General features: G+C 33.8%; 2 protein-coding genes and 3 long non-coding RNA genes across 7 annotated transcripts in view; 1 reads left to right on the top strand and 4 right to left on the bottom strand.

Moving 5' to 3' along the window:
* The first annotated feature begins 1410 nt into the window (after positions 1 to 1410).
* On the top strand, positions 1411 to 6852 carry LOC105341719 (coiled-coil domain-containing protein 63). Of its 2 annotated transcripts, none has more exons than XM_011448395.4 (11): positions 1411 to 1566; positions 1731 to 1902; positions 2501 to 2631; positions 2782 to 2963; positions 3118 to 3299; positions 3420 to 3607; positions 3755 to 3969; positions 4108 to 4276; positions 4388 to 4551; positions 4799 to 4893; positions 6296 to 6852. In XM_011448395.4, exons 2-11 carry the CDS (start codon positions 1745 to 1747, stop codon positions 6480 to 6482), a joined length of 1671 nt encoding a protein of 556 aa, XP_011446697.1. In that variant the 5' UTR covers positions 1411 to 1566; positions 1731 to 1744; the 3' UTR covers positions 6483 to 6852. The 2 variants fall into 2 exon arrangements, with proteins under 2 accessions (XP_011446697.1, XP_011446696.1); XM_011448394.4 differs by lacking the exon at positions 4799 to 4893 and adding an exon at positions 5058 to 5152.
* Positions 6853 to 11908: 5056 nt separating this feature from the next.
* LOC105343376 (uncharacterized) lies at positions 11909 to 25919 on the bottom strand. The gene is made up of 3 exons (XR_004595665.2): positions 25684 to 25919; positions 15520 to 16207; positions 11909 to 12245 (listed from the first exon to the last, which is right to left on the bottom strand). It is a non-coding gene; the product is annotated as an uncharacterized lncRNA (long non-coding RNA).
* A 2983-nt stretch (positions 25920 to 28902) lies between these two features.
* On the bottom strand, positions 28903 to 42361 carry LOC105338736 (uncharacterized). The gene is made up of 3 exons (XR_901856.4): positions 41749 to 42361; positions 29814 to 31292; positions 28903 to 29246 (listed from the first exon to the last, which is right to left on the bottom strand). It is a non-coding gene; the product is annotated as an uncharacterized lncRNA (long non-coding RNA).
* Positions 33863 to 36951, bottom strand: LOC136274036 (uncharacterized). The gene is made up of 2 exons (XR_010712300.1): positions 34985 to 36951; positions 33863 to 34834 (listed from the first exon to the last, which is right to left on the bottom strand). It is a non-coding gene; the product is annotated as an uncharacterized lncRNA (long non-coding RNA).
* Positions 42362 to 46663: 4302 nt separating the features above from the next.
* Positions 46664 to 72089, bottom strand: part of LOC105338735 (neprilysin-1) — a 32971-nt gene continuing 7545 nt past the window's right edge. Inside the window, exons 1-21 of one of the 2 annotated variants that reach the window (XM_066080050.1) lie at positions 68152 to 68212; positions 66108 to 66152; positions 65146 to 65307; positions 64887 to 64970; positions 63740 to 63945; positions 62693 to 62872; positions 62321 to 62407; positions 60001 to 60125; positions 59805 to 59907; positions 58730 to 58849; positions 58488 to 58586; positions 58328 to 58405; positions 55320 to 55420; positions 55062 to 55120; positions 54538 to 54589; positions 50427 to 50494; positions 49526 to 49656; positions 49314 to 49379; positions 49119 to 49214; positions 48399 to 48475; positions 46664 to 47702 (exon numbers count right to left, since the gene is read on the bottom strand). In XM_066080050.1, the coding sequence (XP_065936122.1) occupies positions 47603 to 47702; positions 48399 to 48475; positions 49119 to 49214; positions 49314 to 49379; positions 49526 to 49656; positions 50427 to 50494; positions 54538 to 54589; positions 55062 to 55120; positions 55320 to 55420; positions 58328 to 58405; positions 58488 to 58586; positions 58730 to 58849; positions 59805 to 59907; positions 60001 to 60125; positions 62321 to 62407; positions 62693 to 62872; positions 63740 to 63945; positions 64887 to 64970; positions 65146 to 65307; positions 66108 to 66152; positions 68152 to 68197 (2085 nt within the window). In that variant the 5' untranslated portion in view covers positions 68198 to 68212 and the 3' untranslated portion in view covers positions 46664 to 47602. Of the gene's footprint in view, positions 47703 to 48398; positions 48476 to 49118; positions 49215 to 49313; positions 49380 to 49525; positions 49657 to 50426; positions 50495 to 54537; positions 54590 to 55061; positions 55121 to 55319; positions 55421 to 58327; positions 58406 to 58487; positions 58587 to 58729; positions 58850 to 59804; positions 59908 to 60000; positions 60126 to 62320; positions 62408 to 62692; positions 62873 to 63739; positions 63946 to 64886; positions 64971 to 65145; positions 65308 to 66107; positions 66153 to 68151; positions 68213 to 72089 lie in introns of those variants that run through there. The other variant, XM_011443971.4, reaches the window with a different exon arrangement.

The following is a 72089-nucleotide window of genomic DNA, read 5'->3' on the forward strand; positions in this document are numbered from 1 at the left end:
CTATGTTAGTCCGAAATATCTGACGTTTTTCTGGCTTTTTTAACGATTTTGATATTTACTTGCCAGGAAAACGTCAGAACCGGCGCCATTACGAAAACTGGAAATTTCGCCGCCTCCAACTGGAGGCGGCATTCTCGGCCCGATATCATATCGCTCAAAATTAAATATGACTCCGTATTTTGATAATAGAAGCACACGATTACAGTCAACCGTATTTTCGCTGTCTTTTGATATAACGAGTCACGTGACTCAAATCTCGCCGGACAGTTCGATAAAAATGTGTTGAACAGACGGTTTGTAGAGTAAACAAACCCATTAAAGCGATATGAGTGAGTAGTAAAGTCATTTTTTATTGTTAAGTTGTGAGCTAAATATTTGATACAATTCGCAAGTATTTAAAATCGGGCCGAGAATGCCGCCTCCAGTTGGAGGCGGCGAAATTTCCAGTTTTCGTAATGGCGCCGGTTCTGACGTTTTCCTGGTAAGTAAATATCAAAATCGTTAAAAAAGCCAGAAAAACGTCAGATATTTCGGACTACTACTATGTGAGTGAGCATACCTGAGATGAAATCTGTGCACATCTTCTATATTACGTCATACACTCTGTTAAGAGCTCTCAGTCGTGAGCTAAACTTACTATAGTGTTAGGAGGCCTTTTTTAAATAAATCAGGCAGGGAGATGGATGTCATTACAATATTGTAATCTTCTACTCCATAATGAAACTAAATTAAATGCATTTATGAGACTCCTCGACAAGTTTGTGCATGGGCTATGGTACTCAGGTTACCGTTAAGGTCTTTTGGCCTCTTGTTCACCTCTGTTTTTAAAAGCTGGATTCTGTTTCTGTAGATATATTTCTTAATTTTTTTAAGTGATCAATGAAAACTTGTGTTAAGAAGACAGATGCTTTGTGAGGAATAATCAGATTCACATAAAAGAGGTATAGCGCCTTTACAGTTATAAACCCCACCTGTTTTTGAAATAATATTATCTTTTACTTTAAAACAAAGGTATCTGTTGCAGTATTATTTTTTAAACCTATGTACTGGTTTTATAATGGTATCTGTTAACAATAACTTGCAGAGGTTCTTAAGAATTAAGATTTTATCATTTTAAACTTCAATAATGTTCGAGACCAATTCGTTTATAATGGACACATTTGAGATAAAGTGCCCCAAGTGAAATATGAATATTAAGTGCAAAAAAATGTTTATTTCCTAATATTAATATTAAATCTAAGAAAAAAAAAGCAATAATTTTTGGTTACCAAGAATTCCTATAGGGATATAGTTTGTAAAATTGATCACCAAAAAGATATAAAATAATCTATTTTTGGCACTCAACATTTATATCCTATTTATGTTATTGCACCCAAACTGCCATCATATACCACTTGGGCGATTGATATGATATTGACCTGTTAAAGAATCGCAAGCAGACGCGAATGTGTTTAAGAACGAGTTAACTTAAAAGTATGTGGTTTCCCATCACTTCCGGTTTATCACCTTAGCAACAGGACTCATCCGTCGGCCATAACAGCAGGTTGTCGTTGACAAGTAGGAAAGGTAAACAAATATTTAATTGTTTTCTGTTCACGTCAAAGTGTCTTTTAGTGTATTTTAAAATTTGTGATTTCTTTACCAACATACTTAATCTTACAACCGTAATAGTTGTGCACGTTAAGCTTTCAACAGTGTCCCAATTACTGTCAATAATTGGTTTTTTGAAGGATTTGTAGCCAAAATGCCGCGACCACGTTCTGCCCGGTCGGACACCAGCGATGCTGATATGGAGGGGCTCCAGGAACAGGAGCTTGTCAAACTCCAGAGACAGTATCGCCTAATGGAAGGAGACAGGGCTGCTTACACCGAGGAGTCTCAGAATATCATCAGGAAACAAAAGTGAGAGAGAGAGAGAGAGAGAGAGAGAGAGAGAGAGAGAGAGAGAGAGAGAGAGAGAGAGAGAGAGAGAACGTCGATATTTAATGTGAAAAATCCTGTAGGCCTACATGTACATCATTAGAAAGAATTAATAATACAAATTTCAAACACACTTATTAATGCTCATTGATCATGCTATGCAGTTTTCACTGCCTTGATTTAGATATTATAATTATCTTTTAAAATCATTATTCTCTTTGAGTAGTGTACATGAAATGAATGCTATATAATGGTCTAATTTGAATAGGAAATTAGCGGTACTAATCTGGCATATGACCAGTTCTTGCAAAGGCCCATTTCTCTACAGTGCATTGCTACAGTGTATGTCATTTTATCAACACATAAAATTATATACAAAAAAATGACCAAATATGCTCTGGCAAGAAATGGTTCTTGGCGAGAATTGGTTGCATGCCAGTAAAGCAGAGTTTTTTTGGGATTATGATTTTTCCACCAATTGTGGCAATGAAATATGTTTATTTGGATTTATTTAATTGACCACTTTCCAGCTATACAAGTATACCGGTACTGATTAAACCTTCAAGTATCTAAATTACAGATCTGAAGTTGCTCAGCTTGAAGCAGAGAAGCAAGAGCTCTTGAAGGAGCTGAGGTTGGCAGAAAGCAGATTTAACCAGAATTTAGATGAAACAAACACAGATACCTTGGTGGTGCTTGCTGAAGCAAAAGGTAGTCTTTACTAATCAATTACTTACATATTCTTTAAATATTGACTACAAGTGAAGCAAATCTACGAGTTTTTTATGCCTAAAATGTTACCACATTTACTCTTAGTGCTTTTTCATGGTAGTAAATAACCATTTATTTTTATATTTCCAGAGGATTATGACACTGAAATTAATGAAGAGAAACAAATGCATACCGAATTAGATGCCAAAATTCGTGAATGGGAGAAAAAAATAAGGAATCAGCACAAAAACATGGGAGGAGTTCATATGAGCTCACAGCACACAGTACAGACCCAGAAAACCATTAGAACACTAGAAAACAGACTTGATCAAGTAAGGAATTTACTACTAAATTCACTCGTATACATGTACTCTATTGATCAATTTTGATGTACACAGATAGTGTGATGAAGATTTATTGCCAATACATATAAATCTGAATGATTAGATTTTAATTTCTAATTATATGTTTTAATTTACTTTTTAGTCCAAGAAGCAGTTTAATGCTATTCTGACACAAAATGCAGTGTACAGAGAAGAAATTGAGAGTTTGAGAGTGGAGAGAAACAGATTTGACAACCTGTATAGAAAACTAGACAAGGAGTTGTCCAACTTGAGAAGAGAGAAGGGTGAACTGATTGAAAAGTCCACACAGGCTTATGATGCCAGGTAAGGAAACCAATAATCTATTGACGAGTACCTCAAAACATTTTATCGACCTCAAACTATATTATATCTATATTCGTTGGCTGAAATCTTGTACCCTCTGTTTTTATGTACATTCATTAGGGATGAGGCCCAGGCCAAGATGATTCTTCTGAAGGAGAGGGCAGACAAGGACCAACAGCAGCACAATGCTGAAATGAAGGAACTGCTGAGAATCATTGATCATGACAGGAATTTGAGAGAGTTCATGGGGATCAAAGGTCAGGAGAGAGTGGACGACCCCCAGCTGGTTGCCTGGAGACAGAAAAAGGGTGAGCTTACCATATTTATAGCGTAACTGCATAACTAAGAAAAAAATATCCCAATTATGTTTAGGTCTGTTTGATACTTTGGTAAAAGCTCTTCTTTTGAAGATTAAGAATATTTGATTTTATTTTTCAAAAATTTTAATTTTACAGAGGCTCAAGAGGCCGAGCGTAAGAAGGAAAGTCAGGAAGACTCAGTAGAGACGTATGAGGCAGCTTTCGAGAGAATCAAAGAAATGACGGGAGAAGAGGACCTTGACCTACTGGTGCAGCGATTCATTGAAACAGAGGACAAGAACTTTGCATTGTTCAACTTTGTCAATGAACAGAATAATGAAATTGAGACCCTGCATGAACAAATTGAAGAGGTCGGTTTTTTTAGTCATTTTTTAACTTTATTGTTTTTTATCATCTTTCATACAAATTTGAATTGCCTACACCTACTATGCTCCCACCTCTTAACATAGGAATGTAAGAATTATATATCTTATTAAAATGTATTTCAGAAAAATAATGAGATTGAGAAATTCAAACTGCAAGGCATTGAACTTGAGGACCAAAGAAAGAAAATTCTCAAAGAATTGGAGGAACAGCAATTGGTGTGCTCTCAAGAAGCTGATGAATATTCCAAAAAGAATAAAGAAATATCTAAAATTCTTGATCAACTCAGAGCAGGTATGCTGCAAACTAATTGATTTAAGCCTTAATTAGGAATTACATATTGGTTGTAGTTCACTTTCCAAAAACTGTATTTATTGAAATGATTTTTATTTCGACTACTTGCAGGTATTGATTCATTGTTCAACAAAATCAACTGTGATAGATCAGCCATTGATGACATGTTGGGTGCCCAGTCAGGCGTGACAGACAGCAACATGATACAGTACTTAGGAATAATAGAGCAGAGAACTAATGAATTATTAGCAGTACAGAGTTATGTTAACTCCAAGGTAACATATTCTCCTATATTAATCATTTTATTACTTATCATGATCTATATTAGGCAAAAATCTAGCAAAACAACTGTTTGGTTTTCTTTATTATAACTAATCAAATATACTATAAACAGAAATATATTTGATACTCATATAATGGATGTTGGAAAAATGTCAACAACACAATAATGTAATGTTCATATTTACATGTATGTGTATTATATTAAACTTGACAATGATCTGCACTGTTGCCGATGTCCAGGACCAAGATAGATATGACGCTAAGCAGCCAGTGTTGCTGGGTGCTGGACCAGCGCCAGGCCAGTCGCAGTACCCTGTCATCCCCCCATCCATTGGGTAGGTACTCCCCGCCACCATGTCAGCATGTCCTAACACATTTGTTTCAGCCTCACTGACCACCGGCCTGGCCCTGACTGACTGGAGCACCTGTTCACATCCACCTGTCTCAGCATCTCACTGTTCTATGTGTAATCATTCTGTGACTTGTTTAAAAATTTCAGGACGAGGATCGTTACCCCCAGAAGCCTCCTAGTCTCATAGGGGGCGGCCCAGGGGCACCCACTCAACAATGGCCCATACATCCTCCCGGCTTTGGGTATTTATGATCAAATTGTAGACAAAATTCATATGGTGTGGCTATATATCCATTTTTATCATAATAAGTCAAATGGACCATTAGAAGGCTTTGGGTCTCACGATTACCATAAAACACTGTAAATTAGTGTTTACATTTGACATGTTATGAGTTTTAACTGGTAGATGGTTTAATGATGTAGCTAGATGAACCTCTGGTCTTTCTGTAATCTGTATCAGCCTCACACCTCCTTCTGTAATCTGTATCAGCCTCATGCGCGGATCTAGAGGGGGGGTCGGGGGGGTCCCGACCCCCCCCTGGAAAATGAAAATTTATTAAATTTACATAGTAAAATTATCGCGAAAATATGCCTCGGACCCCCCCTGGCAAACACAATTATCCTTCGGACCCCCCCTGGAAAAATTTTCTGGATCCGCGCATGAGCCTCACACCTCCTTCTCTGCATGTACCTCATCCATTCATATCACTAACTTTCATTGACTCTTCCTTTCTTCCTTAATTCATTTTCACTTAATACAGTTGTATGTAAACTACATGCATATGCTCCATACTAATTAATAGCTATGGGATATGTAATATAAATTGTCAGAAATCTAAAGATTTGTTATATGATTAATGTCAATAATCAAAAATACTAACTCTAGAGGGTATAGGTGCATGGTCATAGAAGTTGTGTACATAACTCATTCATGTAGTTTAGTTAAACTAATACAGGGTATTAAATTTGATTGTCACGTCAATGTGATATAGCAATTTTACCTATTATTTTAATAAACTGTTAAATATCTGTTGGAAGTTGCTAAGATGTAATTATTTTCCTCATACATCCATTTCCTCAGTGCTATTCGTAAACTGTTGTTGTTTAGCAAGTTTTTTCTTGAAGATATTGTTTATTTCTACGCAAAGATGCTTTTATACATATATAGTGTTTTAGAGTTGTCATTTTCTATATCGATTTGTTAATTTTTTACCATGTTTTATCGCTATGTCGGACAATGTAAATTTAAACTTACCAAAAGAGACAATAAAGATAAACCACTATCCGGACGCAACATGTTTAAATGAAATCCAAGTTTTGTTAAATTCGATAAAACGAATTTGAATTGACATGGTTGCTGACATGTTTTGTCTCTCTGTCTGTAGGGACGAGTACGACAGCGAGGGTAGCGAGGCGAGCGATGACGACGCCCGACCCCTGACCCGGAACGAGCTCCAGAACAAAGTGATGAAAACGGTCCGGAAACGGGAGTCAGCCGCCAAGAAGGACAGCTACAAGTACGACCTGCCGAACGCGCGCGACATGCAAAAGAACAAAAAGGACAAAAAGTGAATAACATGGATATCTAAAGAGGCAGACGATCAGTGAGAGAAAGTGCTGAAGGAACAGTCAAGTGATTGTTAGGCTCTGGAATAGACGGGGCTGAGAAACCAGACAGTTTTAATCAGTTGTAATGTTTGGCGCTTGATGCCAATAATTTATTTCTGCAAATTCTTGTTTTTTGTGTATTTTTTAAAAATCATGTCTATCAATGTTCAACTTTATATTGAATATTTTTGAATATTTACACAATGTAATGTTTATGTACGTTGTATGTACGAATAAATCGGTCGTTTTTTCGAAAGCTAACTGGACTGGTATGAGCTGGTTTTAATTAAGTGTGTGGACAGCTGATTTCCGTAGATGACCTCTAGTACCACCAGGTTTAAGTACATTTGTTATTGATTACTAATTACTGGTATTAATTAATGCCAGCAACGTAAGAGCGCCTTTTAAAGATTGTTATATGTGACCACAACGGTAATATACTAAACATGTTTGTATTCATTTGACATCGTTGAACACGTCGCGTCGTACGAGTTGGGCCCTAAACGGAGCAGTCGATGCGCCACATTTACCGCCAAAACACGGGAGAGCGCCGAAGGGAAACACGATTTGTCCATTTGTTGTCCCTCTCTGCCGCTCACCTAAAACTAACCTCCTCAGACCAGGCAAAGATGGTCAGTTGTGCCTTGCCTGCCCAGGAGAAAACATGAAGCCAGTTTGGATCCTAGTTTTGGTCGTGTCTGCGCTGAGCTTTATAGAGGCACAAAGGTCTTTGGTGTCCCTCAGTGACGTCATCACTCTTATGTCGTTTATAGATCCAAACTGGGGTGAGAAAGATTTTCATTTCCAAATTTGTATATTTTTTTTATAGTAAAGTTATTTTGAAATTTCATACCATGGTGACTAAGAATGGTTCCGTACCATCTTTAAGAATTACGCGTTGGACGGTTTTAAGAATAAGGATCACGAAATTGGAAGTATTTTATCAACGTTGTTTAATCTCGATTTCAAAGTATATAACACCGCTTTGGTTTGAATATGATTTCCTTGATTTATATTGATAAAAAAACATATTGGGAGAAAATCTGACAAAGGATACAATTGAGTTTAAAAACGATAATACTGTATATTGCATGAAAACCGCAACACTGTTGAAATTTTTTGAATGCATTTTAAATATATATGTACAAAAATACAGAAGGAAGTAGGTGATAGAACCATTTTAACAAGACCTTGGACTTTCAGTAGGACGTAGCTATCTATTTCTTGCGTCAAAGCAAGTTAATACTGACGTGGTTTCAAGCGAAATATGCACCAGTTGCGTAGTCTTAGCTCAAAAGCAAGACAAATTTTGTTGATTTCAGAGAGCCATGGCTGAGTGGCCAGCAATGAAATAGACAGTACTATGTCACATTGCTGTTTAACACAACTACCCAAAGTCTAAGCTCATGTTAAAATGATTCTAATTTAACGCATGCATGGTAGTAAATCATTTGAAGAAAATGCATACGCATGCATTTTAATTGTGTTTACATATATGATTATAATAAATGAGGTTTAATGTGCATATATAATATCTGAGCACTTGATAGATCTGTTTTAGAATTGTCTGGATGTTGAAAATACATGTTATACAGTTTCTTGCACATTTCAGCCAAAAAAAATTATAACCGTATATATATAAAACTTGGACGTGATTTTATTTGTAGCAAAGAAGTCATTAGGTACTAATGACTATCCATGCACTGTGTGTCTGCGAGAGGAAAATTTTGATTGCGCCCAGATTTATTGTCTATGAAGTCGTAAGTGACGTAGGGTAGTGACGTAGGTTCTTCTATAGCGCTCTCTAACTTCTGCTCATTCTCTGTCTATTTACTGACACCCATGGACTAAGTACTATAATGCACAGCGTCATGCTGTAGATGTCTTGCAAATATTTGGACTTTGGGTGTCTTTCATGCACGGATATTCTTTGACTGCCTATAATGTCGTTTGTGAATTATATTTTGCTCACATTGCTTGCATTTTTCACTTTTCAGCTGTTACAGTAGTGTAGTCTTTTCTTAGTAATGAATAGTACATACTTTTCTATCTTTTAACAATTATAATCGACTGTCCATCGTATATATAAAAATATTTTGACTTTATCCAGAAATCATGTAATACCCTGAAGGACAGCAACATCGCTGGTATTAACTAAAAAAGTATCGACTGAAAAATAAACGAGGCCGTATATTTTCTTAAACGACCGTTATATGTCGCAGAACCAGTTAATGTCAACCAAAAACCATTCCATGAAATAAGTAAATTGAAGGTTGGCGGCAGGTAATGACCTGATGATTATATTTAGCAGTGGGCGGCGACTTCTCTATCCAATGGCGATACAAACTGTCACGGTCTACAACGGTATTGTTTACGACCCGAGGCGACTTTGATGGTGTCCATGTACATGTGTATTTTTGACGTCGCAAAACATGTTTTCCTGTAAACATGTGTGGATTATGTGTATATCTTTACCAATGACAAAATTGTAAAATACGTATAGCACCCGTTGTCCTTTCTAATAGACAACTACAAAAGGTTTGGATAACGTATTTTCCAATTCCTGCAAGCTTCTCCGGTGCCGCGTCAGATTTTTGGAATAAGTCGCTTTATTTTATGCCAAGTTGAAAGTACAGTTAAAAGGAGTCAGCTTTTAGCAACACTAGCTTATTAGTACTTTATTCATAGTAATGTAGATAGAGAATTGTCATGCATTATGCTAGAACACGCATTTTACATAACGAATTCCAAATAGATTAACTCGGTTTGCGCCTCTTTTTGTACTGTAAACATATCTTCATGCATCTGTAGATGTTACAAGTGACCTTTTGTAGATGGAGATTGCATGCATTATATTAAACGCCCAAGTACTTGGTCGACTGACATTAACAATTTTTGTTGTTTTATTCCAGCTAAACGAGCTTTCAAATCCAATGATATTCCGTGCGAGCTGTGTTACCATGAAGATAATGTGGACTGTATGAAAGTGTATTGTGGCGGCGATACTTAACTTATTAGATAGACATTGGTTGGTTCCTATGACAGTATAGTTAATCTAAAGAGCCCTGTCAATGAAAGATGTGTTTACTTTCCGGAAACTAATCCATTATGTAAAGGAACGTTATTATTTACTATTTATTGAACTGTCAAATTGTTATTGATATCTAGCCTAAAATATTTTTTTTAAAAATGTACTAGATATCAAGTGTGGATTGATGCATAAAAAATTACATATTTGGTTCTATGAATGACTAGCGTTCATTGTTAATTTTTATATCATTGTGGTGGGGATGTATTTTATTGAGTACATGAAATTAAATTTAGTGTTAAACGACCGTATCCTTGTCTTGCTGAATGTGTTGACCAGAACTGATTGTCTAAGGTGGTTTGTAACACCAACACAAACCAAGCCATGCATGCCAGAACAAATCGTAACCATTCCATGTCACGATTTAACACCCTCTATGTCTCAATGATTTTATTCTCTCATAAGATTATGAATGGCATAAAGAATATATATTAATAATTTCCGAATGTTCCAAGCTCATGATTTTCCTTCCATCTCACGATTAACGATCACCATTGTTATAGTAAATCGTGGTTAATCATGGACGTGTTGTCTTTTACAAAGCAGAAATCAGTGGGTTCTTTATTAATTGTGATATTAAATCATATGATGATTATGAAAATTTGCTTTGTATAATGTATGAATTCATAAAAACCAAACAAAATCAACATTTTCAAGAATTTTATCAAGTCTATCAAAAAGTACCAAATTAATTTTCATATCACTTAATTTAAAAAATGATGAAATAATGAGAGTTAAGAAAATCAGCAATAAAAAAACTGGAAATGTCTTGAATATAAACAAATTATCGTTCCAACTATTCTGTCTCTGGCAAGGGCGTCGGGGCAGGGGCGACAACGAATCATTTTTGCCAAAATCGGATTTTTGGGAGTTGATTTTAATCAACTCTCCTATGCAGTTACTCTGGCAAACCGAAAGTGAAACAGACTGGACCTAAGCACAAATCATCACCGCTGACAAGACTTAGTTCTCGAAAATAATCGATAAATTCGCTGTAATGAATTCTGAAGCACTGTTTTTCAAGGAACTTATTCATAAATACCGTGAAAATAGTCAGATTTTAAATGGTAGGAACAATTTAGATATTTTTTGTAGTGGCATGTATTCCTACGCTAGAGATTACTATACAGTCTCGTTCAACCAGACGATCGATGGTTTCCGTAAATTTTCGACAACCAGAGAATCTCTCTTGCTTGTCGGAGATTAACGGAGAAAGCTGAGCGCCTGGTTGAACGAAACTAAGGTTCAATATTGCTTGGATCCATACAATTTTTCAGAAATATTTCGATTACTGATAAATACCTTGATGGAGTTAATAGTATCTTTAAGTATTACACGACATGATTCATAAGGGTTTTATCGAAATTCTTTTCGGAAAAGTCTTATTATAAAAAATGTGCGTAATTCAAATACATACATGTAAAAGAAACTACTTGCCATGCAAAATAACGTATCAGCGTTGATTCTAAAATAAATAACAATCGATAAAATCAACTCCCGTCAGTACTTCAGTACTTTGATTTTAAAAGGAATTTTATGTCGGAGATCTGTGTTCATTGGAGCGGTGATGATAACGGAGATTTGTGTTAGATGGAGCAGCGAAGGGGAACTCTATTGTTTATCAAATCAAAAGTAGAGTAACTATACCTGTTTCTGCGTGTGTTGATAATTAAGTTAACGTGGAATTAATTAGAAAGATTAAATATTAAGATACCCCGGTATATGTTCTCCAGCTTTGCCACAATTTTAGGTCCCCTGACGTCGTGAGGATGCTAGCTTTGACGATAAGTAACAAGTTACATAATCTAATGTCGGGGAATATTACAACGTATACATGTATATTCATATGATTCTCATATCATGTCAAAATTACATGATTGTCATATAAGAATTATATAATCATTATATAGCGATAATATAATTTAGATATGATGCCATTATCATATCATTCTCATATCAGAATTATATGATTCTCATATGATACCCATGATATGATTCTGATATGATGCCCTTTTTATCAGCTCATATCTGTGCAATTATATAAGAATCATATCAATTTGATATGAGAATTATATGTGGCGAAATCCCCTGTATACAAATTGGAAATAATATAAGTATTATGGAATCTTAAGTTTCTTTGAATATTATGAGGTGATAATTTCGGTCGGAGCGTGGTCAAATCTATCATAAAGTCCTTTGGGTTTAATTGGATTTGACCACGCCCCGACCGAAATTATCACCTAATAATACTCCAAGAATGATCCCTTATTCCTTAAATACATCCACATGATTGCGAGTTGCGTTATCTTGATACATATTTTATGTCGTACTACATACACAAATATTAAGTACATTTGCTTTGCTTCTCATAGTAGAGATAATGTTAGCATATAAGTGACAATATGATTTATTTAATTATAGAATAACTGGACACATCGTATGATATCTCCATTTCAAGTCAAAAGATCAAATTCACCGCCCCGAATCTACTAATAGTCCCCAGTATCTGGTAAAGATACAGTTTTGCCGCTTACAGCGTCTTTTCTGTCTCTCGTTTTGAATGGAGTCACACAGTCTACAAAGCATGTCGCCTAATATAACAGACAAACTAGATGAATGTCCACGAACACCAGTTCCATCTACAAAGATATAGTAAATTAAAACATTTAAATGTATGACAAACAACATGTGGTATTTTGATACCCTTTGATATACACGTAAGAAAACTATTTTAAAATACATGTACTAGGAAGTCGATTTTTTAGTTCTTGAAGACAAATTTTACATGGTATATAATGTGATTATCAGAATTTGGTGGCCACGTAATCACCGATTTTCCTCCTATTTCAAAACTTGAGATATACTTGATTTCTAAAAGTGCAAGACACGGCAGCAAGCAAAACATTGAAAACAAATGGCCATTTTGAAGACAAATTGTAAGTGATTGCTGCAATTTCAGCTACCTTACATAAACTAAATCATATACAAAATATAGTTAATTATAAATTATGGAAAAAAGTTTCTTGGGAAAATGAAAAATTTAAGTGTTGCCAAGGTTACATTAACAATGCTTGAAAAAAAAATTCATTTAAACATTAAAAGTTTGTAATAAAAAGAAAAGACAATATATATTAAATTTGAAAACCTTTGCTGTGGTAACAAGGCTGAAAACTACGGCAATTTGTATATTCTGAAGTACTTTTAAACGAATTCTTATTCATACATGTACCTGTGACGTGATACTACAAAATTTATTTTAATGACCAAACTTGCCCTAAACTTTCATCAACTGAAGCAGCATAAAGGATGGCTGTTGCTCTAAAAATTTCAACAGGTAACTTTCAATATTTACATTTTCAACTGTCTTTGTCTGTGATAATATTACGATTCAATTTTAAAGCCTATTTAAGGAAAAATGAATCATTCTTTGAGTATTATGAGGTCATGCGCGGATCCCGACCCCCCCTGGAAAATGAAAATTTATTAAATTTACACAGTAAAATTATCGCGAAAATATGCCTCGGACCCCCCCTGGCAAACACAATTATCCTTCGGACCCCCCTGGAAAAAATTTCTGGATCCGCGCATGGAGGTGATAATTTCGGTCGGGGCGTGATCAGATCCAATAAAGCCCGATGGGCTTTTTGATAGATTTGATCACGCCCAGACAGAAATTATCACCTCATAATATTTAAAGAATGATTCCTTATTACTTATATTTGTGCAATTTTCAGTAACTGTAATTTGAATAAAAATAAGCTAACCCCGCTTGCGCCTCAATTATACCTCATTTGAATTTATTGGACTGTACAAGACAAAATCGATACGTAGTGTAATCACAGGCAAAGACACTGATAAATGTAAATATAGCCCAATGATGTCTTAAAATATGAGCGACACAAAGTGGGCGTGTCTTATAGAATAACCGAAAAACGGTAATGGCTGCGCCGCGTAGTAATACATAAAATGTGCACACATGGAAAAATAGTGATTTTAAAATGCGTTTAAGTGTACAAAATGGAAATAATATAAATATAAGTAGTAAGGAATAATTCTTTGAATATTATGAGGTGATAATTTCGGTCGGGGCGAGATCAAATCCAATAAAACCCGAAGGGCTTTATGATAAGTAAAATTCCTAATAACTTATATTATTTCCAGTGTACAAATTGGAAATAATATAAATATAAGTAGTAAGGAATAATTCTTTGAATATTATGAGGTAATAATTTCGGTCGGAACATGGTTAAATTTATCATAGAGCCCTTCGGGCTTTATTGGATTTGACCATACCCCGACCAAAATTAATAATCAAAGAATTAATTAATCCTTATTTCTTAAATGATTCTGAATTATTTTCTTATTTAAAGGTGCTTGGTCCGATTTATACATTAAATTTTAAGTACTTCTATGCCAAGTATGTGTATAATAATAGACATTGCAGTAGTTTTCCATGTCAATTAAGCTTTATTTCAATGAGAAAATGGTGACTATATCTTCATTCCCGCATACATCTTTTCTCAAATACTGTATGAAATCTGAGAAACGTTAGTACTAATATCTCTCATATAAGAATAAAATATAATTTTTTTTTTCAAATTAATATTTATATAAACAGAATAAATACACAGTAGGACAGTTTTGTATAGTGATATAATGCATTCTGTCAGTTTGTCACTATATATTCAATATTCATCTATTTTCGCATAGTATCAAAAAAATTAATATAGCGTAAGCATACTATGCCGAAATAGAGCACGGCAAAATTAATGTTTTCACCGAAAATCTTTCAAGTGCCGACAGCGGGATTCGAACTCACGACGCTAAAATCAACTTCCAACTTGAAGCCCAACGCGTTACCGCTACGCTAAATTAGCCGTTATTAAATCCAACGGTAGATATATACAATTGACATCAAGCAATTAAAATTATTCATTTTTCCAAAAATCACTTTATTATTGACGATAATTTTAAAGTTAAAGTTTCTTATAAACTTTTGAACAAATTGATTGAACATTTTACAAAGAAATTCTACATGAGAATCACAAAAACGCTTTTTTTAATGACGCTTGATAAAGAATGTACAAGGAAAAAAAATTCAATGAGATTCCGTCTGCTAAACATTTCGAGTTTTCTCGGTGTCACAATTATGTTCCAAACATACTCCCATACTTATGGTTGAGTTCTGGTATCTAAATTTTGTTTGAAATGTATTTCCATACTTTTGAGTTATTTATATATTTTTGCTTGCATGAGTGGTCACTGGGTGTAGTAATACTACTGGAGAAAACCTGTTTAAGGGCATTGGCAACGAAGTGCTCCGGATTTAAAAAATCCGCACCTGCATTTTCTCTTTTATACAATGAATTAGAGTTACCCCTCTTGAATTGTTTTCCAACTGGGAGTAATCTCCCGTAATATGAGCTCTTTTTGAATATTATGGTAAAAAAGCAGTGTTTTCGAGGTAAACAAAATATGTCATTTATAAAGATGAAGCGATATTTATATATCGCTCTGCGTCAACCAGCAGGTTACATGGGCCTCAGAAAAGAGAGGAGCAAATTCCTTGTGGCAAACATTGTGAGAAAGATTTTAAATGACCTTTCGTTTTCTTATTTACTATTGACAGACGACCGCTTATAGGGCTGCTCGGTATTATATAAGTGTTGCCATGTACAAAATTGTTCTCAATTATGAAATTAAGAAAATTGTACCAGAACATCTGTATATATTTTCTTCAATAAACAATGGTAATTAAACAAGTTAAAGATATGTATTCCAAATTTAAGTGATATCGTAAATCATTATGAATTTGGTAACAATTGTCCGTTTAAGATTCCAAAACATTAGCATTTAATAAAAAAATGTTGTAAATCCTATAAAAAGTAAACCTTTTTTGTATCTTACAATTACCTTCGTTGGGAAGGACACCAAAAGTTCCTACTCCCTGTGTCGTGGTACAAACAGGAATCAGCAACAAAAACAAAGTCACAGCCACGGTTACAACAAAACTGACCATACTTTCCATCTGGTACGCTCACGATGACACTCAACAAGTGTGCTGGTAGACCAGTTTATAATAGAGGGAGGTATTTGTCATGCGCCATGTGGAGTTTAACATTAGAGAATTGTGAGCTGTTTAAGCCCGTTATTTGGTTTGAAATATATAAATTACGAAATGATGACACAAATTTGCTTCAATGCAAAATAGTATGGCTATTTTTCTCCGTAAAAAGATCAGACATGACAAATAGAAATATAAAAACAGTTACGATGATATAAAATTAGACAAAACATGTAAGGGGTGTCTTTTTGCCTCAGCAATCAGCACCATGATTATATCTCGATTGAATTGCATGTGTGTCTGTCCAATGAATGAGTTGTATGCAGAACCTTGACTTAATTTATTCATAAATCTGCAACTGAATGAGTTATTTTTTTCCATTCTCTACCAAGTCTCTGGTAGAGATACAGTTCTGCCGTTTACAGCGTCTTTTCTGTTTCTTGTTTTGAATGGAGTCACACAGGCTACAAAGGATGTCGCTCAGCATAACAGAAAAACTAATACTAGCATATTCGTGTCTGTAAACATCTTTTCCACCTACAAAGATATAGTAAATTAAAAATTTAAATGTATGACAAACAACATGTGGTATTTTGATACCCTTTGTTTAAAAAAAGAAATATACACGTAAGAAAACTATTTTAAAATACTAGTAAGTCGATTTTTTAGTTCCTGAAGACAAATTTTACATGGTATATAATGTGATTATCAGAATTTGATGGCCACGTAATCACCGATTTTCCTCCTATTTCAAAACTTGATAAACTTGATTTCTAAAAGTGCAAGACACGGCAGTAAGCAAAAGATTAAAAACAAAAGGCAATTTTATGTCATTTTGAAGACAAATTGTAAGTGATTGCTGCAATTTCAGCTACCTTACATAAACTAAATCATATACAAAATATAGTTAATTATAAATTATGGAAAAAAGTTTCTTGGGAAAATGAAAAATTTAAGTGTTGCCAAGGTTACATTAACAATGCTTGAAAATTTTTTTTATTTCATTTAAACATTAAAAGTTTTTGATAAAAAGAAAAAGACAATATATATTAAATTTGAAAACCTTTGCTGTAATAACAAGGCTGAAAACTACGGCAATTTGTACATGTATATTCTGAAGTACTTTTAAACGAATTCTTATTCATACATGTACCTGTAACGTGATACTACAAAATTGATTTTAATGACCAAACTTGCCCTAAACTTTCTTCAACTGAAGCAGCATTAAAGGGGCATGGTCACGATTTTGATCAAAAGTTATTTTTCCAATTTGAATAATTACAATGCTTCAGTGAGGCATTCTTAATAGGCAAACAAAATTTGAGGGCCATTTGTTAAGTTATAAGTGAGTTACAGAGCTTACAATTCTTTGACATGTAACCAAAGCTTTTGTTTACAATTTTAATGTTGAAGTAAAAATTTCAAATTTAAACCTAAAATGAATGTGTTAAACGTTAGGAACTGTTTATCTATGCTTAAAATGAATAAGAAGATAGAAAAATCAGCTCGAAAAAGGTTTTTAATCGGTAAATTGAACCTATGTAAACAAAAACAGGGCACGAGCATTGTTTACATGTCACAGATTTGTGAGCTCTGTATCGTGCTTAAAACTTAAAGACTGACTCTCAAATTTTATTTGATCATTAGAAATGCATATCTAAAGCATTGTAATTAATAGAAATAGAAAAATAGAATTTGACGAAAATCGTGACCATGCCCCTTTAAGCATAAAGAATGGCTGTTGCTCTAAAATTTTCAAACAGGTAACTTTCAATATTTACATTTCAACTGTCTTTGTCTGTGATAACATTACGATTCAATTTTAAAGCCTATTTAAGGAAAAATGAATCATTCTTTGAGTATTATGAGGTGATAATTTTGGTCGGGGCGTGATCAGATCCAATAAAGCCCGATGGGCTCTTTGATAGATTTGATCACGCCCAGACAGAAATTATCACCTCATAATATTTAAAGAATGATTCCTTATAATTACTTATATTTATGCAATTTTAAGTAACTGTAATTTGAATATAAATAAGCTAACCCCGCTTGCGCCCCAATTATACGTCATTTGAATTTATTGGACTGTATAAGACAAAATCGATACGTAGTGTTATCACAAGCAAAGACACTGATAAATGTAAATATAGCCCAATGATGTCATAAAATATGAGCGACACAAAGTGGGCGTGTCTTATAGAATAACCGAAAAAACGGTAATGGCTGCGCCGCTTAATAATACATTAACAATGCTTGAAAAATAATTTTTAATTTCATTTAAACATTAAAAGAAAAGACAATATATATTAAATTTGAAAACCTTTGCTGTGGTATCAAGGCTGAAAACTACGGCAATTTGTATATTCTGAAGTACTTTAAAACGAATTCTTATTCACACATGTTGTTGGTAAATATCTTGTACGACGTCAAGGTGCATGTGACATTGGGAGACACTGCTATTATGACGTCATCATAGCATGACGTCATGGTTACGTTAATAATATGTTTATGTTTGAAAGTTAGTCTAGATAAACCAGTCAAAGTGTTCAGACGTGTTTTCATTTCTATCTTACTCAAAGAGTGTAACCACTAAACAATCGGGACATTTTGGTGCCGTGACCAAACGGAGAGATGACTTCTAAACTTAGAGCAATTCGTTCAGGACAAGGAAGTGCTGTAACAAGACTTTTGAGAAAATTGGAAAAATCCTTTTTAGAAGAAAACAATTCAGAAGATATATATACCATAATATCAACACTAAAGGAGAAGCAAGAAATTCTTAGGAATCTAGATGACAGAATTCTAGAAGATAGAGTTGAAGAAGATGTGGAAAAGGAAATCCTTGAGGCAGATGAGTACAAATTTAATATGGAGTCAAAAATTAAGAAAACCAAAAAACATCTCTTAGTATAAGGATCAACTTTAAATGCAACTGCTAGCAATTACCAGTATTTGGATCACAATGAAAATCTTCATATCGGAGAAAATGCTCATTCGACGCATGATTTTTCTCAAAATTCATGTGTTCAGCAGACCGTTACAAGCCTCAATTTGAATCCAAACTCTAATAGTGGTGCTACTCAATCAGCATACTCCCATTAGTTACCGAAACTCAATCTACCAATTTTTGAGGGAAATCTTCTTGAATGGCAAACATTTTGGAATTGTTACAACACAAGGATCCATGGAAACAACAGTTTATCTGATGTAGAAAAATTTAGCTACCTTCGGTCATTGTTGTGTGGAGAAGCACTTCGCGTTATCTCAGGATGTAGTTTGACCTATACAAACTACAGACAGGCAATAGATGACTTATTTGAAAGATATGGCCAAAATCATAAAATCGTCAATGCGCACATACAGGCTCTTATCAACATACAACTACCAAAGTCTAATCCAGATTGTTTGAGAATTTTCTATGACAAAATGGAGTGCTGCATTAGAGGTTTGGAGTCCTTGGGCAGTGACGAAACCACGTATGGGACGATTCTAACACCCATGATTTACAACAAGCTCCCAGCAGACATTTGGAAGAACATTACTCGGGACAAAGGAGATGACAACTGGGATTTAAACTCATTGAGGAGAGCAATAAAGAAGGAACTTTGCGTTTAGGATGCTGGAAATGCTAGCAATACAAGATCTAACCAAGAATCACAACAGTTCATACCAACTGCTAACTTTGTTGCAGGAGCAAACCATAAGAAAACTATCAAGCAAGGGACTAATGTAAAGCAATGCTTGTTTTGTAATGGGAAACACTCGCCAACGGCTTGCCATGTCATAACTGATTATGAAGAAAGGATATCAATCGTCAAACAGAAGAAAGTCGGCTTTAATTGCTTTGGAAAACACAAAGTAAGCGAATGTCAGTCGCATTTCAAGTGCAAGAATTGCAAAAAGCTTCATCATACTAGTATTTGCCGCAATTTTCAATTCCCACGAAGTACTTCAGAGAGAGCTGTTAATTCCGAGAGCACGCAATTTAAACAGCCACATCAACGAGAGCAGTCATTCCAGCTTCACTCTTCATCACATGTTAGAGCCAACACTGAAGTGCTGCTAAAAGCTGCTGTGACGCCAATTTGGTACAGAAATCAAGAAGTCAACTGCAATGTATTGCTAGATGAAGGAGCTCAAAACTCATTTATAACTGAGGAGTTAGCACAGATACTTGACATAAAATCAACGGGATCCATCACTCTAAAGATTTCAGCGTTTGGAGACAAGAATAGTGAAGTTCGTAACCTAGAGAAAGCAACAGTTCAACTGGAAACACAAACCGGAGAGAAAATTCCAATGGATGTCATCATCATTCCAACAATAGTAGCTCCAATCTTCAACAGATCACGTGTCAATATTAAGGAACTCTCATACCTTAAGGGATTGAAATTGGCACACCCAGTCAGCTCAGATGAGCAGTTCCAAATTTCAATGCTAATTGGTGCAGACTACTATTGGAGCATAGTAGGAGACAGAATCATAAGAGGAAATGGACCCATGGCGGTTGAATAAAAGGTTGGATATCTTTTATCTTGACCTATCCACTCATCTGGAAAACGGCATTCAGGGATGTTCCATATTCTAGCAAATCAAAAAGTGGAAGAGGTTGACCTGGAAAAATTCTGGAAAATAGAATCCATGGGAATTGATGATCACAGTGAAGAGATGAAAGTCAAGGAGAAACTCTTGAATTATGCAGCTACATCAATTGACAAAGAGGATAGTCATTATGTTGCTAAAATCCCCTGGAAAGAAAACTCTCCATGCTTACCTACAAACTACGAGATTGTGAAAAGAAGAACAGAAAACGTTATTCAGAGATTAGCAAAGGATCCAAAACTGTTAAAGCTGTACAGTGAAATAATACAGGATCAAGAAAACAAAGGATTTATTGCGAAAGTTGAAGATCCAGAAAATTCAGAAAATATAGTCCATTATATCCCTCATCACTCTGTGAAAAAGGACAGCACAACAACCCGATTAGAATTGTGTACGATTGTAGCTGCAAGGACAAAACTGGACATGTTAGTCTAAATGATTGCATCGAGCCATACTCCCCGATGATGAATGACATCACGTCAATTTTGACCAGATTCAGACTGAACAAGTTTGTAGTAACAGCAGATATTGAAAAGGCCTTCCTTCAAATTGAGCTTCACCAGAAAGATCGTGATGCGACACGATTCCTTTGGCTAAGTGATCCCGGTAATGCATCAAGTCCATTGACAACTTATCGCTTTCGATCTGTCCTGTTTGGAGCAACTTGTTCACCTTTTATCCTCAGAGCTACTCTGATGAAACATGTTCAAGAGAATGCAAATTAAATTTCTTCTCTTTTTAAACAAAATCTCTATGTTGACAATGTTGTACCCAGCTTCCAGAGTGAGGAAATAGCTATGAAGTTCTACAAAGAATCAAGAACCTTACTTGCAGAAGGAGGTTTTAATTTTCGTTCCTGGAGCTCCAACAGTGAGATGCTACAAAACATATCTGAAGCAGAAAAAACAGCGGATGAAGACTCTGTCGTTAAAGTTCTTGGAATGAAATGGAATCCACAAGAAGATACTCTTCAATATGCAAAGAATGATACTGGACAAAAGAAGGATCGCGTGACTACAATGCGAGAAGTATTGAGAGAAACATCAAAGGTGTTTGATCCACTTGGATTATTAAGTCCTATTTCTGTGAAGGCGAAGATTATCATGCAAGAGTTATGGAAAGCTAATTTGAAATGGGATGAAAAACTGCCTAAGTCTATGCAGACTACATGGAGAGAAATCTCATCAGAAATGTGATGCACTGGACACCAGAATAAACAGAAATAACAGTCCCTCAATGGATGTGTATGTGTGATTCATTGCACATTTTCTCCGATGCAAATCAGCAAGCATATGGTGCATGTGTCTATTTGTTATAAAAGAACAAGATAACATTACTTATGGCCAAATCGAGTGACACCAATCAAGCAGATCACACTTCCAAGATTAGAACTCATGGGAACACTTATTGGAGCAAGATTGGGAAAACATGTAAAAGAAATAACAGGAGTTAACAAAATCAACTTTTGGTGTGACGGTCTAATTGTACTTCACTAGATCATTTCACAGAAAACGCCAAACAGATTTGTAGCAAACCGAGTAAATGAAATTCGGGAGATCAGCGAATCTTTAACATGGCAGTATTGTCCAACATACTGTAATCCTGCTGACTATCTCACACGAGGAATTGCCCTCAAGAAATTCAAAGAGGATCACTCTGGTGGAATGGACCAGATTGGTTAATGCAACCCCAAAAATGGCCTTATATTTATGTAATTTTCAGTAAGACAATATTATGTTCCACAAGCACAGAAGAAAAGAGTGATATGAGTCATCAAACGAAGGTTCAAGATATTGCAGACATCAAGAGTATACAGTCAATACTGAAACTTGAAGATAAGAGTTCACTCATGAAGTTGGTCAGAGTTCTTGCATACATAAGAAGATTCATTCACAACTGCAGACATTCTAGTGAAAAAAGAGCAGGATTTCTCAGTAAACAAGAGTTAGGTGAAGTTACTAGACTGCTCATACAAGATGTACAGAGAACAGAGTTTACAAAAGAAATGGAATATCTGAAACATCCATCTGGAAGGAACCAACATTGATCCAGGAACTGAAACTGTTCCTCGATAACGAAGGATTTTAAAGGTGTTGAGGAAAAATTCACAATGCGCCACCGATGGATAAAACAAAATTCCCACACCTTCTTCCAACATATCATCGATTGACGCATCTTCTTATTGTTGATACACACAACAAACATGCCCATGCAAGTTTGAATTCAACAATTACCTTACTCCATGAACAATATTGGATACCGAGGATTCGACAACGTGTGAAAGGAATTCTTAGAGGATGTATCAGCTATAGGAAAGTCATTGGAAAGTCTTATCAAGCTCAAGAACCCCCTCCGCTACCAAAGGACCGTCTACAGATGAAACCTCCATTTACCGTGACAGGCATAGATTTTGCAGGACCTCTTTATGTCAAGGATAAATTGGGAGAAGACTCTAAAACATATATATGCCTTTTTACCTGTGCCTCAACTCGAGCCCTACACCTAGAGCTAGTACCAACCTAACACAAAGCTCATTTCTTCTTGCATTCAGAAGATTTATTAGTAGGAGATCACTGCCTAGTATCATGATCTCAGATAATGCAACAACCTTTCAATCTGCATCTAGGGAAATCATTAGATCATCACATGCAGAAAACATACATCAAAAACTATCTGAATATGGAGTACAATGGAAATTCATTCCAAGTCGAGCTCCATGGTATGGTGGATGGTGGGAGAGACTCATTGGATTGACAAAGACTTCCTTACAGAAAGTTCTTGGACGTTCAAAGATAAATATGGAGACTCTTCACACCATAGTAACGGAAAAAGAAGCGATGCTGAATGACAGACCGCTAACTTACATTTCAACAGATCCGGAGCCACTTACACCATCTCAGTTGCTGTATGGAAGAAGATTAACATCTCTACCCTATGTTGATAAAGAGGATACCAACAATGATTCTCTATTAAATCACGAGAAAGCTAATCAATTTATGAAACAACAAATTCAGCTTCACAAAACTTCTGGAACAGATGGAATATCTTACTTCTCTAAGACAATATCATCGAAGAACAGGAACAGCGTGTAATAAGATCAAAATTGGAGATGTCGTCCAAGTCCATGATGATTTCACAAAACGTATCAACTGGAAAATTGCTCTAGTGGTGGACCTCACGACTGGCAGAGATGGACTCACAAGATCTGCACTTTTACGTCTTAGCAACGGAACCGTCCCATTACAAAGTGTTATCCCTTGGAAGTTTGCGAATCAGAGCCAGAGTTGGGGAGAAGTCAAAGACTTTCTAATTAATTTTTTCATACACAACGCGAACCTTTTATGAACTTTTAATTTTTGTAAATTGTGATTTTGTACATTTTGAGGCCCGGAGTATGTTGGTAAATATCTTGTACGACGTCAAGGTGCATGTGACATTGGGAGACACTGCTATTATGACGTCATCATAGCATGATGTCATGGTTACGTTAATAATATGTTTATGTTTGAAAGTTAGGGCGCTTTCCATTAACGTTGCCTCGCCGGCGACGTTATCGGGAAACGGTGACGTAAATGGAACGGTTGGGAACGTCACAATGCTCCAACGAGGGCGATTGCAACTTTAAACTGATACTTATCTTAAAATTTGAACCAGAAAGTTGGGCTATTTGCAGTTTTAATATATTTCAATGTAGTAGGACAAATGGTAGTTTTAGAAATATTGGATTTGTAGAACATAATAACCTCGACGCCATATTGTCTCCTAATCGGCAACGGTATATTGCGTTGCCACAATCGCTCGCCGGCGACGCGCGTTCCAGCAATCGGCAACAGAGGCAACACCGGCATATCCGGCGATGCCCGTTAAATGGAAAGCACCCTATGTCTAGATAAACCAGTCAAAGTGTTCAGACGTGTTTTCATTTCAATCTGACTCAAAGGGTGTAACCACTATACAATCGCGACACATGTACCTGTAACATGCTACTACAAAATTGATTTTAATGACCAAACTTGCACTAAACTTTCATCAACTGAAGCAGCATTAAGCATAAAGAATTAATGGCCGTTGCTCTAAATTTATCAACAGGCAACTTTCAATATTTACATTTTCAATTGTCTTTGTCTGTGATAACATTACGGATCAATTCTAAAGCCTATTTAAAGAAAAATTAATCATTCTTTGAGTTTTATGAGGTGATAATTTCGGTCGGGGCGCATTCAAATCTAATAAAGCCCGATAGGCTTTTTGATAGATTTGATCACGCCCAGACCGAAATTATCACCTCATAATATTTCAAGAATGATTCCTTATTACTTATATTTATGCAATTTTCAGTGACTGTAATTTGAATATAAATAAGCAAACCCCGCTTGCGCCCCAATTATACGTCATTTTAATTTATTGGACTGTATTTACAAAATCGATACGTAGTGTTATCACAGGCAAAGACACTGATAAATGTAATTAGCCTATAGCCCAATTATGTCATAAAAGATGAGCGACACAAAGTGGGCGTGTCTTATAGAATAACCGAAAAACGGTAATGGCTGCGCCGCGTAGTAATACATAACATGTGCACACATGAAAAATAGTGATTTTAAAATGCGTTAAAGTGTACAAATTGGAAATAATATAAATATAAGTAGTAAGGAATAATTCTTTGAATATTATGAGGTGATAATTTCGGTCGGAGCGTGGTCAAATTTATCATCAATCCCTTCGGGCTTTATTGGATTTGACCACGCCCCGACCAAAATTATAACATCAATATAATCAAAGAATTAATTATTCCTTATTCCTTATAGAATTATTTTCTTATTTAAAGTTGCTTGGTCCGATTAATACATTAAAATTTATGTACTCTTATGCTAAGTATGTGTATAATAATAGACATTGCAGTAGTTTTCCATGTTAATTAAGCTTTATTTCAATGAGAAAGTGGTGATTATATCTTCATTCCCGCATACATCTTTTCTCAAATACTGTATGAAATCTGAGAAAGATATAGTACTAGTATCTCTCATATCAGAATAGAATATAATTTTTTTTTTCAAATTAAGGCCTTATTGGACATGACATTTAACAATTATGAATACATATAAAGATAATAAATACACAGTAGAACAGTTTTGTATAGTAATATAATGCAATGTTGCCATGACTGTACAAAATTGTTCTCAATTATGAAATTAAGAAAATTGTACCAGCGCATCTAAAATATATATTTTTTCTTCAATAAACAATGGTAATTAAACAAGTTAAAAATATATATTCCAATTTGAAGTGATATCGTCAATCATTATGAATTTGGTAACAATTGTCCGTTTAAGACTCCAAAACATTAGCATATAATAAAAAATGTTGTAAATCCTATAAAAAGTAAACCTTTTTTTGTATCTTACAATTACCTTCGATGGGAAGGACACCAGAAGTTCCTACTCCCTGTGTCGTGGTACAAACAGGAATCAGCAACAAAAACAAAGTCACAGCCCCGGTTACAACAAAACTGGCCATACTTTCCATCTGGTACGCTCAAGATGACACTCAGCAAGTGTGCTGGTAGACCAGTTTATAATAGAGGGAGGTATTTGTCATGCGCCATGTGGAGTTTAACATTAAAGAATTGTGAGCTGTTTCAGCCCGTTATTTGGTTTGCAATACATGAATTACAAAATGATGACACAAATTTGTTTCAATGCAAAATAATATGGCTATTTTTCTCCGTAAAAAGATCCGAAATGACAAATAGAAATATAAAAAACAGTTACGATGATATGAAATTAAACAAAACATGTAAGGGGTGTCTTTTTGCCTTCGCAATGAGCACCATGATTATATCTTGATTGAATTACACGTGTTTCTGTCCAATGAATGACTTGTATGCAGAAACTTGACTTAATTTATTCATAAATCTGCAACTAAATGAGTTTATTTTCTTCAATTCAATGATGTTGCACAAGGAATATCCCAAAATCCGAAACTAAAGCTTTGATTAATTTTACATGTACAGTACAATTCCAAATGTTTTTTTTAAATTGGTTCAACAGAAGACTACAGAATCTACTACATTCAACAACAAGAAAGGTGGGTCTAAGTCATTCAATTTTAGTTAGCATCTTAAAAAAACCCAAAAATGTATCAAAATTAAAATTACACCAATTAAGTTCTCATTTACAGGAACTTTTTCGCCGTAAAATATTCTCAATGTGATTGTTTCTCCCTGTATAGTAACAGTTAGTGTGATTTCTCGTGGTTCTTTACACATGTCACAGGAATTTTAAGTAGCATTGTTCTGTATAAAGGATATTTCTTCGGAAGTCAACCTACTTAAAGCAGCTTTTACTTCCGAGCAGTTATATTTTGTTTTTATTTTCTGGAATGAAAATTCACCAGTTCGGTTAGATTGCCTTTATGATAACTATGTATATTAAACTCCAATATAAAGTTCCACAAACAGGCAAAGATTTGTTTAAAAATATACATTGTACTAGTATTCCATTCCCTCATAAACTAAACTACAATTGCAATATATTGTATCCAGGAAGTACCCAATTAATATGATTGTCGAAGAATAATATAGGATCTCTCGTATTATTATCATAATATATTTACATCTACTAAGTATTATTTCCTCTATTTCTTAGGGAAACATATAGTTAATTCATAGCTCTATAGAAACAGCTAGACTGAAATCTACACGCCCCGTTAAACGATTGGTCGAAATCTACAACGGCTGAAACTGACAAGATACTGACAGGAATAAAATGGACATGCCCTGTTTATCGATCGGTCGCCACCAGCAACCTAAGAAAAATCACGGAAGTCTGCACAAAATAATCATGATGATGTCAGACTTAAAGTCTCACAAGAGACGATTTGGCTGTTTCCTTTAGCTAACGTACTTATGTACATTAACAGTAATTTAGTGAATTTTACTAACTTTTCATAATCAATTTATAAATTAGTTAAAAGAAAGATGTTAATATAAATAATAAAATGCTTTCTTTGATGATTCATGTGGGTTATGAAGGTAGCGATCATTGCAGAAAAAAATTACATAACCTGCTAACGCGGGTTATGTATTTTTTCTGCAATGTCGCTACCTTCATATCCCGAATGAATCCCCAAAGAAAGCATTTTATTGTTTAAATAACAGCAGATTTTTTTTTTATCATAAATCATTATCAATCTAAAAATAATCATTTACTATATATTTAAAAATACTATAAAATATTATAAATCCTTTAAAAAAAATGTAGACCCATTTATGCAATTTCAAAATTACCTAGCTAAAAGAATCCTTTTTTTGTAGGGAATGACACCAGAAGTTCCTACTGCCTGTAGTGTGTCATGTAACAACAGGTATCAACAACAAAGTCAGAGCCATGGTTACAACAAAACTGACCATACTTTCTATCTGGTACGTGCTGGTAGATTGGTTGATGAGTGTCCCCATGCGCCATGCGCCATGTGGAGGATAATACATAGTAAAATAAGCTGTTCAATGAACGTATAAACAAGAATTAATAATGATATAAATTTGCTTAAAATGCAAAATGATATTACTTTTTTCGCCCTAAAACATTTGACATTACAAACAGAGATTTTATTGCAAAATAGTATTAGATTCTGCCCAAGAAAAATGCATCAATTGTATGCAGAAAAGACACAATTCATTAATATGCAATAAAATGAGGTTTATGTTCATTTATACGATTTTTTACACGAGATACGTGTAGGTTAAGATCCGAAAGAGTATTTATTAATTTTACAAGTAGAGTAAAAATCCATTTACACTAAATGCATATATGCTTCTTATTATTGTTGTCAAATCCGATGATTTGTTGTAACCGGTTATTCGCTTACTCTTCCGGTCGAGTACTGGGTTACTCTGATGATTTTGGTATCTATTATTTATCTGTTTTCGTTTACTTATCTGAAAATTAAAACATTAAAATACTGTTTATGAACTTTATTGACAAAAACAAACTTAAAAACAAACAAAACCTACAAAGATTTTTGACAGGTCACTTGAAAGAGGCAGTTTGTTTTGATTTGTATTTTTTTTAAAATTATTTTATTGTTCACGTTTTCCTTTTCAGCCCACAAGAGGAAAACTAACATAGCCTGTAGCTGCTAGTGGTATTGCGGAGTTTTCGTATATCGCTGTATTCCAAATTATGTTTCAATTTAAGATGTATCTGGAATCCCACCCGTATAAGATAGTTTTAATTCACATATTTGATATTTCACTAAATTTTAATCCGCTATTCTTTTAAAATATTTCCATGCTTTTGAAGTCTGTGGTGGCATATTGCTATAAAAAATGACGTAATATAAATGTTTCTCTGACTAGCAAAGGTTAATATGAGGTATAACTCAGGTCTTCAAATTTGTATACCTGGCAATCAAAGCTATCAATTATATAAACTGTAAAAACTAATTGAAACAAATCAATCATATTTGCGTATAACGAGACCAAATCCAATGCGAGTACTAAAATATTCGTTTTACTAGAAGACTATATTGCATTCCACAGAATCCATACTACTTTCAGCGATAAGGCTTTGGTCGTAGGTTAATTATAGTGCGCACCCCCAAAAAAGTAATAATAAAAAACGAAAATAAAAAATGTACTGTATAGACTTTATTTCTCATTTAGTGGACTTAAATGTATACTCTGTTAATTTAAAAATATTCTAATATATTATGTTCCGCATGAATGAGATGGCTTCCGCCAATACGTGATACTTTACACAAATCACAGGAATTTAAAGTAGCATTGTTTAGAAGTAAGAAGAGTTCTCCGGAAGTCACCTCTTCGCATTGCCGACGTAAATACACCGTTGACGTTTACAAATCATTTTCTGATCGTTATTTGGAAAGAAGTCGCACATCCGGCAAAACACATCCGCCAATAGACTAGAAAGAGGAATGCTTTGAGTTTTTGAAGGTATTCCAGAGTCTTTGTCTGCAAAAGAATAAGATACGAATTTTACTTAGATTTACAGCAAGGATCAAAGGGGATTGTTTTTAAAACTATCGTTGTATTAATTTCTGACCATCAACAAAATTTTGATTTCCAAACGTTAATTTACATTGTAATTGAACAAATATTTTTTTTATGGAAATAAGTACATAATAGGATTGGACATCAGGCTATGCCTATATTAGTCCTCTCCCCAAGGATCAAAGTGAGAACTGATATTTCAATTACATTTGAATTATATAATATGTATAGAATATCAAGTATAATAAATTCATGATATAATATGAAACATGTCATTGCAGCATTTAATAAGTTGAAATTCCTGTAGGATTAAGAACAGAGAAAGAAAAATAAGAAACATATAAATGGAAAAAAATAACAAAAATAGAGGTCATATTTCCAATCGTTGTTTATTATAATTAAATTGCTGCATGTGTTACATTTAAAGTTTAAAATCAAATATTTCTAAACTTATCTCTAGTAGATACGTTTAGAAATCTATGATTAGATTAGAATTAAATAATGAAAAATGTAAACTATAAGCTTTACCAAACAAAACTTCTTCTTTTATAGGTAAGACTTCATCCCAAACGGTAATTTCATCTTTCTGTTCGTAACACACTGAAATAGTTACACACAACATAAAGGCCACACTAACAGTAACCATGACATCTGTAGACATCCCCATCTGTTATAACGACTGTGTGGTCAACACTTTAATGTTACTTTGCGAAAGAATTACAATACACGGATCACTTACGTTTGGTGTGCATCTGAGTTATAGAATGTGAAGTTGACACTTAGGAGTGGTCGACCTATTTCGTAAATAATGACGTCAGCATCTCAAGAATTCTTAAAGAAACATCCGTGCTAAGTGTTAAACAGAAAAAAACAACCCACACACACAATAAACACAAAAAAAACAACAAACAAACAAACTCAGGTTACACAATGTCCAGTTCTTCTAGTTCCTCTTAATTTGATAGTAATAACACCAGTATTGTTAATTGAATTCATATCTTAAACAAGAATTGCTTTTAATGTTTTAATGTTGAATATTTGAAATGACAATTCAGACTTCTGAAGATTCTAACTTTAGAACAATACTGAAAGTAATTATGCAGGGAATTATAGCTAAAAGAGAATAATCCCAGATGTTCGGGAACATATCCGGTTATACAAAAGAAGCCAAAAACCTCCTCCGTAGTTTTGGTTTAAACTGAACAAAAACTGAAGAGGACGTTTTTGACTGCAATTTTAATCCATTTTTAAGGTGACCGTAATTAAGGAAGATTAACCTGTACATGTTTTGTAAAACTATCACGTCAAGAGCACTTACAGGAATATGGCGTAAGTCGAAGATGGAAATTTTTAAATAAAACTCGAAAAATATTTTGTTTTCAAAATAAAGTCATTATCATTAACATGAACATTTCTAACATTCGTGTGAAAATTTTCACGTAACAAAAAGGTGAGAATTTTTGTGTGAGAGTGCATTTTGGCTTGACGTCAGACAGTAAGGGATGTCAGCATTCTTCGGGTTATGTTGGCATTGGAGAGGTTGAGATTTCAAACGTGTACGAGTACGTGCACGTGAACTACGGGAAATCACCTAAATTCTTTGCGTATTACGTCATCAGTTTTTGTGACGACATGGTTTCTACACGTTCTCTAAACTTGTAGAGTGTCGTCTACACGTAAGTACAAACGTGTAGCTTTATACAACAAATAAAATCTTATTGATGAGTAAATGTATTCTTGTGATACAATATATAGATTTTTAAACTTCATTTGCATGAAAATTGATAGGAAATTTACCATTTATTTGGAATTAACTAAATAAATTCATGTCACAAAACTGCGTCGATTTACGTACACATTTATATCCTACAAGTTAAGAAATCTCAACTGATAAATTACAAAAACGTGTACGTGTACATGTAGTTTTAACACACGTACGCGTACCCGTACACGTTTTAAATCTCAACCTCTCTACTAGTGTCACAAAAACGACTTCAGCAAGTGAACCTGAAATAGCCCAAGTTTCATGCTTATGCCGTATGATGTTTGCAATAAAGACAATGATAAGCGCTCTATGCAAAATTTTAAGAACATAGCACTTGAAATACATCCGTATTTATAAAGTTTGATACTAAATGGAAACATGAAAACTGTTTGATCCACCCCTCATCCAAAATGTGTTGATTTTTTTTAATTCAGAATCATCGAGGTTTCTTAAAATCAAATATGAGTTACATCATAGAGGAGATTATTATGATATTACGGTACACGGCCTAAATAGTTCTGAACAATTTTGCCCGACAAATGCATCGTACATGTATTCAGTAATTCGATATTGGATTTTATAGAATTACTTTATGAGTCATGCATTATCGTTAAGAGGGATCAGACATATAGAGAATTTTATTATCAAACTAAAGTTAATTATTTTTCAAATAATTCAATTGCTTCAAAGATTGAGAATTTAAATAAAATCTAATCTTAATTCAAAATAAACATACAATATTAATATTTCTATTGGAGCGAGCACACAGATATATAAATGAACAAAAAGTTGTGTCTCTTTTAAGGGGGTCATCGACCCTTAATTTGGAAAGTAAACAAAATCTTTGCTGTCCGATTTTCCCCAAGGATGAATCCACTAACTGAATTATGCAGTATCTATTGACTTAACGTTTTACATAGCATTGAGCAAAAGGTAGTGATTAAAGAAGCACAGCCATTGATACGATGAGCTGTAATTATCAGTCGTAGAGTCGTCAATATTGCGTATGGAATGTTAATTCTCTTTGGTTACCTCAGCATGCACTAGGATCCCCTCTGATACCTGAACAAAATCCTAGTACGTCCGGAGAGACAGTTAGCTTTACAGCTTTTAATCAGTAGTGAGTTAATAATTTATTAATATTGTGGTTTTTAGTACATATGTTCAGTTAACCTGAAAATACTTATCATGTCCATAAGGCCTTTCACTTTCACTATTGAACGGAGCGAAGTTTATGAGTAGCATTAGATGAGATGATAATATTATTGCTATCCTAGCTGAACTTTAACATCGCCGTCTTTTATGTGCAATTGATTTGTTACAACCATTTTAACAAAGCCTTGGACTTTCAATAGGATGTTACCTTCTATTTTTTGCGTCAAAACAAGTTAAAATGACGCTGATTTCAAGCGAAATATACACCGATTGCGTAGTCTTATCTCAAAAGCCAGCCAAACCTTGTTGATTTCAAAGAGCCAGGGCTGAGTGGCCAGCAATGAAATAGACATGTCTTAGTCACATCGCCAATTGACACAACCAACCAAAGTCCAAGCTCTTGTTAAAATGGTTCTAATTTGAAGTCCATCTTTGGAACACTAGACCAGATTTACCTCTAAAATCTCGACTGTAACAATGTTCTTGTTTACTACTAGTATGTGTTATATAGCATGACGATACTTTAGAGAGAAGAAAATTGTATCCGTCGAAGATAGCTAAGTCAGAAGTGAAATGAATCAATATTAATATAAGTCGGACAGAATCTAACTTGTTTTGAATCGACCATCAAAAAGCTCTTGTCACCATATCAATTATTGACATAAAAAGAATGATAAACTATTCCTATTTATCATCATTTGCCCATTTGCAAAGATTACTTATTACAATTTGCTCTCAATTTGTCAAAATTCGAAACTTCGTTCCATTCTGAGTGTGAATGAGAGTTGCTTTGAGCTCGGTAGTCCCCTATCGATTGATTGGTAGCTTGTCTTGGTATTGTTGTTGAACGTTTAAGGTTATATACGCAACTAGATCTCGTTATTGAAACCGATGCCGTGGAATTTAATCATGGGTCGGTCATATAGCCTAACAGTAATGAGTCTTTATCATGATAGTACGTCCTGTAATACAGTATGTATATTCAGATTTTGCTGAAGGCATAACTAAAACTCAAATACGCCGTCTTTTCGATGCAGGCCAACCGCTTTCCATATAGATATATACTAAATCGAGGCACAACCGATGCAGTGTATCTGAATCTCCAGTGTTATACACACTGTTACTTTTCAGTTTTATGTCGATTTTTTAAAAATCGTCGACTCATCAAACCTGTCTTATCACAATTGAATGTTGTTACATATGTGCATTTATAAAGCTTCATGAGAAATTTTGGTTAGCTGGCCTTGAGATGAATCAAGATGATCTAAACGAAATCATTATTTACTACAAAATAGTTTAACTGTTTTGGTATTTTTCAAAATTTATTTAATCCTGAATATCATTTTTTGCCATATATACTTGGCATTTTGAATAAAGATAATTCAACTAAAATCATTTATCATCTCGTGTTATGCAATTCATTTGTTTTTTGTTTTGTTTTGGTGTTGTTTTTTTTGGGGGGGGGGGGGTGTAACTCTCCAATGCATGCCATGTATTATATGTATTATTGTTCAATGGATTCTTCTCAACACTGTAATTTATGCAGTTAAGAGAATAAAGAAATTGTCATTGTCATTGCATAGAGAACAAGTGCAAATGACAGTTATGATAAATTTTCTAGTGATACATGTACTAAATGAAATATGCTTAACAACGGTTCAAGCATTCTAACTATTTAATAACAACTGTTAAAATGTATAAAAATATGATACGTGCATATGACAATTAATAACAAAAATTACCGACAGCCCGTCATTAGAGCGGCATGATCTCGTGGCAACTTTGATTATCATTTAATTAATTATCTATATCTATTAATTACGACATAAATCTAGTTAATGGCGCTGCCTAACAGAATGCCGGAATCAATCACCGATACGCCGTCTCTTCTATTGCTGAATGTGGTTTATTGCTTCGGAGCCTTTTCCCGTTTTCTTGCCTATGGATTGGTTGCATGGATTCATCCGGGTTATCATCTTCGATGACGTACCTCTGACGTCGTTCTTTAATTTCGCGCACTTTATGTTTCCATTGTGAAACTCCAAGAAGGCTCAAGAACAAGAAATAAGACATTGTGCATAACAATACAACAACACTGTCGCGTCTGACGTAGGGAATTGTAGACAGAATCACACATTTTGAATACTGCATTGTGGGATAGATAATTGTCCCTGAGGTTTTCCTTTCGTAGGCGTTGATGCATATCGTATAGCTGGTGTCAACTTCCAAACGATGAAACACATAGGTGTTGACCCAAGGGGGAAGCATATCAGAAATAAATTTCCCATTTTTATAGAAACACTCGACTATTGAGCCGTCAAAAGTATCATTTCTGATGGAAGGGTCGAGGATGAATTTCCAAGAAATAGCTATGCTGGTGGTTGAGCTATTTTTCCACACAACTTGAAGTTTCTGGTGCTCAGGAATTCTTGTTGTTGGAATAGTCACAAACGTAATATTTGTTTCATTAGCGAAGTTCACTTCTAGAAACGGGGCGCCATTTTGAACAACGCCCGATCCAGTGATGATGTTATTAGCAGACGATGCAAATACAATACAGAGCCAAATTAACATGTCAATTTCAAATTCAAATGTTTTTCGAGAAATCATTTTTTCAGGAACACTTCATCTGAAAAAGATATCGAAATTCATGTATTATGAAAGTGTGCGTGTCCACAAGGAAAAACAGCTATTTCTCCTAAAACTCGTTTTCCATTACATGATTACCATTTATACAATTATCAATTACGTGGTGTGAATGGAGAGTGTCGCTTCAAACCTTAATAGCAGTCAAGTTATATTATATTGGCATTAACTCCATGTCCGTGACGCACAGATTCCGTACAGTATGGTTCCCTTGAAACTGTTACAGCACTCTTTGCTCAGACCACTTGATTTTCCTTGTCAGAAATGATTGCATTACAGTGTATTGATACATCGCTGGTGTTACCCCACAACTGCGTTTGCTGTGTTGATATATGCTTTGCGTTACATCAGGGTATACAGCAATGCATTTAGTAAAATAATGGTATATTGTTATTGATATAAATGTCATTCTATAAATTGGAAAACGAATTGAGTAGCCCCCCCCCCCCCCCCCACACACACACACACACGTACTATAGGCTGATATTGACGGAGTTGTTTTGTATACATGTGTTTAACAATTAATAAGTCAAATTGACATTTGGTTCTTAAAATACCGCAAAATGAATTAACAATATAAAGAAAGAGGTTTTTTTAAGCAATTAAAGTAAGATTATCATAATTTTTTTATACACGTATTACTAGTATATCTATTTATTTATTCATCTACTTGTATCTTTTAAAAAATAGTTTTTATCTTAAATCTTTCACATTCCTTGAAATTGTGACAATTAAAAATGCTCTTGCACATCATTAAACCGTTTGTCAAAGTAAGAGTCCTTCTAAGTCTGCTCTGAGGTATATTGGTTTTTGTTGCTATAAATAAAAAGTTCTATACAACCTGACTAAAGCAATCGAAGTTTAATGACTATTTGCTATTTCTGTTTGGAAACTATCTAATAAGTAATCCAGGAATAAGTCTTTTGTGACGTCATGTCAGTTAAAAGTCTAAAAATAAGCAGAGCATCGCTAAAATTAATATACTTCAATCTTATTCGCATTATAAGCGCGTTTACTTTACCAAAATAAAACCCAAATTGTTCTGATAAACTTATATGCAAAAGACAATTCAAATATGCACTTTTACTGAAAATATTCGCCATCTCACCGCTTCTGACAAAAGTTTCTTTCGCGTTGAACCTACTATATCCAACTAAATAACTCAATGTTCAAAGAAGTAACCCTCATCCTTGAATGCAGGATTTCAGCTTAAGTATCAGTAATTCAGTGTTATTCTCATCAGAAAACACGTTCAGATTACTTAACAACAGACTTGTTTAAAAGCATATATGCAATAAACAATTCAAACACACTCTAAACTGAAAATATTCACCATCAAGCTGTTTTTAACAGCAAAATGAAATTTTTAATCTTTGAGTTTGTAACTTACTGCTAATTAATTAAATGTTCAAAGAAACAACCTTGAAATGTATGAATATTTGTTTGGCATCGTCTAGAGCGTTTTTGCTAATTGGAAACATGGAAACCACATTAAATGGAATTAGTTTCCAGCATGTTTTTAAGCAGGCGGTTTTTTAACAAGTATACGAGAAAGAATTTTTCTAGTTTTACGGGTAAGAAACTCCAAAAAAATAAAAAATACATCGAAGAATTTTTCAAATTATTGATTGATTTCACTGATGCATTTATAATGCAATTATCAAGGGGTAGTCAATAATTTATATATTGGTTGTATCTCTTGCAAAAATTACAAAGGGAGCAATGATTAATACACTCAGCAGATATACAAGATTAATGATGTCAACTTTGTAACTTCTACATTGGAAGAAAGGATAAAAAATGATCAATATTAGTAATACCGAGTAGAGATCGATAGCCTTAAAGAGCTCCCAACTGCTTTGTACTGGTATTGAAAAATTCGATTTGAGCCCCTTTTACAAGACTGGGATGTACCTATTAAATACAAGTATTTAAAGTAACTTTACCACTGAATAATTGATTCATTGAAGACAAGGTGCATAAAAAATTAATTTCTAAAACTCAGGAAAGGTATTTTTGTCGTGTTTCATTAATACGGGAATCGCGGCTCTTAGAGCCAAGAGTCAATGGTGAATAACATGTAAGCCAAATTACAGCAAAAGATACCTGTGATTTCAGGTATCGTTTTTATGTGACGTCATCCTCATCTTTATAGATATCGAAGCTCAAAACACGCTCCCTCTATTAAATCGTTTTGAAAAGGCGAGAGCTCTTCTTAAGAAGCCAGAAACCAGATCGATTTCCGCACTGCAAAACGGCATCAATCTTTTTAATGAATTAAAGATTTGTCGTCACGTAAAAATTTGATATCTTGAGATGATGCGCTTCCATCTCAGAATGGGCCGCGCACGAGTAGGCCGGGCTTTCAGCGTCCTACCGCGGGGATTCCGTGCTAAAAGAGAATAAAACAGCATAAAGATTCTTATCAATCGAAATGTTGATCCCCACAAAGTAAATAATTCACTTTATTCCTGTTATCAGCATTAGGGATTTGGCCGGTGGTTTGATAAATTCAGGGATTGATTTATAATCATTGCAGAAAAGTTTGCAAAGCACGGAAGAACGATTAAGAGCTATATACAGAATGATATTTCCGAAGACACGGTGAGTGCCCGGATCAGAGTACATGACGGGCCGTGAATTAATAACGCGGGCTCCATAATATATCATGTACACGTACATAACTATGTACATGTAATTGTCAGTCTACAGTTATCAATGACTCAATGTATCATATTCAACTCATGTCAAATAGCAATGATCTCTCTCTCTCTCTCTCTCTCTCTCTCTCTCTCCACACTAGTTCATTCAAAAGTGTTGGTATTTTAGGAGAATGTTCGTTTTATTGTAAGAATATAAAATAGCTTATTTTTGACGGAACGACCACATGTTTAATCATTTACATTGTATCTAGATTGCCGGAATAGCAATCCGATTCCATGTTACCGACTGAGTATTCCCCGAAGCTCATTTAATCAAGAAGACGAACCAATTTGTCCAATGTATTGTATCTGATGGAGGACACACAAACATTAATTCTGTAAAATATAAAGCGGAATAAAAGACAGGTTGGGCACAATATTATAACGAGCATCACAATCAATACCTCCGTATACCACGCTGTATATGGACGGGGGAGGTAAATGGTTCAGCTTTTCTACATTATTACAATTGATTATTAGGGTTTTTCACGCGTTAAAACAATTGAAATAGAGATATAAACTTGCAAATGACTATTTTCTATGACTTATTACAGTCATCAAAGAAAGATCTTTTAAAAGATGCAAATTATGTTATACACTTGTACATAATAAACGTCACGTCAGGTCTACTTGATGTACCACCCTTCTTGCTCTGCTTCACATCAGTACCGACGAAAATTCCATCCAAATTAGGAAATTGTTATCTTTTGTACAATCAATAGCCAGTTGGTTGGTCTTTCCACCCAACTCTAGCTGAACCGGAAATTCAACCCTCCTTCAAAACACGAAAACTTTATTGGATTTACTCAATCTATGGAGACGGATATTCCTCCCTCGACCCCTCACTCTTGACACATTAGCCCCTTTTATAAAAGAGAAAAATAACCCTATTTCCGCTACAAACGAGGACCCGGATTGGATCGGTTCACACAGATTCGTTCGATTCAGATACTAGTAGACACCGGATATTGAATGAATGCTATCAAATGTACATAAAACCGACACCATGATGAAAACGCAAGTCTTTGATGGCGAAGGACAAATACCCACCACTGCTGGGATCCAGCATGGCTAGCCTGGCCATTGAAATTGGTTCCCGACATTTGCCTATATTTCGGTTAATGAATATTTCTGAAAGTGGGGAGGCATTCGATGTCAAAGTCCACAGAGGGATTCCGTTACACAAAACATCATTCATTCGGTAGCTATAGATCTCCGATTATTACAGCGAATGAAATACTTTGGTTTCAGACATTACTTGTATTAGGTCGATGGTTGCATGGCACGGATTGCCATCAGGTGCAATAAACCCGAAACTCACATCTTCAAATTATCTCGTCTACAATGTTTCATTCCAACCAAGCCCTAGTAAGAAATGGTTTCCCTTGCTGTCATGTTAGACAATGCAGTTTACCACTGGTCAAAAATCAGCCGTGAATTAAAGGGCACTTAGTATCAATGTATTCATTATTTTTTAAAAAATTTATATTATTTTGTTTCCCACAGTCTGATTTTCGGGTACCTTAATTCACAGTTTACAGTTCTTTGTCTTTTGGGATTTCTTGTGTTTCTTGTTGTGAAGAATTAATTATGCAAATACAACTGCGGTCGGAATTAAATTATTATATTAATGTCCACTATCATGGTTTTCCTGAAAACGAGTCTATTACAATGACGGCAGTGACGTCACGCTGGTCAGACTTACAAACCTATCACAACACAAAGTGGTCCTATTGCAAGAAATATAATTAACTGTCGTTATGGGTATTCTTATCATTGAATGTTACTTTTTACAGTTAAGATTAAACAAAAAGTCATTCTTTGTTATAAATCAGATTAAAAAGTCATTCTTTGTTATAAATCTGATTTTTATGATTTTAAATAGGGATACGGTTGTTTTTATCACTTGACTGGAATTACAATAAATTTGCACTGTAATGATATTTGCATGTTAATTTTTCCTTTGAAAATCATTCATCAAAACAAAGATTCCTTTGAGCAATCAATACTGATCATTTCCCATGTTCATTTGGCTCTCTAGCTATTGACTCTAAGTCCGAGCCAAATTTCTCTAATTGTGTCCGATATATTTACTGTTTGTTCGTCATTTTGTCTTTATATTAATCCTTTTTGTGATAACATTATCGAAAGGTGTTATGATTCAAATAAATGCAGAAATTACCCCGACATCATAGTTGTTCTATCCCTTTTAATGCATTCCAAAATAACCCGCCCATAGAATCTTACGTTCTGATAAAGCCGATAAGGAAATGAAGAATCTGATGTTGGGGCTTACTCACAGACCGAACACAAGGAAAAGACACCTGTCATTATACCTGTGTTTATTCTCTTCTTCAATGTTTAGGTTTGTGATATAACAATCTATGTAAAATTTATTACATCTTTTCATCATAACAAACCCAACCCTCATAACACGGCTAAAGAACCGAAACAGCTGGTGTATTTCTATCTGCACCTTGTTAAACTTGCATACTTGAACGTTAAGGTACTCGAGCAAACAACGACCAAGAAAAAATGAAATCGGAAACTTGGGGTGTTTACATGTACATGCATTAATCTGAAAATGGGTTCTGTGATAGTCTGAATTCTGAGGGACGTTATTGATTAGCTTAATGAATAAAAGGTGAAAGAATATGAACGCCAAACAAATTCAACCCTGTTTCAACTACCATTGAGAGATATCATGTGTTTTCATTGCAAAGAGTTTTGTTTATTCTAGGCTTTTTCTTCTTTGTAGAATGCAAAATATGTTAAACAGATAAAACTGTTGGATGGTCAATAACCGCTTACAGAGACACAACTTCTACAAAATTAAACAAACAATACCCATAGGTAAGAAACCTCTAAGTTCTTACATGAATTTATAATAATTTTCGCTTATGTCTCTGCATAGCAAGTCTCCATAAAGACCTTTAAAATTAAATTTATCTGAATGGCAGCTATAATTGATACTATCGAAAGCTTTTATTGATTTTGGGTTTTTTTTATTTTCTAATGGTTCTTTGGAATTTTTGTGGAACCTTTAGCTATGCTCTAATACCTAAATCATTTTTAATTCTCCAAGCTTTGCACATTTATAACAAAAAAATTGTTGTAGTTAGGCTGACTTTCCAAACATAAATGTACACTGCAAATAACTTTATATAATTTTATCCCAGCATATAAAGTTTACCTTTTTTAAGGCTATTATAACCATAAATAAAGAGTAATGATTTATCTTGACTGGGGTATCTCACACACGAGCCGCTAAATATCCGTTTACCCCGTGTAGTTCTAAAATCGATGCTCTTCTTATCGCTTAGTTTTACATCGTTATTCATAACTATACACTAGAGACCTTCAAACAATTTTATGATAATGCAATTAAAACCACAATAAATATAATGAAATGATTTCATTATCATTGTGTTTTATGTTACAATTCTATATTCTTAGGACAATTAGTGGATTGAGTACAATTCAAGTTGATGTGTAAAAATCTTTTACTAAGCAGATAAAAATTTCCTGCACTTAAAATCAATATAATGATCAATACTTGGTGCAGTTTCATCTCTGATAATTATGACATTATCTTTGTGTAAGCTACGCGTGACTTGCGTCCTGATATACTGTCCTGAGTAGACTTTGTTCACCTTCATAACATTTGTAACGACAAGGAAACCAAGGCTGAGGTATCGAGTCAGATTTTCACGACCTTTGTGGAACGAAATGTGAAAGTTATTACATGCATAGGAAACTGGCAATCTTTTACTGCCGAGCTGAAAGCTAACAGGATGTTTTCATCATTTGTAGCCAGCAAACGCAGCAAATTATTATCTTCGGATGTTTTTGTAGTTGGAATTCTACGCAAGAATGTTCAGAGTGGTTGCAATGATCCCACTTGCTTCGGAATTCAAAATCTAATATACATCTATGAAAGCATGATGACAGACCATTGAAAGCCCGCTGGAAGCAAATTTAAGAAACTCTTAACGCTCGAACCAATCAGTTTTTGATATTTCACATTAAAAGAAAAAAATGCAAATATGAAGACATGATATGCTATATAACAGGAACTCCATAATATACAAATTTTATACCACTCTCACGGTTAATAAGAAAATTTCACATATTGCAATTAAATTTGCTGAAGACATAAAGGCGAGCAACAAAGTTTGACGTATTATAAACTCACCTGTTTCAGGTAAACACACCCTCAGACCATCGCCAGCATCTGCTTCCGACCGCAAACAGGAGGAGACTTGTAGTCACAATCGTGTCATTAACCAAGTAACAAAGTGCACATTACTACATCGTTAAGTTGTTTATGTTTATCTCAATAATAAACCGAAAAACATCACAAAACGACGTGGATGCATTATTTATAGTCCTATTGATCCTTGGTGGAGTTTTCCCTTCACACGTTTGTAATTTTCAATCGATTGTCACTTCCCAATGGATTCTGGATTGACGAAAAATTTAACTCAACTCAAACCGGAAGTACAAATAGTCCGTGAACAGCAGTAGAAGCACTGAGATGAATGGCAACTTTAACCAAATATTAGAGAAGAGCTTTTCGGTAGATTTTATCGCAAGGTTCTTATTCACTTACCAACAGCTGTAGATCAACATATTCCGCAACCTTTTATATAAGATCGTTAATATGTTTCTGCATCAGCGTGGTTTTGTGGCCAACTTGTAGAGTTAAAATGGGTTATCATCGCTTTGGCCTAAAAATCCAATAATGGTACAACGAACAGTTTATGGTATTTATGCCTGCTGAAAATAGTCTGGGTCGCCAACTGTTATCAGCGAATTGATTGTCCAGAGAGATATCGAATTGTGGATAAACAATCAATCAAGGCTGGGAAGTAGAGTGCTGAACTTGACATCTCTTTCTAAATTTTCATTGCTTTTTATATCATGTTATAAAAGAGTATTTAGAGATCTTTCATTTTTATCAAGAAGGATACAGGGATTTACGTGGATATTGTGGCTAGATCAAACAAACCTTGATATTATTTGACCACAGATACTGGGTATTTCGCTTTTCTAGAGAATCTGATGTTTCACGGACTGATTGATTTGTGATGATTAAACGTGAACCAATATTGGAAAAGAATAACGTCATCTTCACTGATCTGTAAATGTATCACGAGTGAGCACGAACAATTTTTCTCGATACACACTCACTGAACAAAAATCAAATTATATATGTCGAATGATTGATGCTGAAAACGATATTAAGAACGAATCCGAAATTTCATAATGCAGAATAAGTTATTTTAGTCCTGTCAAGCATTACGGATAAGATGGTACTTTCCAATGACAGAAAAAATGCTACTAGTTCTGATTGCCGACGTTTGATTGCGTGCAAAGCTTCTATCATGAGACACAACAATTACATTAATTCAAAAAATCGCAGTGGTTCCGTCGGCTTCCTGTTGAACGCGAGCGCCGAATCATAAACAAAACGATAGAAAATAATCACATTTATTGTTTTTGTGTCTCCATGGAATTTGTATGGTTGCTGTAAAACTTGATATAAATCATGAAACCTTTCAGGTCTATCCGGAATATTACACCACTTTTTTTCTGGCATTAGAATGTACTCTACGTATCTTTTCATACAAGGTCTGTCATATTCTTGCTTGTACACGTTGGTACCGCTTCATCAGCTTCACGAGCAAAATAATACCTAAACAAAATGATAAAACGTAACGTAACGGTTTCTTCGCAGATCTCACATTTTCATCTTTTTGTATCTTAATCAAATCGATTTGGCGAGTTACTAGAAATAAAGTAGTCCATCCATAACTAAGGCAAATTTAACAATTTTGATTGACCTACACTACATCAAATACATATTTTAAAGCTATTATGAAGCTGACATAAACCAAACACGGGTGTATGTATGTAGTCAATTAAATGAACTTTTTGCACTTAAAACTTTTTAAAAGAGTTGTCTGCCCTTTAGGAAAATTAAAAAAGTCATTTTCTGTAAATTTGTTTGGTAAACTATGAATTATTTTAGTATATTCAAAGACGGGGAAAGCTTTTGCAACTTTTTACCAAGAGAAATGTGAGAAAATTACTTGTACTAAAGAAATGTATTTTTCCCATAGACTCCAATGTTAACTTCAACATATGATAAATTTATCAAAATTAATTTGTTTGAAAGATTTCAAAGGTGAATCTTTATATTTTAATAAACTCTTTAAAATCACATAAAGATTTTAGTGATCAAACTTGCATTCCATTAGATATGAGATTTGATAGTTATGAATGGAATACCTTAACAAAAATCTTAAAGGTTGACCTTTACTTTATCGACCTATACAAAGGATGTGCCTGTTAAACACAATTGATGTCTCCGAATGTAGTAAGACAAGTTGTTGTCCTTTAAAAAAGGACTACAATACGTGGACCATTTGCATGTGTTTCCAACGAAAACGTGATTTCAAGCCTTAAGATTATCAGAGATTCCACCGACTCTAGCCCTCTGCTTTTAACCACTTTTGTATGTTGTATAGACCCCTTCACGATAACTGCGGCACTGCTATCTTGCAGGGCAAAATGATATACTTTGCCGAAATTTCAGTAGGTAGATAATTAAATGACGTAAATGAAACAATTGACGTTACGTCATATTTCATCAAACTATGTTATTTTGCCCTGCAAAAGAGCAGTACCGCAGTTACCGTGAAGGGGTTAATTACGTATACATGTATGTATAGCCCTGACTTTTTATCTCAGAATTTAAAGGATTCATACTTCTAAAATAATTATGATCTATCTAGCATGTATAGTATCAGGCATTCGGTGAATTCTACTATTTGCGCACACATTACGATTCGCACTACTTTGTTACAGCTTTGTGTAAATTACAAATTTCATATTTTGATGCATTTTTCTTGAGATTTAAACTTTTATAGCGACATAATTATTCAATCATACTTAAAGCTTAAAAAAATTTAATCGGGAAGTTCTCTAGCCTCGCCTACTATAAATGTACAGTTAAGTTACATGTGTATTCGGAAAACAACAAAACATTGCAAATTATGCTATTTGATGCATAACATTAACTTATTTCATAATACTGATAGTTCATTTCACATGCCAATCATTTCTTTAAAAGGAATACTTTGTTTCTGTACTGTTTACCGACCACTTTACAATTACAGCGCCATTGAACTTATGTGTGCATATGGCACGGAATCCCGATCCCGATTCAGATAAACGTGTGCTAGCCTGGTTCCCTGAGCTTCCCATTACGCACAGGAACCAGGCTAGCACATGCGCAGGCTGAATTTTCCCCATAGCATACGGTTTAACCTCGCTTATATATTTTCTGCGTGGATCTCAGGGTCCACGCAATAATTATGATGTGTACAATAGTCAATGAACAGTAAATTGAGATTATAGTGACCAAAACTTTATTTATCTATGTAGGTCAAGTTGATGTATGTAACCCATCATTCTATCGGCCAGAAAAATGTCATATATGCTGATCGGATATATTGGATACATAGGCGAAATACATATATCTCTTTTTATAATACGATTCTTCCCTGTACTATAACCAGGCGACTGTGGTTGTATGTCTTGCAGTCTCAGTATCTTACACAAGTATGTTCATCATACAAACAAATACAGTAAAACTCGGTTATAGCGAAGTCCTAGGGACCGATGGCTTTATTTCGTTATATTCATAATTCGCTATTATTACTTATTAGGTTAGTTACTGACTCACTACGGAAATATATTGGGTTGATCAATCTCATAGATGGCGAGGCGTCTATGAGATTGATCAACCCAATATATTTCCGTAGTGAGTCAGTAACTAACCTAATAAGTGTTTTGTTTTTCCCGAAGACTATCAAGCGACATATTTTATTCACAAATAGCGATGATCTGCGCAAAGCCATGTACAAAATGCCTTACATCTCGTCCAATTTAACTCATTTCTTCAAAATTGTCAATCTCACTTTTCAATTACTCTTTAAAAATCTTTGCTCCAACCATGTTTACTTACAATGATTTGTTGCTATTCAATTTTAAATGTTTTCTCTCTTTCTCTGCAGAGATTTGAGCAAATTTCGACGCTACCATTTTGTTCTGCTCCAGACAAAACAATGTGACGTCAATATTCTAAGGGCAACTACTCTAATTTTAAAGAATTTCAAAGGGCAACTACTCCAAATACTTTAAGAACTTACGGCATGCGGTGTAAGCGAAACGTCGACTAATGACGGCCATATTGCCTAATATTATTTTTCACCGAACATATATAGAGATATAGGAAGCAATCACGTGCTATGTTTAAACCAATGAAAGTGTGGCATTTCAGTCCGAGGGAAAACAAATCTGTATAAGGAATTCTTAATAATAACTATAGCGAATTCACTATATACATGTATTCTTAGACCTGACTTTAATTTTTGCTAATTGAGGCTTAGAATAAAAATACATTACTTTGATACCTGCACGTCGAAAAAATTATATGAAAATAAATTCATTCAAACTATTATGTTAAAGGGTAGTGCAAACTTTTTTAAACTGTAAAGACATTCGTTATAAAATTGTTAAATTTCGTTATAATTCACCTCTACGGGACTCAAAATCAGTTCGCTATATCCGTAAATTTGTTATATCTGAATTCGTTATAACCGTAAAAATTTGCTAAGATTTGTTAAGAATTTTACTGGGGACTCTAAAAGACCTCGCTATATCCGAGAATTCGCTATATCCGTGTTCGTACTAAACGGGTTTTACTGTATATTTATTATTGACCTTAAACCGTTAAAAAGTTTAAGCAAATAAAGTGAAAGTTTTGGCAGCTGCAGACAGACAGAGATAGCAAAACGCCATATTCAGAACATCAGGGCATTATGCTTACTATGACCATTTAACGAAAACACTTGTTTTTTGCAGCTCTGATAACTATATGAACTAGGCTATAGAAAAATGACATAATGTTTAGCGCGTTTTTTATTTTATTTTTTTTTTGGGGGGGGGGGGGGCAGGTGGGTCCTTGTCATATAAAATGTAATGTATCTAATACATTAAATGTTTGTTGTCTCAAGGTAAAATAAAAGACAAAGAAAAACTTATTCCACATAACTTTTTATTTACAAAATTAATTCGTAAAAGCAGGATCACTAAATTTTACCGACATTGTAATTGTGTAGAAATAATGAACAACTGCATGATAACAATCACGTGGACGACATTGAAATATCAAGAATCATGTCAGTAACAATAAATATAACTTGATATCGCGATAAATAATAACAGTGAAATCATATTTTATACAAAATACCGGGAATATGAATTAAAATCATGATAAATGATTTGATAGATTCGAGACTTCCCCGTCAGTGAAACCTTTCATGGGTTTATCAGTGTAAGGAAGTGACGACACAGCAAAACATAAACAAAAGTGCTGTACACAAAAATATACTGTACATCCATTGATAACTGAAAGCAACAACTGAGAGAGAAGTACAAAAGATACATCTGATATTAAATCATTAATTAAAAAAATGTTATGTTTACAAATAAATTACACGCCACACAACCGTTGGGGTGTTTTACATTGTATAGAGACGTGAATGAATATATTTACAAAAACGTTTCAATGTTACTCGCCACTGAATCATATAGACGTGGTCCCCATGTAACGAATAACACAAACAATCAAACGTTGCAAAGTATCCTGTTCAAATATTTCAACAATGGTGTTTTCATAAAACTTTATACAGATAATCGACGTGTGTTTAAAGGGGCTACATCACTCTTAAATATATTGCATTGAAACATATATCGACTTCACTACAGACAGTATTGGTTGTCGAATATGAGAGACCAAATACTTGGTTGTGATACGCTAGCAATGCTTCAAGATATTAAACAAAGTAGTCCGTCCTCTCTTACATTGCAATTCAAAACTCGTCGCTTGCTGCCAGTAGCCATCGCTAAATCAGCGCGTGTCTGGCATAAAAGGAAGGGCTCCCCTGTATACTGAAGGGAAGTGAGTACAATTTAGGTCACCAAATATGACACTTTTTTTCCGGGTTCATAGGACTTCCTAGCGGACACTGGTAAGCCTCAGAGAAATCATAGGAATTAGACAATGGACCCAGGACTCTACAAAGTAATATACTAGTAATTAGTTTCTGGTACCGAGAGTTATGAACACGTGCATATCGGGTTGATGTCGGGGACTAAAGTTTTGCAGTCGATTCATTCTCGTAAATTCATTTTTTTGCACACAATTTTTTTTATTTCTATAGTTTAAATTACAAAAATTCATGAGTCAAACAACTAGTACTATTAAAGCAAATTTCAATAATGTTTACGTATATATAAATGTTTTTAAACGTAAGCAGCAACAAAGTTTTTGAAAGCCAACAGAGTTACTGCAAGAAACCAAGATGAATTATCCTTCGTGCTACCTCAGGCACGTAGAATCAGGGGGGCCAGGCCCCCCCCCCCCCACTTTTTCTTGCCGCAGCTAATTTTTTTAACATTTACATATAAAAAATTGAATTATCATGGAGTTGCCCCCCCCCACTTTTTTGGTAGCATGTAAAAAACTAATATGAAGATAAGGAAATGAGGACTGAAATTGAAGTTATATACTACGCCGGCTACCCCCCCCCCCCCCCCCCTCACAGATTAGGATTTTTTGAAGATTTTGGGAAGGTCCTATTTTCCTTTTTTTTTTTTTTGCTTGTCAAGATTTTTTGGATGAGTTTGCCCCCCCCCCCCCCCCACTTTCAAAAACGATGCTACGTGCCTGTACCTGATAATGGATATACATGAGAGACGTTGAACAATCACCTGATAGATCCTGGACTATGGACAGACGTCCGAATTTTCTCCAGAGCCTCCTCGTCACGCATGCTTCCACACCAAATCTTAAAATCACAGATTTGATACAGTTCAGAAATTTGTCCATTTTAAATTTATGTTTAAAATTGCACATTTTATTACAAGTATTTTTGTTAGTTATGGTCTTTTGTGCATGTAATATTTTGCTAAAATCTGTACTTGAAGGTTTGTGTCATTTTTACCTGAAAAGGAGCATTCAATGGAATCTCAGGCAAAATTTTCATTTAAAATTTATTACACATTGCTATGGAGTTTAATTTTACGAGATATCAAAATTGTCACATAACACAAAATTTACTTAATCTAAAATTCAAGTAGTGTTTTAATGTGAGGCACAATTGCATTCGTGTTATTTGATAAAATATGTGTACATTGACTTTTTTTTAATGATTTTTGTATGCAGTAAAATCAAGGCAGTAGGATAACTGTACTTGCTAACATCAAGATAGGTGATTTTAAGATGTGAAATTGATTATCGATCTTTATTCTAATCGTTGTCAACAATAAAATGTGTTCAAATCAAAGAACATATAGTATTGGCTGAATAAACTGTAAAGAAATAGGACTTAATATCTGAAAAATTTCAACTGAAATAAATAGGTATTCATATGACTAATTTGGGAAAAAAAATCTTTACTACTAGAGTAAAGAGAAGTATAGGTGACTTACCTGTGCGTAGTTAAGGAAAAACAACTGCTGATGCGTCAGTCCGATTCCTGGAAGGTCTTTTTCTGGACCATACTCTTCTAACCCTTTTTTGTAGGCCTAAATGAAATTTTGTTAGACGTGTCTTTTGATAGTAACCCTAGTGCTGCAGTAATCCCTTCTCTACGAGACTATTTCTATCACGTTTTCTATATTTACCCGATAAGCTTGCTTCAGTCCACCATTGTCGGCAATATTTTCGCCTTGCGTGTTTTTCCCATCAATCTACATTCAAATATTAAAGCAAACTAGTCTTGATTGTTTTCATTTCAGTAAAATTTTTGAAGAATATCATTTGTTTGGAGAAAAATTCATTTTACTTTTACCACAATTTTAACGTTTCTGTCCGAGCATTCATTGATTGAACCTACATTGAGGCCTATTTGCTCCAACTTGTAGCTGGAATACTGGTCAATCATGCACTGGGCTCGCTGTCTAAAAGCGTCTATCGTCTCGTTTTTCCACCATTGCTTCAAATTACCAGACATGTCGTACTGTCGACCTTAATGAATATCAATGGATATAAACTCCTCCATCATTGTTATATATTGCACCATCATGCAAACATTTATTCTTGCGTATTCTTTATTAAATCAATATACATCAAAACTCGTTGATAGCGAAGATCGAGAGACCAAAGAAAAGGTTTCGCTGTAACCGTAATTTGTTATAGTTCAGACTGCTGACAGTATTTTAAACTACATGTATAAAGTTATTAAATTGATATCCTCGGATTAACAAAAAATGTAAATATAATCTTATTACTTTATGATTTTAAAGTTTTCTATGCAACATTTGAATCTCAATATTTGATTAATTCATTACATACGTACTAATACATCTTAAAAATTTTTATGTATCTTCAGTGAAATTTGTCATGAAAAATATTCATTAAATAATAAGATAGATTAAAGTTTGCTAACTGGGATCTTGAAAATACATGTACATGTACATGTACTTCGTTATAGTGGTGTTCGTTATATACGGCAATTTATTAGATAGGTTTATATAAAAACTTTGCAGGGACATTAGTAAGAATTCCTTATAGTCGTAAAATTGTTATATCTGCGTTCGTTTCAATCGAGTGTTGCTGTACCTATATATTTTATATTCCTAAATGGAAACTATAATTGATGTATATTATTCACTTCAGTGTGGTAGTAATTACTACTGAGAATCTTCTTAATGGAAATTATGGCAGCGTCTTCATAGCTTACAGACAAATGATTTCTCAGAATTCATCAATACCGATTAACATTCCGGTTCACTCACCTTTATCATCAAAGCCATGTGTGATTTCATGCCCGATAACTACTCCAATGCCACCATAATTCAAAGATCTGTCAAGAGGAAATACAAAATTACATAAAAATTGGAAACTAAAGAAGCTTAATATACATGACTTTAAGCGTAAAAACCATCCACGATTGATCATCTTTGAATCCCATTTATCAGTTTGAGTTAATAAAATTGCTTGAGAATTTCTTTTAAAAGGGGAATTATGCAATTGTTAACACTCTTAACTCGCATTATTAAACATATTTTAGATTTTATTACTACATAAAAGTCAAGTTTTGACTAATAAATGAAATTATTTAATTCAATATAGAATTCAATTAAAAGACATAGTTCTTAAAAGTTGTATTTCTGTTGTTTCTGTATATCTACCAATACAAGGAGGGTTTTTTTTTTTTACATAGAAACTGCATAAAAAGTAAAAAGTATAATCTTAAAAATTGCTACAGTGTACATGTAGTTATAAAAAAAGGCAATCGGTTTTTAGAACGCAGTTCGCAATTGAATAGTGAACTGCGTTCTAGAACGCAGTTCGCAATTCAAAATTTAGAATTCATATTTGGGGCCCGAAATTTTCAGGGGCATCTACTAGTGGTATACCATTACCACCCTGAAAATATGGTGAAGTAGCCATCTCTACTTTTTGAGATTCGGGCTTATTTGCAATTGAATAGTGAACTGCGTTCTAGAACGCAGTTCGCAATTCAAAATTTAGAATTCATATTTGGGGCTCGAAATTATCAAGGGCATATACTGGTGGTATTTAACTATCACTGTGAAAATATGGTGATGCAGTCATCTATAGTTTCTTAGGATCGGGCTTATATGCAATTGAATAGTGAACTGCGATCTAGAACGCAGTTCGCAATTCAAAATTTAGAATTCATATTAAGGGCCCGAAAATTTCAGGGGCATCTTCTAGTGGTATTACACTACCACTGTGAAAATATGGTGATGCAGTTATCTATAGTTTCTGAGAATCGGGCTTACATGCAATTGAATAGTGAACTGCGCTCTAGAACGCAGTTCGCAATTCAAAATTTTGAATTCAGATTTCGGGCCTGCAATTTTAAGGGTCATTTAATAGTTGACCACTTCTATCATAAATACACATGTATGGTGAAGTGGTGATCTCTAGTTTTTGTGGTATGAGGCCCTTAAAACTTAAATATTAATTATTTTGTGGTTTTAAACATCGGGCTCGGAAACATCGAGGGCCCTACCCTTGACCCTGAAAATTTATAAACTATTGATCTTACTGAAAATACACATACGCTAATACTGAATATTTCTCTCAACTTCTTTCACACAAATATGAAATAAATTATTCTTGACATGACATTCGATATTTTTTTTACTATATTATGGAATTACATGTAGGCTCAAACAAAAATGGACTTAAACCAAACAAGAGGAAATTTTGTTTAAATTTTGCAGATTTTGTTTTCTGCTAAAACATTTTTGACAGTACTTCACTATTAAAAGTTAAACTTTTAAATTTAAGTCAATGTAATCTTGCATGTGTTTTGTTGGTATTATCTCACTTAATCATTAAGATAACCACATGACATGCAATGCAAAAATATACTGAAAAATGCTTAATAACGATAAAAGACATCGTATCTCAACAGTTTTATCATTGACATATTAATTTTATACCTGGAAAATAATATCAATATAATTCAATTAATGTTTTTGTATTTCATCATTCAATTTTTTGTTTAATTGAATAAAAAATTGGACGGGATTTGAAAACTAATAGAGGAACTTCGAGCTGTTTTATTAGTAAGAGTGTAAAAAGACGCAGACCCAGAAATATTTTAAAGGAGTAGTGAGGGGTGATGAGAAATTTAGATGTATGAAGTACATGTTCGCTTGCAGGGTTTTTTCCAGAGGGAGTGGGATTTGGGGCTGCATAGAAACTCCAGCTTGTTTAGGAGGTCCAGGTACCGAAGCATTCAGGGGCTCCTAAATTTTTTTAGATTTGATTTTAAAGTACAAACGAAACCGTGAAATAAGCTTCTGCATTGGTGTTCCCGTGCTTCTTGAAAACCAACATTACACCCAAAAGATGCACAAACATATTTACAGCAAACCCCTATTCATGTAAAATGTATATATATATATATATATATATATATATATATATATATATATATATATATATGTTATTAAGAAATTTTTTATATGCCTGGTTGATTTTTTTCCCTTTTTCTCCCTGTCTTCTGTTTATTTTTTTAAAGGGAGGTTGAATTTTTTTTCAAAAGGACGGGGATGGGGGTGGACGTGTAGCATCCCCTTCTAAATCAGCAACTCTAAAAACCATTTAATTATAAAATATGATACAATATGATAAACTAGGATTGTTAATCATACCATTGACTAATCACATCTGATGATAACACGAACCCCCCCCCCCCCCAAAAAAAAAAAAAAAAACAACTGCCGTAAAAATTTAAATAATATCTTCAGTTTTACAATATGGAAAAGTCTTACACCCAATTTTCATCTCATTTTTATACCAGTCCCTAAAGCGAGCCGATACCCGCAAAAATACAAAAGAAAAATTGGGAATTATATTCCCTCAGTCATGTTTTGACGTGAACCCCCCGAAAAAAAAACTTGTTAAGAAAATATCGATGATTCCAAGCCCAATGTTTAAAACCCCATTATAATGGATAGAGTTTTATAAATGGAGACCCGAACCTCAATAACTAGAGATGACCACTTCATCATATTTTCATAGTGGTAATGGTATAACATTAGTAGATGACCCTAAAAATTTCAGGCCTAAAATTTGAATTCTAATTTTGAATTGCGAACTGCGTTCCAGAACACAGTTCGCTTTTCAATTGCAAATAAGCCAGAATCTCAAAAAGTTGAAATGATTACTTCACCATATTTTCAGGGTGGTAATGGTATACCACTAGTAGATGCCCCTGAAAATTTCGGGCCCCAAATATGAATTCTAAATTGTGAATTGCGAACTGCGTTCTAGAACGCAGTTCACTATTCAATTGCAAATAAGCCCGAATCTCAAAAAGTAGAGATGACCACTTCACCATATTTTCAGGGTGGTAATGGTATACCACTAGTAGATGCCCCTGAAAATTTCGGGCCCCAAATATGAATTCTAAATTTTGAATTGCGAACTGCGTTCTCTGAAAATTTCGAGCCCCAAATATGAATTCTAAATTTTGAATTGCGAACTGCGTTCTAGATAGAACGCAGTTCACTATTCAATTGCATATAAGCCCGATTCTTGAAAACTAGAGATAGTTGCATCACCATATTTTCACGGTGGTAGTGAAATACCACTAGTAGATGCCCCTGAAAATTTCGGGCCCCAAATATGAATTCTAAATTTTGAATTGCGAACTGCGTTCTAGAACGCAGTTCACTATTCAATTGCGAACTGCGAACTGCGTTCTAAAAACCGATTGCCGTTATAAAACATAACAAATGTTATTTAAAAACAATTGAAAATGTTACCGAATTGTTGCAAAATATAAGAACATAAAATTTATATACATTTCAAATTGATAAAAATAAATAATGAAGTTTATATCAATCACATTAATGAAAACAATTTAAAAGGTATTGAATTTTTATTGATATTCATTTTTGTAAATAAAATGAATGGATGAAGACAGAAGGTGATAAAAGACATGAACGGCGAAAGGGAAGGCAACCAATATTTTTTTTTTCAAAATCTTTCAACTACATATAATCTATGAACAATACACAAATAGATACCTGAAGGTTTATTTTGTCATTTCGTTAAGAGGATAATTTCCTTTTTTTATCTTTTTAAAAAAAAATGAAGATGCATTTATCTTAAATAATATTTAATGCGATAAATGATGCTTAAAATGTAAGAGCTATAACTAAATCATCAATGGTAGTGCCAAAACGATCCTGTACTAAATTAATTTGTTTTAATGATTTTTTTAATAGTTGAAACGCTGTGCTATCAACTTTCAAATACGACCAAAGTAAATTAAAGGCGGCATTAAATTTGTTTAAACAAAGGGTAAATAACCAAAGCTGAACTGCATGTACTTGAAGCGAAAGTGAGTTATCTTACTTGGGAAACTTGTCGCTGTAAAATGGAGGCTGTAGGATCCCGGCTGGGAAAACTGAATAAAAAAGAGAGGAAAAGACTCAAATAAAATATAAAAATAAAGATCATTCAAAATAAGATGGCAAGGACTTATATAGACGATGTTTGCTGTCCAATCCTTTTATGTCTCTTCTATTATAACATATTAATTTAATTTAGACATATTTTATTGAATTCCAAATGGATTGGTCATTATTCATATGGATTATGAAATATTGTTCAAAAAGGTTAAATACATTGCTATATCACATGTGCAATGCTAAGCGATGTTATTACTCGCTAAATCTTTTATTATTTTCGACTTGGCCTATAAGAACAGTACATCTCTCTCCATTGGTTTAACAAGAAATAATCAGGCACTAATATGGCTTTAATTAACAAGTCTATTACTTTTAAAATGATATTTCCAAATGACATAAAGATAAATTTATCACTTCATTATAGGATAAAAAATCATCTGATAAACAGCTGTATATGACTGCGATTACCTATGTCGTTCGTATTGGGATTGTAAAAGGCATTCACTACCGCAGGGTCTTGCTCCCATCTGCAATTGGACAAAAACATATTGTATAACTCTTAATATAAAAATGATTCACTGAGAAACTCAAGAAATAGTCCGCGATACTGTATTTATCATATGTATGAAATGACTAAATAAATGATTTACTTTAGAATATCAAATTTTTTGTGACGTCGATATAATTTCTGCCATTTTTCTACAGAAAATAGAATGTTAGACTTACTGGTCCTTGTCCACAGTATTTCGGAGCTTGATCATCGCAGAATGAACCTCAAACCGTTTGGTATTGACAATGTTTGAAAAGTAATCAGATCCAACGTGAAGCTAATGAATAAATGTGAATATCTATATGTAGACTACATATCTATGACACGTCAAATTCATAACAAGAGGCCCATGGGCCACATCGCTCACCTGAGGAACAATAGGTATGATAAAGTCAGCTTAATGGAGTCATAATACAAACAATCTGGACAATGTACAATAATACATGTAGATCCTGTATAAATAAAATCCATTTTCCCCCTTGGAACTCGGATAGCCCTGATTGCTGCCATTATTTACAAGAGCAGACTTTAATCACCGCTCCTGCACATATATAGGGACTCAACGTTACCCAGGCAGGAATGACCGCACACCTACGCAACTGAACAGGTACCAACGTTAACGCAAGCAGGGATAATGCAAGCAGGGATGACCACACACTTGCGCCAACGGCTCAACCTAACGCAAGCAGGGAGTACCGCACACCGCAACCACCACCAATACAAGCAGGTATGACCGCACACTTGTATTAATGCGAAATAGGGCAGGAATGACCGCGCACTCTGTATCGTAGGTTAGAAAACACGAAGATTAGATGGAGCAGGGATGTCCATACACTCAATCTATCCATACCTGTTCAAGGTTAATCCCAGACAGTCGCTCCTCGTAATGCAATAGACACTGTCCCTATATATGTGCCGGCCTAAACTAATTCATAGTATCTAAAAATTGGAAATCAAAATTAAACAAACTAATCCAGCCTAACCCAAAACTACTTATGCAGAACAACTTATATACATTGAATATTTATTATTGTATAAAAATAATCATCACAATAATTGGTTAACAGTGGATGCATTAATTAAAATAATCAAGAATCAATAAATCAAGGGATCATGATTTTCACAACTTTGAATCTACACTACCTGAGGATGCCTCCACACAAGTTTCAGTTTTCCTGGCTGTTTAGTTTCTGAGAAGAAGTTTTAAAGATTTACTCTATATATTCCTATGTAAAACTTCGACCCCCTATTGTGGCCCCACCCTACCCCTGGGGGTCATGAATTTCACAACTTTGAATCTACACTACCTGAGGATGCTTCCACAAAAGTTTCAGCTTTCCTGGCTGATTAGTTTCTGAGAAAAAGATTTTTAAAGATTTACTCTATATATTCCTACGTAAAACTTCGACCCCCCCCCATTGTGGCCCTACCCTACGCCTGGGGGTCATGATTTTCACAACTTTGAATCTACACTACCTGAGGATGCTTCCACACAAGTTTCAGCTTTCCAGGCTGTTTAGTTTCTGAGAAGAAGATTTTTAAAGATTTACTCTATATATTTCTATGTAAAACTTCGACCCCCCATTGTGGCCCCACCCTACCCCCAGGGGTCATGAATTTCACAACTTTGAATCTACACTACCTGAGGATGCCTCCACACAAGTTTCAGCTTTCCTGGCTGTTTAGTTTCTGAGAAGAAGATTTTTAAAGATTTACTCTATATATTCCTATGTAAAACTTCGACCCCCCATTGTGGCCCCACCCTACCCCCAGGGGTCATGAATTTCACAACTTTGAATCTATACTACCTGAGGATGCTTCCACACAAGTTTCAGCTTTCCTGGCTTTTTGGTTCTTGAGAAGAAGATTTTTGAAAATTTCTCAAAATTTTTCATTAATTTCTAATTATCTCCCCTTGAAAACGGGTGTGACCCTAAATTTTCACAACTTTGAATCCCCTTTGCCTAAGGATGATTTGTGCCAAGTTTAGTTGAAATTGGCCCAGTAGTTCTTGAGAAGATGTTGAAAATGTGAAAAGTTTACGGACAGACGGACGGACAGACGGACGACAGACAAAATGTGATCAGAATAGCTCACTTGAGCTTTCAGCTCAGGTGAGCTAAAAAAGAACTAACATAGTTTCACAGTCGAAAAGCTAGGTTTATCGACTGTGAGCTATAGTAAACTATAGTTAACGATTTTTAAACTATAACTTTCATCTGTAAAACCATATCTAACGGTTGTAAATTATAATTTACGAATGCTAATCTAAGTTTAACTGCCTGTTATTAAACGTTAACAATAGATTTTGTTGGTAAATATAAATCAACATATGTTAACAGTAATATACATCCGTTACCTTAAGTTTAGAGTTGTTAATCACAGTTTCACAAATAGCGAAACTATATATACAGATAAACTACGTTTTGCAATCCCAAATGAAAATTGTTTTCTGTGTTAATTATAGTTTACAATTATCGCGTTAACTATGGTTTACAGATATAAGATATAGATTGACATCCTTAACTATTATATAGTTTACGGTCCGTAAACTATTATTAATAGTCAACACACGATAAGCCTAGTTTATCGGCTGTGAAACTATGTTTAGCTTATTTTGTGATTTTAGCGTGTCATAAACAGCATAAATTGCATGGACATTTTGGGTAGTTCAGATAGCTTTTATTTTTCGTATTACATTTTTTTTATTTGGTAGGAACGTTACTTTATATCATTGATGGAAAACAAATGTACGTTAAAGATCTAAGTTTGTGCTTTGTCTTTTTGTGTTTGTCTATATTTGTAAAACCAGTATATTTGAAATAGAAATAAAACATTGAAATAAATATGCGTTAATGGAACAAAAGGAAGATGAGTAGTACACATTGGTGAAGACCATCTTCTTGTCTATTTCATTTACCTCATTCTTACCACAATCGGCAAATTGACATTTTGCAAAGTTAGATCACTTGTATCCAATTATATTATTGTTTTGCTTCTACCACCCCAAAACTACCTAGGTTACTTTATTGTTCAAGCTAGTTCTGAATGTAATACTTTTTAGTTATCTTTTTTAAAGTACTATAGTATCTACTGATTGTGTATTCAGCCGACAAGGGCACATAGTAAATTATGTAATATACATGTATTGTAACTGTCTTAAACGAGTAACAAATAGTCTTACCTTTTCGTATTTTTCATTAAGTTTGGATTCGTTTTTAATGAAATCAGGATACCCAATTCTTTCATTCATAGCATACGCCTAAAACGAGGCAAATGAATTATATTTATCATTTGACTAACAAAATTATCAACACTTCAGTTAAATATATAACTTGACTTACCTTGACCCTTGCGACCTTTCGCGTAGACTCGTCCATCCAATCATTCTCATTTAAGAGATCGTTAAAGGCTTCCCTTAGATTGTGAATCATGTGTAATGCCTAATTATAAATTTCAAAGAAAGCTTGGTTACAAATTGACGTAATCAGAACTTTATTACAAGTTTGTGGCAATATTTTTGATAATATATTTGATAAAAAAATATCAAAGCTTATTAAAATTAAGCATTTCAACTGTTACTCACAGCGTCTTTGCTCTCTTTTTTAAAATTCTCTCGAATAAACATGGCGCCTACTGCCATCCCCATTTCTTCATTCGTCAACTCGACGCATTTCTGCCACCGAGGCTTATCTCGAGTTATTCCCTGAAAAATTACATTTCCATCTAAATCTGTCTTAATAAGCATAATCTCAAAGAAGTAAAATTATTTTAAAAACTCAAGACATGTTCACGAAACATGTTCAAGATATTCTCTAATATTTATCCCAGCTCTGGGGAGATTAAACTGTATGACAATTCGCCCATTCGCCCTCTTTCGTGGACAGGTGCTACTAACAAAATCTTTTACCTCACAAACTATATACATAATAACAGTCAAATTTGGTTCCTATAATCAACATTTATTAAAGGGTCTGATGCATTTTTGACTGTTTTTTATTTTGTAGAAAAGTTGATTGAAGATGTATTTGTCTTATTCATTTGCATCACTATATGTATATGAGGGTTTTCAGTTTGTAAATATAGAAAGCAACTCTAATCAATAAATTTCTCTGCCTTGAATACTAGTTAAATCTTTGAAAAGATATCTTGTTAAGTTAATGTTTCCCAAAAATCACAAGCGGTCGAATTAATGCAGTTTTATTCATTAAATGCTAAAATGACAGGAAAAAGTTTATTTGATGACTTTTATATCAAGGACCTTTGGACCAGACTGAATATCATGGAAATATTTGATACGTACATCTGTTCAAAAAAGTATCAATATATTTTTAAGTTTATGTTGAATGGACACACGGCAAACCACGTGTAATAGGTAAAGGAACAGATCCAATATATAAATTCCAATGAGATCAAAATAAACATGTATAATGATATGTATAATGCAACAGTATGATGTTCTGCTAATATAAGGCACTTGTTATACATCTGCCATTATTAGTTGGTTAAATGCTCTAAAAATAAAAAAAATATTGGTCATTGTTAAAAACAAGTTTGTAGGAATAAGCAAGTGCCATTGATATTCTTCTTTTAATCCAGGATCTAAACTATGTCTGACAAATTGATCAGGTGTATAAAACCTACTGTCTACCTGTACACACCTGTGATCGGGCTCTGTAGTTCCGGCGGACCTTTTGATATACCTCAGGTAGATCTGGCATAAATTCCAACACAACTCTCCAAACAACATAGTTTGCTATTGTTCTACAAGTTAAAAGAGTTTGACTTACGATGTTAAGATTCTCAAATTATAGAGTCAAAATTTTCATATTTGTGAAGAAATCTCTTTGAAGGTACCTTTTATCAGTCTTGGCCAACAAGTCTGCTATATCTTTCATGTATTCTGGCGCAAAGGATACAAGTTTTTCATCATTGCTTAGGGAATAGGGCAGGAACTTTGAAAAGTATTGCATCCATTGAAACTGAGAAAAGAAGTTAAATACATCTACATGTACAATATAACAAATACTATGACAATGTTGAAACAAATAACACAGTTTACAGAGTAGAGGTTTTTATTTAAAAACAAGTATGATTAATGTACTCCAAAGGGGAAAAACGGTAAAATCGGACAAATAAAACATGCATTATAATAAAAAAAAAAGACGTCAAATGTTTATTTGGTTTGGTTTAATTTGTGTTTACATGATACCAATAGTTAGTGATTATATTGTGCAAGATATTTGTACCAAAGTTGCAAAAAAGGAACTGATAGGATTGTGTAAAAATTGATTTACTTTAAAGTATAGTGTATAATTGCTAATATGATATATAATCTACTTTTTCCTTCTTTACTAACTTACAGTAAAAAAAAATTATAAACATACTTCTAATCGAAATCTTTCTAAAGCCATGGTTCGTTACTCGTCATGTAATTGAAATAGAATCAGTGTCGCATACATTTATATTGACTCAAAAATAGCAATAAACCATGATAAACAAATCTCATTTTCTTGTCCGTATTGACCAAACATATTTCCATAGCAATTAAATCTTTTAAAAAAATCTATGGATTTAAAGGTCGTTTAGAAATGTCTTACTTGTGTTTTTATATTGACATTACAAGAGCAATGTAGTATATCATTGCGATATTGCAAACTAATTTAAAGACAACTTAATTCAATTGTCATACAGTTATAGCTAATGCCTCATCTCATTTGGTATGTAGACAGAGTTAATCCAAGTCTACAGTTATATTTAATTATTCGGTCACGTTCTAATTTACTAAAACATATCTTTTCACATGAAGAGTACATCTTAACTGTCAAAATGTATTATGTTCACTTTTGAAATTCATTGCATAAATTTATTGTTTTACAGTTTATTTCGTATGACTTAATGGTAATTTACAATTAAGCTTTTGTATAATATGAGTTACATGTATACTCATTATCGACTTTTTTAAAAATCACAAAAAAAGAGATTTTAAATAAAAAATAAAGTTTGATTAGTGGCAGATCCATTCACTTATGATACAAATCGTGTACCAAACGCAGAAACTTAGACGCTTTTTGAGCATGTTATTGCGCTGATTCAAAGACAAAAAACTTGTGCAATCTACAGATAACAGACAGGCGACGAAGCAGCAACAAAAAGAACATAAAGAAGGCGAATTTCAATTCAACACTAAACGTCAACACGTTATGACAAACGCATGCAATTATAGATAAAACACAAAACTATCAACGGTATTAAATTCAAGAAAACTCCCTCTAAAACCATTTACAAAAGAATCAAATTTTAGAAAACAGGAAATGGCTTTTGATAAGCCTGATCCGAAAACGTAAACTGGGGTTTATTATTAGAAAATTCTATTTACAAAACACCCAGTTCATATTAAGAAATGTCTTCTATTTACACACAATCAAAGGATCGTTGTTCTAATTACTGTCTAAAATAGTACAGCCTGTTATCAATCTTTTATGTAACCGTTCAATAGGATTTCTGACCTAATTACAGATAAACAAAACGTACCATCAATTCTTAATCAGGGTCGATCATGTATGTCAGTGTTAATGTCAGATTTCTTTTGAACTTAAGCCTTTCTTTTTTCTAAGTCAATCTAAGATATAGCTAAAACCGACCATCAAAAGAGTACGTTTCCAGAAATAAAATTGCTGGTCGTTGCGATATGTTTTATTTTGAAACAAAGATTTTTCACTCATATTCAGTAGAAAAATCCGCTTTATTTACTCTCTAATAGGAAAAAACTTAAAGAGTAAAAAATCTGTTTCGAACAAAAAGCTAAAGTTAAAAAGGCCATTTTTCTTTAATTGTGTTTGAAAAACAGTGGAAAACCTTGTTAATCTTCTTTAAGGGATAATATCTTTTAGGTTTTATACTGTAACGGCCGATGTCTTTGTAGTTAAGTCTAAATGCAATTAGTATTAACTAGAAATCGTGGAAACGGAATCTGCCCTTGTCACTTGTAGGACAATCATGACAAATGGCTGCAATATCTTCCCGTGTCCTTGCTCGGATTCTGATTATCAGCAGTCATATCAAGAAAAACAAACTTGTTATTCACCAAAATTATTATGGTTCAAGGAAACCAGTGCAAAATTCATGAGAAAAACAGCCCCTGGTTAAGTAGAGTTACTTCCCTCTGTTTACTTACTTTCGGAACATCTCTCGCAAGATCTCCAATAGACATCTTATTGTAGATGGCACCAGTGTCATGTCGCTCGGAAGACGGTTTGGTAATCTTAATTGATAAATAGTATTCATGAAAATCAGAAATTAAATTGATTTAAAGAATTCAAGATAGTCTTCTTTATTGAAATATTATTTCTCTACTCTATCAATATTAATTCAAAAGGTTGACTCAGTTGAACACCACATAGCATAAATTGACTGTTTCATGTACGTACACGAATATTTCGTGTATACATATCACATGTAATGATCCCGAAGTTTTTCTTTACTATATGTTCTCTATGTTACGAAAGTCAATTTTCAGTAAAAGATGTTTTTTCCTAGTGATACTTGCATTAGCGATCTTTGTTTCAAACTGCAGCACTTGATACATGTCTCTCTCGGCGTCTGTCTGATTGGCCCCGAACAGAATGGCCGTGTCCACCATGTACTGCAGATAGGCGTGGATGTAGTCAGACACCCGGTCGTTAAGGTAGTACTCCCGGCTCGGCATCCCAAAGTCAGGCTGGTCTATCTACAATAGCAGGACGATGACGAGACATTGCACCAAGATATCGCGCTACTTCGATTGCTATGTAAACCTTTGACTTTGCCTAAGACAAATTAATCGTACATTAGAGAAAATTTTGTTAGTGTTTTGAAACGTTCGACATTAATAATGAACAAGAAATCTGGATATAGATGCATTACAGTATCATTTTAATTATGTTTATTCTGATTTGTTCAAATTATCCTTCAAATTCAAATAAAGGTCAAAGAATTCCTTACATGTACAGAATAATCCATTTTATATCAATTTCCTAAGCCTAAAGAAACATGAGATAAAGGTTGAAGTTTGTAATTATTTCTTATTTATGGTTTTTAACAACTTCAATATCTTTGTTTTCCACCCTTTTTTTTAAATGATTAGAAACTAATTGAAGAACAGCTTGTAACTGGATAGTATATTTATTTCTTCTTTGACCTGACATGACATGATGTACTTTATCATCTGAACTTAGTGCGGTGTTACGCTGTTGTCAAATCTAAAAAACGAAAGGATAAAAAACCTGCCAGATTCCATAGTTCAACAAGTATAGGAAAGGAGACTCCATCTGAATACTTTGTTGTGTAAGAGTGCGTTTTTGACACCTAAAGCTGTCGTGCTTACATCAGAACGCGATACACATAAACACATATTACATTTCGAATTAAAGTAATTCAATCGGAACATTTTTACGATCCTTCGTCTCTCATTAAGAAAAGCTGTCACTCTCCCGTGATTTATGTGTACATTCAAGACGTTTCACTTCGCCTTTATCAGATTTCTCGTCATCTTGGTATCAAAAAAAAAAACATACCATGACGGCCCGTTGCAAAAATTCTAAAAACAAAAAACAACCTGTATAATATTGGATGAGGAGTTCTTGTCGTCTGCAGCCACGGAACAGAAGATGATGATGATGCTGGTGAAGTTAGCCCTCACCAGACCCAGGGACTCCTCAACGACGAAGCTGTCCTCCTTCCAATTTTTCTCAACAACCGGCCATCCCCCCAGCAGGGAAATCATCTGATGTAACGGCGCATCGCCGACCGCTTCTATTCTACCTTTACATAAAACTTTTTATTTTGGATGCGAAAAGAATCAGACATATATATTAAATTGAAATGTTTACAGTACATATACAGGTTGTTCTATGCAGTACCTAAAATAAGTGTCATATTGTAATATTTGAATTTATTGGGTGCGTTATATTTATTATATTTTGACATAAGGATAACTAAATGTTTAAGAAGATATTGAACATGTACATCTGTATATGTACATGTTTTAGGAAGGAGCTTTATGGGACCGATCATATAATCTCTAATAAAATGTAGTCTACTCTAAGCCCAAAGTTTTGTGAATTTGAATTCCATGTTTTGAAATCATATTTTATAACCTTCAATTATCATAATCAGGAAATCATTTTATCGCTTTTCATTCAGCTACTAATAATATGAGTGTTTTTGCATATTTTTTAAACATTAATAAAACTCATAAGTATTACGCCAATAATATTTTCTGTTATCTTGATGAAATTGAAATCACGTAATTCCGTAGCCTGTACTTGATCGGGTTTTATTGATCCATCGTTCCGGGTTCTCTATGATAGCGCCGACAGACACTTTTGGACAATAAAGTACTTATCTTTCTTACTGTCTTTGACAAATACTCGCTGTGCAGAACTAATCGTTTCCGTAATAAACTGTAATTATCGTCTACTCAACTGAGAGTTTCTTTTTATTTAAGAAATAAACATTTATGGAGGCGGTGGTGTTTATCAGGACCTATTTTCTGGAAATGACTTTTAACCTCTGTTATACATTATTACACAGGGCATGTGAATCTGTTCCAGATCTTTTCAAGACAATTAAAGACTAAATATTGCTAAATATTTTTAGCGAGAGAAACAAGAGAAATTACAGAGACCCAGTTCGTTTGATCTCTTGAAATTGAACCTTCCATGTATTTTCTCTCATTTCATGCGATTTGAAAGAGCACTTACTTGTATTAATACAAGACTTGTAGAGATGTTTAGCTTTTGATGTCGCTACGCTGTCATAATCTTGTATTCCCTCTTCCAACAAGCCTGCTCATTAAGTAAAATACAGGCATCAGTAAAAAAAAATACAGAAACTTCTGATCTCAAACATGTTAAACTTGTATAAAATTATCTCTCTCTCTCTCTCTCTCTCTCTCTCTCTCTCTCTCTCTCTCTCTCTCTCTCTCTCTTGAGCTAAAGGGTACTATAGGAAGCCTTTTACTTCTAAGTTTAATCTGTAAGTCATCATGGAGTTTCTCAAACGTATTAAAACTAGGCCTATCGTCTGGAATGATGTGTTTTTTGTTCCAGTTGCCGCAGGCGTATTGGTAGAAGTCTTGGCATGGGTCCGCCGTTCGATCCATGGACTGGAGCAGTTGGGCAGCTGTAAAAAGTCAATTTCGTAAATGTACTGTTATTGTTAAACAAAGATCAAAACCAATACCGTCGCCCGAAACGTTTTGTTTCAGTGTCACGGACACGCACTTCAAGTCTTATTATTGGTTTGTAGTTATCCTGTGTTATCAGAAACAGATCCATAACTTTTAAGATAATCGCCAACAGCTAGAGATACATGGCGTTGTTTCAACTTTAAATTGATCGGAATTTCTTTTTAATATTTAATATGAAATAGATTCTCCAAATCACGTTTCTAGCAACAGGAGATTGCTTCCTCCAAGTTATCATAAGACATATTCATTGCAGGAAACATGACAATTTTTCTATAGCAGTGTCATTCGAAGCATTCTAATGCATCCAATGAGTTCAATTAAATAATCGTTGGAAATTATTAAGAGAAATGGTATTGATTATGTGTCTTTGGACCACATTAGATGTTTTTTAAACCAAAAATAACAATTCTAAATTTTGAAACATGTTATTTCAGCTGCTATAATCGTGTTTCATGCTTTTGCGTGCCTTTTGCGTTCAGTTATATTTTTGCATGCCCTCTAGAATTCAAAATTTTATTAATATAAAAGAAAACTGAGGGAAATGTGATAATGTTTAATATGATGGTTTTAAATATGAATTGATAAAGGAGCATCAAAGTGAAAATCATGACTAAAATTACATGTATTAACCTTTGACAACGTGACAACGTGAAATAACAGTACCAACAAAAACGCACATGCTGTGCCATGTTCCTGGAACTATTTCATGACTACTTCTTACTTTAACACTTACCAGTTTCAATACAGTCAGTTGTTAAACAAACGCTGGAAGATGTATCTACAAAAAAACATGACAGGTTAATTTTAATTAAACTTTGGTAGTGTCTTTCTTCTACTTCATTTTGACATTGATAAAGCTTTAATAAAAACCTTAATTAATTCATAACTTCGACACACAATAATCATGACTTCCTTATCCTTTCAAATTTTTTTCTACGCCTGACCCAAAGCCATCATAAATTAACTCTAATGTTGTAAAAACACCCATGGACTACCAAAGCAATGTCACATATTTGATTTCAGGTCTCATAACTGCATATATTATCACCAAAGAGAGTTCTTTGAAAATTAGAAGAAAAAAAATAGACAAGACATTCTTCTTTAAACATGCATTACCTTATTTGGAGTTTAAAATAATTGGTCTAGACATGAAGCACACATATTTCGGCAGATAATTTGGAATAACCACCACGATGTGATAGCTTCAATGAATACAGCTATGTACGATTTCACATAATTTTTTGTCTATCAATATGATTTGCTGGTGCAGTATTTTGCAGTCAGTGGATAAGTTTCCATCACACAAAGCCAACATAAAAAACTATTATTTATGTATAATTACTAGCATGCTAAAAGTTGCAATATTTGATAGTTTCCATTTGTATCATATTTTTAGTTGTATGGTATGATTACATTTAATGCACGTTTTTTCTGTATGTTTTTTTCCTTTGCAATATGTATAATTTTTCATGTGTGATGTTTAATTTGATATTTGTTTAAAATAGTCTACATATAAAGTGTATTATTTTTAATTGTATAACATGATTTGCATTTGTAATGCTAAAGTCTTTTATTAATTTCTAATTGTAATTTTTTAAATTTACATTGTGTCTAAGAGACTGCCAATTGTAATAGTGGTTTGTTTTCAAATATTTTATTGGTTTATTTATTTTTTAATCGAACTGGGTAATGTATTCCGGATGAATTGCTTAAGGTCATCGGTCTTGGTCATTTTTCCCGGATTTACAGAAGATTAAAAAGTAAATGCAAGCTTATATTGTATTTTACTCCTAATTGACCTATCTCTACTCCAATTGTAGCATTATTTAAATACTTTTTACATTATTGTATTAGAAAACATCAAACCAATCAATTTCGACGTAAGTCTTTGGTAGACTCTAACTGAATAATGGGGAATTCTTGACAACAAATAGATAGCATTGTACTTATTACATTGGGTGACTCCTCTCTACTAGCGACAGCTATAGAACAAGTAATAAATGAACAATGGCGACAAATACGTTGTCGAAAGATATTGTTTTGTGGAATATTGAGTTTAGTGTCAATGCACGGAATATGATAGGGATAATTACCGTTTGGTCATAGAAAAACAGCTTTATTCGAAAACCAATAAGAATTACATGAAGAAATTATCACATATCTATTTTAACCAAAATATTACATAAAGTCAATTCTTCAGCATTAATTGGTTCATATATAGTGTTTAAAACACTTTCTTTGAATCTATTTACATTTCGTTGTGTCTTGGTTGTGATGTCTTGAAATGCTTGACATTTTTGTCAAAGTATGACATTAAAAATTCCATATCATGTATAAAGGCCACATCTTATGACCTGAATAGCGTAATGAATTACAATACAATAATTTATATGCATTTTAAAATTTAACAAAATATTTTTAGATACATGATAAGAATTGCACCTTATCAGCCACATAACATTAACGGACGCTCAACAGATTAAATTAGGACAAATATACATTGGATTAAACGAAAAACAATTAGATTAAGTTGTCATTTTTCATCCGTTGGACGCAATTTGTTGATTGTCCGTTAAATAAGGTCATCCCCACTGCTGTTTCATATCTCACGACCAAGATATTGAAGCATTAAAGGAATAAACACCGTGCAATAATTTACCGGAAACGTTATTAACATACAATGGTCAGCAAACAGACTTCCCCGTTTGGGTAACGAACAACTATCAATGAAAACAAATGCGTACCGCTCGACGGCACGGTTTTTTAATAAAAATTACCGTTTGTGCTTCGGTCACGCAGAGCAAGTCCAGTTACCCTTCTCATGTCCTTTGAATCCGAGTCTTAACCGAAAGAGGGAACAGACTTGCTTGGACATGACCAATATACAACTAATAACCTAACGGTCATAAACCGTTTGCTCAGTTTCTTCGTGCGTTTTGCATCCGTTTTAAACACAATTTGTTATACTAAAACAATGAAGTTAGTTAGACGTTATTTATTACGGAACGATCCCTTCTATTGCACCACTACCATCCGTTTTATACACTCCCATGTACCGACCTGAAGAAACTCTAGGAGTGTCGGGAAAACTTCTATAAGAGGATAATAACCAGTGGGTTGTGTCTTGTTGTCATTTTTTTAACCGTTGGATGACGTCTGACTGTCGGTCGTCTGGTTGTCATATCAATGTGATTCTCACTTATCAACCGATTCCGTCCTTTAACCGTTTTTACATTAATTTAATATTCTTTTTTCAGTGAAGTGTGACTTCGGCGTTGTATTATTATATAATAATCTATACTACTATATTAAAATAATATACTCGATTTTTTGGGCTTTAATACCGAGAAATCGGAAGAGTACTGTCTTTTATTTTATATATGTTAAACAACATTTGTACTTGAAGATTACAAATTTGTTTTTAATTTTTATCAATCAATCTTCGCTTAGTAATAATCAACGAACATTTCTTTCGTAAATCCGGAAATCATCTGGATGTTTTGGATTTTACAATCTTGCGCATGCGCATTACATTCACGCTAAATCACGAGAGGCTCTTTAGTTTATGTTTTCCACAATATCACATTTGCATGGATAAACAAAGAAAAGATATTACAAATACGTGTAAATTTTTATTGAAAATCAAATATTCTGTTCATCAAAGGAAATACGGGAGATAACTCTAACTCATTTTTAAATAGTGCATTTAATATGAAAAATCCCGAGAGTTCCGATTGCCAACATGGTGTATAAATTCGAAGCGAGTAAAAAGATTGGCGATAAAGTGTTGAATTCTTCATAAATATGAATTAAATTTTTAGATGAAAGGTATTTACAGCCTCAAAATGGTTTGTTCTGAACAATTTGACTTTTGATTTTCAATGCAGCTTCATTAATTTTCTCCGCAATCGTTTCGGAGCGATTCAGCAGTTTTCTGCTACATTACGGGTATATGGGAGGCATTTTAACTGTGGTGAAGGCCTCTCCCGATACACAGTTAGATTATTCTAACTAAGCAGAGTGTATTGAAATTAATTGCATTATTGTAGGCTTAAAGCTTGGTTATGTACATGTCAACAATACGGTGTGTCGATGTATCTATTTCGTAAATGCCCGCTATATGCAATATGTCAACGCGTGCACGCACGGGTCAAAGTCTAGTAGTTCATAATATTTCATAAAAACATACTGCACTATCCACAAACATTTGAGACGCATTACACATTTGCAAATCATTGATTTATGATTCAATAAATAATTTTGGGTTAATATATATGTAGGTAAAAAATGAAAGCTCGAAATGTCGATAAAGCAAACAACATTTACGATGAAAAAAAAATACCAACTACAACAAAGTTATTTTCAGTAAAGTGTCAATACAAATGTTTCATTGAAAAAAATGTCATCATTTCTATGCAATCGTTGTCGACTGGTATCTTCCGAAGTTGTTGCTAATTCATCTCATAAATGATCTAATGTTTAATGTTTACTTTAACTAAAGGCAGTTATATGGACGATTTATAATCGCTCACATGGTTCCTGTTTTATTATTCATGCTTCTTTCCTGTAAATTTTCAATCAAGCAAGAAGCCTCGAACACATGGGGATACTGAAATGGGAAATTAATTACTTCTGCTAGTTTATAAAAGTTACAAGCAAATTGATCACAAGTGACGACCAAAGTGTTTTCTACAATCATTTTCTTCAAACTCATAATAAATGATTCAAATCATTTAAACTATCATTTGATGTTGAGAGAATCTGGGCCTAATTTATGCATACCTTATTTTTACTGGTCAAGCAAATGACCGTATTCTTCTTTTACAATATCAAAGTTGATAATTGTTACTTTTTATGTCTTTTTACAGTTATTGCTCTTGTGTTTAAATAAAGAATAACGCCATATCTGTTTATTTAAACAGAAAACCTGTTTGACAAGAAAGAAGAGAGTGACACATGAAATTAAAGCTATAATAAACAATGAAATGGTAAGTTGATAAATTTGCATTCATTTCATACAGAAAACGTTATATTATACGAGATTACACGTTCTGCTGAAAATTGAGGCAACGTGTGCACAGATTGTAGTGCCCGATTAGATTGCATATTTTTTGTAAGAAAAAATCAAGGTCCTAAATATATCTAAATATATTGTTTTGTCTATACTGTCATATATATATATATATATATATATATATATATATATATATATATATATATATATATATATATATATATATATATATATATATATATATATATATGTGAGAGAGAGATAATCGTAATTAGATTATTTTGGATACATGTAAGTATATAATCAATTTCAGGGACTAGTATAACATCGCCTTTAGAATAGCATTGAAAACAATAATGTTTTTTATAATTATTTGAAAGATTTTTCAATGTCACAATCGGTATTTTTCTTTTTCTTAATTACAAGTATTACTTGGTCAAACGACCCTTTTAAACAAACATTTGTAAGACACGTACAATCAATGCTATGATTGTGATAGTACCTAACTATTGTGTCATTATTTTCTGCCATTGTCAGTTTGATTCTTTGACTTAAGTTTAAATACCGGTTGACTTTTACAGAATTATAGAAATTAATGATTTAATGGTTTTGATCTTACAAGAAAGTTCGATCCACAATAAACAGATATTTCAAGATCACATCTTGACATTAAGCTAATCGAAATACGCAATCTAGTACCAGAAAATGGAAAACATTTCCTTTTCTTGGATGTTTAAATTTTTTTTATTTAATAATCATACAAAATCACTGCTATGCAGTAAAGGTAAATGTTCAGTTGAACAGTACGCCAAAGTCAGAGGAGAAGTGCATTGATTCCCAAGAATGGCAAACAATTATGAACCATAAGAAATCCATTTTGTATCAAGACCTGGTCCACTCTCTATTTCGTTATTATGTGTCACTATAGACGAATTCCGTTTTTGTAAGTAGCAATATGATATTAATGTCCTATAAAATAAATTTCCGTTTCTCACAATTTGCTATCGATCTAGGAGAGACGCGAATGCTTACCATTATTACTTACGGCCCAAGACGCTTCGTTTATAAATCAAACGCAAATCACTGAAAATATATATATATATATACACTAGATGCAGTTCTATATTTTAAACAATCATATAGTTTGAAACTCAAATTTAAAATCCTGCTTTTAAATGTCATCAGTTGAGATGTTGAGTTTTCTGAGACAGTTCATCAGTACTGCGACAGTCTGATATCAAGTGTATAGTCAGACCGATACTGTGGTAAGTTCACTTAACAGACTGACAAAAGTGTAAGCTTTTAAAGACTGAAAAAAATAAAGAAATGACGTCACAGCAGTGTTTCTTTTATTTAAAACTGTACAAAGAATGTGAAATGTTACATACATATTGCCAAAAGAAACTGTCGGGTCTCAAAATATCTTTGGGAACATATGTACATATTATATATCATATTACTTCGTTTTTTTGGTAGTCATTTGTATACTAAATACTATACATTGCAAGGTTTAAAAAAAAATCAGATTTACTTTCCTGATTATTTTATGCTAATCTTATGTTCTGACTATCATTGTCTACCACTTTTTGTTATGAATGTTCATATATATACATGTACATGGACCTCTCGGATAGCAACGTGCAATGAAAAACGCAATACGTTACATAGCTTCCGCAGATGTTATCTAGTTGTGAGTAGATT

Source organism: Magallana gigas, chromosome 3, assembly GCF_963853765.1.
Source record: "Magallana gigas chromosome 3, xbMagGiga1.1, whole genome shotgun sequence".
In the NCBI taxonomy this organism is placed as follows: Eukaryota; Metazoa; Mollusca; class Bivalvia; order Ostreida; family Ostreidae; genus Magallana; species Magallana gigas.

Coding starts and splice junctions, on each gene's coding strand:
- LOC105341719 (XM_011448395.4), top strand. CDS start 1,745: ATGCCGCGACCACGTTCTGCCCGGTCGGACACCAGCGATGCTGATATG. Junction 2,964..3,117: donor TAGAAAACAGACTTGATCAA/GTAAGGAATTTA, acceptor TTTACTTTTTAG/TCCAAGAAGCAGTTTAATGC. Junction 3,970..4,107: donor TGCATGAACAAATTGAAGAG/GTCGGTTTTTTT, acceptor AATGTATTTCAG/AAAAATAATGAGATTGAGAA.